At 41.1% G+C, this 72,089-nt stretch overlaps 1 pseudogene; it reads left to right on the top strand.

The window, feature by feature from the left end:
- Positions 1 to 37,879: 37,879 nt before the first annotated feature.
- Positions 37,880 to 68,804, top strand: LOC138745600 (ubiquitin-ribosomal protein eL40 fusion protein-like; annotated as a pseudogene).
- Positions 68,805 to 72,089: the final 3,285 nt, after the last annotated feature.

Below are 72,089 nucleotides of genomic sequence, written 5' to 3'. Positions count from 1 at the left end.
ACTGAAAAACCTCACAAAGATAAGCGTATACAGAGCCGCTGTCATACCCACACTCCTGTTTGGCTCCGAATCATGGGTCCTCTACCGGCATCACCAACGGCTCCTAGAACGCTTCCACCAGCGTTGTCTCCGCTCCATCCTCAACATCCATTGGAGCGCTTTCATCCCTAACGTCGAATTACTCGAGATGGCAGAGGTCGACAGCATCGAGTCCACGCTGCTGAAGATCCAGCTGCGCTGGGTGGGTCACGTCTCCAGAATGGAGGACCATCGCCTTCCCAAGATCGTGTTATATGGCGAGTTCTCCACTGGCCACCGTGACAGAGGTGCACCAAAGAAAAGGTACAAGGACTGCCTAAAGAAATCTCTTGGTGCCTGCCACATTGACCACCGCCAGTGGGCTGATATCGCCTCAAACCGTGCATTTTGGCGCCTCACAGTTTGGTGGGCAGCAGCCTCCTTTGAAGAAGACCGCAGAGCCCACCTCACTGACAAAAGGCAAAGGAGGAAAAACCCAACACCTAACCCCAACCAACCAATTTTCCCCTGCAGCCGCTGCAACCGTGTCTGCCTGTCCCGCATCGGACTTGTCAGCCACAAACGAGCCTGCAGATGACGTGGACTTTTACCCCCTCCATAAATCTTCGTCCGCGAAGCCAAGCCAAAGAAAGAAATAACATGAACTCAGAAGCACTGTGAATTATATTGATAATGCCAAACTCTGGCAAATGGTAGTGCGTTTGTTCAATGTGACAGGCAGTTGAAAGGGATTAGGGGAAGAGTTCTCATAACGCCAAACCTGTAAATCTACAAATACAGTTGAATTTGCTAAGAATACCTCAAACACTGTCCAACCTGGATATAACAATAAACTGAAGGAGATTTGCCATCGCAGATAGACCTATATAATCATCACCATTTGGAAAAAAATGAGGAAATTTTGCTAGTGTCTGACCAACTTCCTCTCTCAATCGACACATAAACTAAATAAAAATGTACAATGCTGCAGAAACTCGGGAGGTCAAACCTCGTACTTTATGGAGCAACACTGAAGATGCGTAGCCCATGTTTTGGGCTTGAGCCCTTCATCAAGACCTTGATACCTGTTTGACCCACTGAGTTTTGCCAGCATTACTTCAACCACAGTGTTTGCAGACTTCAGTGTTTTACTTACATAAACTAAATAAGCTAGATTTTGTGGGATCTTGTAATGCCCAATGCCAACCAGTGGTCCCTTCTATTTTACTGGGGAATGAGAGACAGTCTTCAGCTTGTCTCTTCTGGATGGGCTAATTGAGCAATATAATGTGGAAATAAATTTCATGTCCTCAGAAAAGGATCGAGAGGATCTGGAGTCCACTGACAAAAGCTGTAGCAAGATACTTGAGTAATTAGATCAGGGTACATTTATTGCAGAGCAGATGAACCTGCAAACTGTATGTGAGGCATTACTAGCCATCCTCTTGGTTCCCCCATTGGTGCATTACCATTGTTGATAACCATGCTGTGTAGCGAGGATAATTTTGTTGACTCTTAGGGTTTACTAGAGCAATAGCATAATGACTAACGTACAGAGATGATGTCCAAATTGTACCACAGCATCTAGGGAGTTTAACTTCTCATGAAACACAGTTGGTAAAGTTGCAATCAGTCCTGACCTCTGGTGCTGTCTGTGTAGAGTTGGAACATTCTCTGTGACACTGAATCAGTTTCTCCTGGATGCTCTGGTTCACTCCCACCTGCTAAAGGGCTATCTGGAAGATTTGTTGGAAATGGGATTTCACTGTGACTTGGAATAGAGTCACTGGGCTGAAGTAGCCTGTTTATTTGTCATCAGGATCCATGCAAATACGGTAAATGTGAATTTGCATGTTGGCCAAAAGGAACATCTCTCATTGAAGGGGTCCATTGTATACTATGGTAGCCAATGCTTGCCTCCTCTGCACATCTGGAAGATGAGGCAGTGATGCTGGGCAGTGACATTTCCCCTCCTCTGGTTACCATGTTTTTTCTGCTCCTTTTGTTTCCCTTGAACCTAAGGTTTTACCTCGTGTCCCTGCTCTTTTTTATCATCGGATGGTAGTTTCTGCTTGCAAGGTGTTTCAGTAAGCGCTGCATGGTTTTGATGTCACCACATATGCTGGTCCTCATCCCTAAGATGGCCAAGCTGCTTACCGCCACCATTCTTGTCATTTGGTGACTCTCTGCTGCAGTTGGAGAGCACGCTGGTGTAAGAAAACATGGAAGTAAAAGGCAACCCTTGTCCCCTTGGATACATTTCTGAGGGAAATGACAACCTCTAAAAATGTTTGACAGCACTGGCTCTCTTACAATGGAGGGATCATCTGTGCTTTCCAGGAATGTGGTAATGACCTCTGCTGTTTCACAGTGGCCTGGTCATTGACAGATTTATTAAGCAAAGTGTTCACAGGCATCAACCTTGATTTGCAGGAAGCCACTGATGCTTAAGAGATTCAGTGAATGAGTGACCACCTCTCCTCAAAGTCAACAGAATCATTCCAAGGCAAGTGCAGCCCAGCTGCAAATACCATATGTTGCGATGGTTGGCGGAGATCGGCTGCAGCTGTTTGGAAGATCATGTGCAAGGAAGTCAAGAGCAGTCAAGGCATGGTTGAAGTTCTTTCCACAGCATTTCATATATCTCAGAGGTGGAAACTCCTAGTCTAGAGAATTCTAAATAGGATGCGGTATCTCTGAAGACTATGTGGGAGTCATCTCTTAATCAATATGCATGTTTATGCCTTCGCCTAATGTCCCTGATGAATGATGATGAAGGTCATCTAAACATCTCCAGTAATAAGAATGTAAGAAATAAGAGCAGGAATAGGCCATCTGGCCTGTCGAACCTGCTCTGCCATTTAATAAGATCATGGCTGATCTGATGATAGGCTCATCTCCATCTACCTGCCTTTTCCCCATGTCCCTTAATTCTGCTACTTTGTAAAAATATATCCAAACTTTTCTTAAATATATTCAGAGGTATTCTCCACTGCTTAAATGGGCAGCTAATTCCACAGATTCACCACCCTCTGAGAAAAGCAGTTCCTTCTCATCTCCATCCTAAATCTACTACCCTGAATCTTGAGGTTATGTCCCCTAATTCTGGTCTCCCCCGCCAATAGGAACCACTTTCCTACCTCTGTCTTATCTATGCTTTTCATAATTTTATACCTTTCTATTAGGTCCACTCTCATTCTTCTAAATTCAAGTGACTAGAGCCCCAATCTGAGATGCACCCATTGGTGTCATCACACCCATTGATGAAGACTTCAGCACCTAAATTCTGTAGAAAACATTATTGAAAACACATTGTGGAGTTTGGGAGGTATTTGAGCAGCTTGAAGCAGGTTCAGAAACTGCCCCCGATCTCCCACTATCAGCAGAAGGCCTCTTTAAATAAAGAGAGAGCCCACAAAGTATCATAATCTACTCTTGGTTCCATTGAGACAGCCATTAGTTGCATCTTTCCTTCCGATTTATGCTGGGAAGAGTGGAAATGAGTATTACAACACTTTAGCTGCTGGACTGGCAATGAAAAATCATCCGGTCACAACCATCAACAATGTAGATAAGTGTTCAAACCATTTTCCCAATGGAAACAATTTCACCCAGAAATTATCTCGAGGATAATTTACACTGGGTTCAATCAATTTCCATGATTTGAGCATGAAAATGGGTGCTATGTGATCCAAATTCTTGCCGACTTTATGTAGTAGTAAAAAATGTAAATAAATCCATAAGGACAAGATGCAAAATGTCAGAACAACAGTCAAAAATATTTCTGATTTATTATCGTTTTCCAATGAGGTGCCAAGAATATTTTGCCACCCTATTCAAAGTGTTTAAAGAATCTTCCGTCATTACAAAAAAAAATGTGAATTTAAAATCCAGGTCGCCAACAAAGGGGAAAAAAAACAGTGCTATTCTATCAGTTAGAATCTGTAATAAAAAGAGCTTGCATATAAAAAGCAATTCAGAGAAAGCTTTGAAGGTTCCCTTTCAAAGGAGCTCAACTTAACAGAGTATCAGGGGATTTGTGTTATTAATTGAAGTTAATTTTCTAGGATATCAGTTTTCTGGGCACGTGGGAAAGATTGATAGCCTCTTCAAATCTCAAGAGTGCTGAAAAATGACACTGTTCCATCACTGAGTGCCTTTACTGTTCCATCACAAATCAAATTATAAACATTGGGACAACCTTTGCAAAATCTGGCTTCAAGAGATTTCCATAAGATTAATTAGGAGGCCAAAATGAAGGTGGTAAAGTAAGGGGCAATTCATTGCTAAAAGAATGGGAAGTCAGTTCAACAATGGGTAATTAGTGCGGGCAATAGATTCTCAAAGGCACAGAGGACACCCGGACCCTCTGTCTCTCTGATGTTTAGCACTGCATTGTGAACCCCACATTTAATTAGTGCACTTTGATACCCACAGGAGCTTTAAGCTTCTGGGCATGCTAAACACTGACTGACACCAAGAGCTTCTGCCTTCTTCCAGTCTAATTAGAAACACAATGAGCTGCAAAAAGAATTTTTTACCCAAAGACTTTCAAGAGATACTGCTGGCAAGAAACTATCATCTATTTTAAAGCATACCGGTTTTTAAAATTTAATATTTTATAAGTTATGTCCACTGACATACACATCTTGATCAATATCTGCCAATTTTCCTAAGTAAACATGCTTATAGCGTAGGTTTATAAAAAAAGAATTTGATCAAGAGAAAGTGGATTCCCTGGAGAAATCATTTTAAAATTAGTCTCATTATTTGAAATAAATTGATGTGCTATATTTCCAATTTGTTGTAGAAATTATGCTGATGCCAAAACTTAGCACAAGGGCATTATGTGGATGATGAACTGTTCAGCTTCAAATAAAAAAAATTGATATTAAAACTAGGATGGACAGAATGATAAAAAAAATTAACTTTTTGTATGTGTGATGTTCACCAGAAAAGTGATAGAATATTTACAAAAAAGTTAATACTTTCCCAAAAGAAATGCCTCAAAACACATCATAATTTCCGTGCTGTGCAATGACAACCTTGACCATGGGAAGGTGTAAATTTGATCCATGCAAAGAAACTCATGCCAAATTTTCCCAGCCTTTCTCAAGTGGTTATTCCTGAACCCATTCTTAACTTTGCCCACACTCCATCTTGATAATGGCTTAACAGGTTCTTAAAGAGGGAAACAAGCCAAAGAAGTATCCTGGTATCATAGCAATTAAGATACTGGATTAACATTAAAAAATCTAAACTATTTATTCAGTGATCCAAGTTGAATCTCAGCATCTCAAGTACCTAAAAAACTCTTGAATTAAAGAGAAATACCTTGAGCTGTAGCGGTCAATATGGAACTGCTTTACTGTTGTAAAATCCCATCCATTTCTTTTATACAGTAAAACCCTCATTAACCCAGAATTCAAGCAACCTGCAGCCTCAAGTAACTGGCAAAAAAAAAAATTGTGGAAAATAAATGTAAAAAAATATAGAAGTTTAAAATTGGTACTCCCTAGCGGTTAGTTTGCCAATCCATGCAACACACAATCTCAAGCAACCAGCAAATATGCTTATCCGGCATCTACCAATCCCCATAGATACTGGATACCTGGGTGGGGAGGGGAGTGGTTTACTGTATCCTTCATGAAGGAAACCACCTATCCTTAATCTACCAGGGTGGCATGGTTAGCATAGGGGTTACAATGCTGTTATAACGCCAGCGATCAGGGCCAAAGTTCAAATCCCATGCTGTCTGTAAGGAGTCTGTACATTCTCCCTGAGTGTGCACAGGTTTCCTCCCACTGTTCGAAATGTACCAGGGATATTGGTTAATTTGGCAGCATGGGCTCGTGGGCTGAAATGGCCGGTTGCCATGCTGTACATCTAAAATATTAAAATCTAAAATAAATATTGACTATGAACCCAATGATGTGGTTGATTCTTAACTACTTTCTAATATGATTTACCATGCCATTTAACTCAAGAAGCAAAAGGGCGTAATCAACAAATACTGGCTTTGTCAATGATCTCCACATTCTGTGAAAAAAAGAAAATAATTTTTTTTTAATCCTTCTTAATGTTGGCCAGAAGCAGCTGGACTCTTCCAGAGCTGCTGTTATCCAGATCTCCCAATCACCTCTCTCTCTGCACCTCTGATATAGTTGTAAGCTCATGAAGCTAAACTGGGCATCAGACTCAAATCATGATTCTGCCAAAGATGACGCTTACAGATTGGGGCAATTATATGGTTAAGCCAGAGGACCAGATTATGATTTTGACAGGCACCTCTGTTCGCACTGACCTCAGCTACATGTAATGGGGTTTATACTCTGCTTAGATACTAGGGAGCATAATTCTATAATATAGAACCAAAGTAAAAGATAAATGAACATTCAAATAATTTTATTTTGAATAAATAATTGCAATCAATGAAAAATAGAATTATAAAAATGCAAGTATTCGAACTTCATATGAAATTTGATTTTCAAGGTAGTGCATAGATTTCGCAAAAAAATAGAAACCTTTTTATGATTTGCAGAACCATCTCCTGAGGAATATGCCTTTGGTGGGCAAGTCTTAATAGTTAAAAAGAATTTAATAATTAATCATGGCTGCGTTGGTATCTAAATGGGCAGCCCAATTACACAGCGGTTAGCGCAATTCTATTGTAGCACCAGCAACACGGGTTCAAATCCACTGCTGTCTAAGGAATTTGTATGCTCTCCCTGTCTGGGTTTCCTCTGGCTCCTTCAGTTTCCTCCCAGGCTCCAAAGATATACTGGCTTAATAGGTTAATTGGTCACATGGGTGTATTTATGCAGCACAGGCTTGTGGGCCAGAAGGGCCTGTTGCCATGCTCGATCTCTAAATTATTTTTTAAAATTAAATTAAATTGATTATTTGAATGCTCTCTGCAGTTATGTTTATTTTATGTCCTAAACATGTTAATTGCAAATTTGCAATGGATGTACACAAATTCAAGAAAGAAAGATCAGTTAACTACATGTCACATTAGATAATGCAGAAAATGCAATCAGTATGTAAAGTCCATATAAACCTTCTCCTATCAGAGATAAAATTCAATACCTCACAATAAAAATGCATTCAAAATTGACTTGTATAATGTTTTTCATTACCACAGCATGTTCCAATGCATTATATGCTCCTAAAGTACTTCAGAGATACCTTTTTTAAACAAGAAAAGCAGCATTCAGTCGCACAGCAATGTTCCATTCAACACATGATCTTATTATTTTAGTGGCTGGTGAGCCTTCATCTTCATGATAGAGCAACAGATTAATTTGTTACATCCTCTTGAGGGAGCAAGTCTGTGGAAGGGAAAGTCAAAGTTATCTCACACTGATTAAGAGAATCAAGTGAAAATCTGAAGCCCGTTTTAACAAAAAAAAACACAACAGCCCTTCATCAAAAATTCAAATCTACTGGCACAGGAACACAGATAGATATAAGAAGATAGGCCTGGAGCCATAGAACATGACAGCACAGAAACAGGCCCTTTCTAGTCTGTGCCAAACTATTATTCTGCCGAGTCCCATTGACCTGTACCCAGTCCATAGCTCTCCATTCCCCTCATATCCATGTACCTGCCCAAATTCTTTTTAAATATTAAAATTGAGCCCTCATTTACTACTTCAGCTGGCAGCACATTCTACATTCTCACCACTCTCTGTGTGAAGAAGTCCCCCCTATACTTTTCCCCTTTCACCTTTAACGCAAGACCTCTTATTTGTATCTCACCTAAACAATAATGCATCACCAGTTGAACTGAATGGAAATGTTTATTGTCATGACTGAAATACAGGGAAAGAGGTTTTTTTTTTAAATCTGCTATCCAGGCAAGTCAGTCTGTACTTCAGTAAAACAGATGGTACAAAAATAAAACATTAAGTGCAGAGAACAGTGTTAGAGAGAAAAGGTTCACTCATTGTGATCCAAGTTGAATGTTTGTTAAGCAGTGCTACAGCATCTAATGAGAAGAATTTTGAATCTGTTTACAGATACAACAAAAATTGCAGGCAGCACATATCTGTATTAAGGTTAAAATATTGCATTATATTTACATTTTTAATGCAATCCTCAGAAGTAGAACATTAGTGTTTTTCTTATCAATGATTAGGGCTGTCTTCTATTTCTAAATTGTCCCCTCACTATCTCTCAAGAAGCATAATCTTCATCTCGTACATAAAGAAGAGAAGGACTTCCGGGACCTTTTGAATTCATGCACATTTGGCTGACCACATTGAGATTTTCTCTAAGTTTCAGAATCTTTAAATGCTAATTATATCCTGTGAGTCTATCACCATTTTATTTGGGAGCAGGAGATGAATATGATTTGCTAAGCTGCATGAACCAAAAACTGAACAAACAGTTCTCTTGAAACGTTGACTAACCATTTCTATCCGTGGATGCTGTCTGACCAATTGAATCCCTATCACCTCTTCTTAATCACGTATTAACTAACTGGGCAGATTCAAGAATTTGAATGATCTGTGCCTGATTCTTTTTCCTCTGTTCTTGTGCAAATATTTCCTAAAAGGTATGACACTCACTCCTTGATGATCTATTAGAGTTTTATCACAATGACTCTGTTTCCAAAATAGTCCAAAAACAAAGATAAATTATACTCATGATGCAATAGTCTCTGGTTCTGACATGAAAGAAACCCATGACAGAGTATCAGAAAGTAACTTAAGTTGGGATGAATTAGGGCTAAAGTCTCCACTGGCAGCTGGAATTTTATCTAGCACAAAGGAAGACTATGATGATGTCCAGGACTTCAGCCAGTTGAAATGAAGGTCATGGGTGCTCTACCTGCTCTGGCATCACATGACTTTATGTGATGATCTCTAGAATTATGATGGAAAGCCATTGATCTCAGCCAAAGGACACTAAGAAATGCTTTAATATACCTTCAGTCGGTATATACTGTTGTAATTATGATGTAGGTAAGGAAGAAGAGTATGACATATTGGACCAGTGAAAGAGGATATTTCACTCGATCAAAGGAAACAGGTGGGGAAATTGCAAAGGCTCTAATTGTTATTTTTTGATCATCTCTGGTATAGGAGTGAAATGGAGATCTGAAGGACCACCATTATTGTACCGTTGTTTAATAATGGAGGACGGGATAAATAGTTGGAAAAGGCCAGCACTTTTCACTACCATAGTGGATAAGTTCTGATAGAAAGTATAAATATTCATTTTGAGAAACACAATGAATCAAGGGCAATATGTGAATTTTTTGATAACAGGATGTCGTTCAAGTCTGCCCTATCATTTAATATGGCCATGACTATTCCATGCTGGGACCCAACTCTTCTTCACTGCTGGTTCCTCATTTCCCTGAATTCCCTGGTCCTTTTAATATTTATCCATCTCCATGTTAATGATATCTAACAATCCAGGCCCAGCATCCTCAGGGGCAGAGAATTCCAAAGGTTCATGGCCTGAAGACCCTCATTTTATAATTTCTGATATCTTCCTTTGTTTTTGACTCTCCCATTATTGAAAACATCTTTACATCCACCTTGTCAAGGCCATTAAAGAATGAATATGTTTGAGTTGGTCATTTCTCATTCTTCTCAACTCCAAGGAATTCAGACACCTACTGTCTGGCCTCTCACGAAAGGACAACCTTCTCATTCCCAGGAATTATCCTGATGAATTTCCTTTGGAAGGCCTCCATGACTACTGTATCCTTTCTTAGTTCATTGGCATTACATTGTAGCTACAGCAATATTAATTGGCTAAGGTGCTTTTATTTATAAAATGCAGTGGATTAGGGAATTATTGTTAAAAGAGGCAGTACAAACTATTTGATATCCTTTGTTAGCTGTAAAGCACTCTAATAGTTAACGTTTCACTGCAGACATTGAATTTTCAGAAACCTACATCAATCGCTGCAAATTACCACACGAAGAGTGTAAACACTGCTGACGATTTGAAAACTCCTTGAAATTCTCAATGAAAACTACAAGTCAGGTTCGTAGCAAGCACTGCACACTTGGAATACACAATGCCAAATTTTCAACCATGACTTCAGAGGCTTTGCTCCCAATTAGTTCCTACCCCTATAGATTTCTCCTTTTCTATTTTGTAGTAACAGTTTCAATTTAAAAGCAAGCAAAGGGAATTCCTAAACTTGTCATAGATGGTCCCAAACATTCCCTGTAAGATATTTTGTTATTTCAAAATTTTCTCCTTGTAAAAAAATATTCAATATTGCTTTGTGGTTTTACAAGCAAAATATTAGATTTTTTTTTATTTGTTTTTTTTTAAAATGATGTCCATGTTAGTAGATTTGATTTCTGTTAATTATGATGAAAGATAGCAGAAATGTTTCAAAGTATTTTTCCTAAGTTAGATCTCTAAGCCTTGAACTGACGTGCAGTTACTTGGTACCATTGCAGTAGTTCTGCTTGCGATACCATCAAGATAATGCGCAGCATGTATATTTGATACAATTAATGCAATCCCATAAGATTATCTAATGGGAAACAGACAAGTCTATTGGGGCAATTGTTGCTGGACAGTAGCAAATTGGTCCACGTGCACTAGAAGTACTTACCATAATTGTTATGGATTTATATGATCCACTATTAGGCTGATGTCGCTGGTACTGGTGCTCTCTAATTTCTAATGCAAATGCCACAAGTCCCGTATAGTAATACAAATAGGTCAGAGAGAAGTAATGAGGTAGAATTGTAAGTAAGGAGCCAGAATAAAGATTTTTAAAGGCACAGAAATTAAGGCAAATGAAATAAAAAGGGACTCTTAAAAATTGCTTAACAATATATTTTCCTTCTCATTCATTTTTTTTACATTCAATATTTTTGTGATCTTTTCATAATCAGATTTTATATTTATTTGGTTTAGTTTTCTCTTCTGTGCCCTCTTCGATACTCCTTTTGTTTCCTTTACATTGCTGGCTATACTGATCTCAGAGTGTAGCTTCATCACCGCAATCTTGTCATGGTTTGAAGGAGATTGAGTGTCAACTGCGAGAGGCCATTCAAAAATTAAGATGCTCCCAAGAGTTGTGGTGACAGATTTTTCCATGATCTAATACTCTTTAAATTCCACTAGATTGTGCTTCAGTTAAGAATCTGAACAGACAATGCGGCTATCATAGATTAAACAACTAACAGGTATCTAGGGCCTTCATACAAGAAATGCTGATAGATAATGAGCAAATTTACAAGAACGTAGCTACATTTTGGTAAAATCATAAATGATTTCTCTTGCCAACAAACACAATGGAAATAGTGACACCCTGCAACGGCCATTTGGATACATTTTATCTTCCATCTCCCATTTAGAATCAGGAAGTCCCATGATAGGGTACATAATGTCAAACTTCTGCAGAGAAAAGTATGGGAAATGTTCTATTCAAATAATAAAATGAAAGCAACTTAAATTATAAAAACACCAAAAAAAAGCCCACAAAAACGCTAGAGGAACTCAGCAGGTTTTGTAGGGTCCACATGAGTTAAAGATGTATAACTAATATTTTGGGTATACCTTGAAGAAGGGGTTAGGCCCAAAATGTTGGTTATATAGCTTTACCTCCTAAGGATGCTGGGAGACCTGCTGAGTTCCTCCAGCAGTTTTTGTGTTTTTACTGCAATTGCAGCATCTGCAGACTTTCGTATTTCAACTCATTATGTAATGCAATATCTTAACTGGAACAATAGCTAAAACATAAAAACAGCATAAATATGAACAAATTAAAATTAGATTAGAAAAAAAAATCAGGAAGACATCCTTGTAAAGATTTCAGAATAAAGCTGTAGCGCTTCTAGTACATCCCACTCGAGCCAAAATGGAGATTCCATTATATATACAATTTCTTGAAATCAGCTTGGTTATGTTAAACTGAAAACACACAGAGGCTATTGATGAAATTGCAAATAATGAGTGAAGTATGGAAAAATATGCAGATGTGAAAGATATTGTTGTTCATGGCATTATTCAGCATTAACATCCTGAGGGAGAAGAAGGTAAAAAGTGAAAAAGACCTTGACCTTAGCCTGGTGTCTGGTGAGTTACAAAGCAATAATGGCTCTTGTTAATAGAAGTGATAACTGGACAGCATTTTCTTGTGGTACCTGCAAAGCACAACCACAAAACCAACATTTTGTTACTGTTGCTTTAAAATTGAAAAGATTTGGCATCAAATGAAGGTTTATATGCAGATGACTATGAAGTGGAATCGATCTGAATAAGTGTTCGCTTGAACAAAAACATTTCATTCCACAGTATTTCCTTGAGATTTGGTTGTCACTAAACAATTTTAAATGGTGCCTGTAAAACTGAAAATTATAAACATGAATGTTTTCACGAATGGAAAAAGTTAATCAAAGCTTTTGGCTTATACATGGCAAGGCGCCAGACATGAATAGTCTGACAGATGAAGTTCAGCAACAGTTTTCTTGCAAGGCTAATTTGAGGTGAACTCAGATGTATTGAAGATTTACAAGCACTACAAAGTTATGACTAGACCAAAGTTCAAAGTGGTAATCCACTGTTCATAATGCAAACAGAGCACTGCAGCTCATAGATTGATTTTATTTTCTTAGACTGCCTTCAATGTTAATTTTAAATCCAGACAGTTTGAACATTGTAAGACTGTTTCACTTCAAAGTAATGTGGATGTGTTGAAAGATGTTAGCCTCCTTAACTCTTTCGTAACTATTCCTCAAATTGTTCTGGTATTTCTTGAAGCAAACATATACCAAGATCCCTTAAAAATTTTACCTTTGCCTTCATTTGATATTAGAACACTTAACATTCTTTGACAAGTTTTTCAGGTTGGCAGTTTTCAATAAACTTATGCCATAATTGTTTTATTCTAGCTACTTCACTAATAGTATAATGGACACGAAATATCCCAACAGGTGAATGTTTAATGACTTATAACATTCTTTTAATTCCAATAATGAATTTTCTGATTAATTTCAATAGTCATTCTTTAGTTTATGTTTTGAGAATGATATAAGCGAGTTGTAAAGAGTATACTTTCACCAAATTACATGAAATTAAAAACTGGGCTAAGATTTTTTTTGAGGCTTTACAATTCTTCTTAGCTTCATGATCGACCATGGGTATTGCACCTCCGATAATCACTGGTTTGTTTAGCAGTGTTGATTGTGACTATGGAGGCTGATCCTGGCTCTGCCATGCCACAGTTGCTGCATCATTGAATTGTTGTCCGCTGTGCTCTTCACTTAGCCCTCTGCCCCTCAAACTGACTCAAGATCACTCTTTCACCTTGCTCAAGGTGTTGAGAGCTACCACGCCATTTGTGGCCATCATCTGCTTTCATGTCATGCGTTCAGAGGTCCTTGAAGCGAAGCTGGGGCCTATTGCTAGTTCGCTGTAGAGGATGCCCTTTACAATATTATGTGGCTATTTCTGTAATCTGAAATCACGCACAGTGACTGCTAAAATGAGTGAAAAGTCTATTTTTATTTGAAGAATACTATTTATTTTATTATGTAAAATTAAACATCAGAGATGATTTACAGGACTTTAAGCATGCAGGTAGCTAGCCTTGACTAAATCAAGAAAATTTTGCAGCCTGCTAGGATGTAAAATATAGAGTGCTAATTCCTGACTGAGAAGCTTTTTTACATATATATTCACTAGGATCACTAAGCCGGAGCTTGAAAGGTTAAATAAACCAGATCCTCAGCCATTCTATAAACATTAGGCATGCCTTGTCGGCGAATATGGCAAACTTTCAAATTTAGATTTCAATCTCTTCAGATTATGGACAAGGAATAAACCTATACTCAAGGATACTTTGTCTTATTACTTTTTTGCTGTCACTTAACTAATGAATGCAAGAGATGAATAATTTATCCTTTTTTATTAGCTGTATTGTAATGCCAGTCATATGATTTGTGATTCTTAAGTGCTTTAATTCTGGTGTGGGTGAAATATCTATTTTGTCTAATATTCAGTAATATAGTAATAACATTAAACATTATTGCTGTAATATATTTTAAAGCATAGATTAAGTAAGTCACTGTTATTTACAGTGATAGAACAGTTTGGTTCTAATGTCATCCGCAAGCTTTAATGAGCAGATGATGAGGGCGTAAATACCCTTCAATGGCAGAAGGATGCAAAAATTTGAAGTAATTTTCTCATGTTGTGACAGGATTATCCTTCTCAATAATCAAAACACGTATTCTGTTAAAAAGTATCAAGAAACATTATTGGCAATTCACTGTCGGGTTCGAGCAAAATATACTTAGAATAGCTACGTGGTCTGAAAGGATACATCCACATACTAAGTTTATATGTCGATGCAGACAATTGTCCTTTTACTTTACAATATTTTCACAACAGAATTTTGCCTGTTCGCAATTGCTTTTGATCTTCCTTGTCAGAAGGACATCAGCAGTCAGAAGAAGAAGAGGCCAATTAATTTGCTGTATCCTTTAGGCTCTTAATCAGAACACATTTCATTGTCTTTTCCCTATCTTGGTTGCAACCCCATATACTCCATAAGGAGATGGGGACAGATGTATGCCAAGAAGCATATTTGCATGGTTCCAAGCTGTGATTAACATTCTTTTTGGTAATAGATATAAAGAGAAACAGCATGTGTATTTTAAAAATGTTAAAAGTCATTCCACAATTTCTAAGCTATACCGCTGTTTCTCTTAATATTTCCATCCCTTTAGTCATTGTTTTGTACAGAAGTGGATATTAAAATGTTTCTCCTCCAACTGCTAAGAAACATTTATTCTGACCTATGAGTTGTTTATGCAAATAACCCAGGATTTCCTTGGTGCTGCAGGGGTGTTTGAACTGTTGCCCAATGGGAGGCCTTTTGGAAATTCATTTCCGCCCATGGCCCGACATATCACACTATTCCGAATTCGCCTCACGAAAGTAGATTTATCTTTGTATTAGCTATGCTTGCAATGTGAATGCAGGGTTAAATTCCATCTTATTTCGAAGATGACCAACATTTGGAATGGAATATAGTCATTGTACTTAAGATTAACATATGCTAATCATGTTTCGGACAACAATCTATGTTACTTTAAGACTGTATAAATCCTTGCTTTGTACAGAGTTCACCAAGCTTAGGACTGTGGCTTTCAGAGGTTGTGGAGGAGAGGGATCAGGTTGGGAGAGAGAGCCAGAGATTAGAAGGGAATATCATGGTGGGGTTTAGCTTTCTATTCAAAATTGTGGACAGAGTTAAAGGTCCCCAAACATTACTCTGAGGAAGAGCTTGGCGTCCTGGCTAATATCTATCCCTCAGCCAGTCCCATTAAAAAAATAATCTGTAAAGTGATTTGAGACACCCAGAGCATTGGAAAGTGCAAGTTAAGCAAATTATTTCTGTGTTTTTCACTGTTTGCTGTTGTGTATATTTCTATGTGTGTTAGGGATGAGGATCAAACCAGATGCAAATCTCAAATTGGTCCGTTATGAATGAACCTGCATCACTTTCACCCAAGGTAATCTAGCTTCAAGCAACAATCTTAAAATGGCATCAGTGCCTTGACGAGCACAAAATACGCAAATGGCAAGTTGAGTTAATGACAACTGTCTGGTTTCTCAAATGTATTCTTGGCCACTGATTATATCGTTTTTGGATAAAATATTAAATGGAGACCTGATTTGTTTCGATGTCAGTAATAATTTAAGACTTCATTATCAAGCAAGGACATAACTAGGATTCTCAATTTGCTGTATCCTTTAGGCTCTTAATCAGAACACATTTCATTGTCTTTTCCCTATCTTGGTTGCAACCCCATATACTCCATAAGGAGATGGGGACAGATGTATGCCAAGAAGCATATTTGCATGGTTCCAAGCTGTGATTAACATTCTTTTTGGTAATAGATATAAAGAGAAACAGCATGTGTATTTTAAAAATGTTAAAAATCATTCCACAATTTCTAAGCTATACCGCTGTTTCTCTTAATATTTCCATCCCTTTAGACATTGTTTTGTACAGAATACTCTTCTCATTTTCTGGATAATCTTTATTCAACCTCCAACAAAAGACAAATCAACTGATGGCCTATCTCATATGAGATTATGTAAGAAGGGTGCCAGGTTTGCTTTTCCCGACAACTTCGATGGTCCTTCTAATGTACTTTAATGCTCTTGAAGCTATCAGGGATGTCCTTTAGATTTGAAATATGAAAAATTTGAGGACATTTTATTGTTGCACTCAATCAATGGCTAACAAACAAATAAATACCAGTTGAAGTGTGGAAGTGAGGCTTACCGGCATAATAGTCTTGTGTGTGTGTGTGTGTGTGTGTGTGTGTGTGTGTGTGTGTGTGTGTGTGTGTGTGTGTGTGTGTGTGTGTGTGTGTGTGTGTGTGTGTGTGTGTGTGTGTGTGTGTGTGTGTGTGTGTGTGTGGAAGAGAGTGAGAGAGAGAAACAGTGGGAGATATTTCTTTGGTAGAGGTAGGCAATGCAGGTATTGTATAATTCCTTGATGTCTAGTGGCCAAATCAGTGCCCACTTGATCTTTTCTGTTCCCATACTGATGACTAATATTTACTATGATCTGTCTACCAAAAGGTTTTCTTGACTAATGAAGGAAAAGAATTTCTATTTGGCTTTATTCTCAATTCTCCCTCTACCTTGAATTTGTAACTCTTGCACTCGAGAAGACGTTTTAATGCAACAAGTAATTATGAGAAAATAACCATCCAAATTCCACCTGTTCTTCCCCTTTGGCCTCAACATAATCGAGATTAACCATGTTGGTTAAGGCTTTGTTCACAGAATAGAATCTGCCCAATTTGGCACAAGTAAGACGAAAGAGCTGGATACTGCTTCTCTTGTTCCATGTTCTTAATGAAATGAAATGAGCGTTAGATGGGGACATGTACAGTGTAGTCAAATGTGCTGGATCTTTAATGAGCACACAGTAAAATAAACAGTGCCTTACTTTTCCCGTGACTCAGAACTTAATGGTCCACCACAACCCATAAAACCACAGCATACCTAATTTACACTCACTTCCACTAAACGAATTTTAAGGTATCACCACAGAATAACGCAACAAGTAGCAAATTGTGATTTTTAGTAATAAAATATCATTAATTATTTTGTTCTCCTCACTGCAAGCTCAATTATTAATCTTCTCCACACGAAAGTAGAGAACTTAAAACCTTAGTGCTGGGTTTTCAAAACATTTGCATTGGCACAGGGGCCATTTTGTGCTTTATTTGGCATATATTTTGCTTTGCTTTATCGGCTTATTTTCAAAACTGTTATTTCCAGAAGTGCCGATTTGGAACAAAGAACAAGTTGTTTCATCAATACATTTTGGAGCAAAGTGTTGAAGTGCAGAAAAATTCTAGATTAGAGCTGAAGGGCCAAGATGATATGTCCCCCCCACCAAAAAAAAAGCAGAATCTTCAATGGACTTATTCTCCTGGCTTTTCCAGTTGGTAATGAAATCACGATATTGGCTGCTAACCCCTGATGCTGAATGTATGCAGAGAAGGTAAAGGTAAAAGGTTCCATTATTGACAGTGATACTACATTTAGAATGTTACGTACATGAATTTCTCTAACTTTGTCTACCATAAAGAAGACAGAGCTTGGAGAAAAATCAGATATGTTATTAAAGAAACTATGATTGATTTTGACATATTATGGGGGCCATCCATGAGTAACTGTCACAAATGGATTATATAGGCTTGAGTGCTCTGGGTGCTAGTGGTTTGATGTGTGGAGGTCAAAACTCAATCCCAGGTTTGTTTTTCCTTTCTTTCCTTCCTTTGTGGTGGACCGTGCTTAGTGGGTGGGGGATGATTAGTATGGTTTTTTTTCTCTCTTTCTTTCCATCTTTAATTTGTACTTTTTTTTATTTTTGTTTCTTTTTTTATATACAGAAGAGATTACTTTATATGGGCATCTTATCAGAATCATTTGCTGATAATAGAATATGAACTGAAGCTTCTTAATTAGATTTTTATTATTAATATGATTAATGTATATGTTACTCTGTACAATTCGTATTCTCTATGTTAATGAATTAAAATTGCTAACTATTTTCTGTCTACATATGCTATTATGTAATATTACTCTCTCAAATTAATAAAAATATATTAAAAAGGAAAGGAAGGCAGAGAGTCATCACTTTGTCCAGCACCCCTCACAGAAATGAGGCCCCAGCAAGGGACAAACTCATGACCCCTGGTTTACAGGACCAGTGCTCTAACCACTGAGCGATTGGAGCCAGGTGAGAAATTAAGTGTGGATGGGTTGATGTGCAGTCAGTACAGCTCTGGGTAATTTCAGAATATGCCAGGCATAATCGGGTCATGCTTGTATGCAAAATACCCTGCAAAATGTACCTTCCTGTATCTGATGTCTGCCTGTGATGTTCCCATTAAGCTATCTTTGCAGCCAATCAAAGAATTATCGTAGACTGTAATTCAGTAGGATAAAGGATACATTTTAGAAACAATTAAAAAATAATTCCACATGAATATATAAGGATGAGATCAGATAGTGAGAGGAAGGATCTAAGATATTACAAATTATCTTCTAAAGAAATATTTTTAATTTTATTGAAATGTCTTTTACTTTGGGAGGCTTAATTGAGAATAATACATTCCATGTACATTTTTATGCCAGATTTTTTGCTGAGCAATTATCAAGTTCAAGTTATTTATTTATATAGCACATTTTTTCCAACTTGCGTTGACCAAAGTGCTGTTCAAACCAAGGCAATAGATTGAAACTAGTACAACTATTTACAGAACAAAGGATTAAGGCGTTATAAATAGACCACAATTGCAGTGTACAGTCCTGTTGGAGGTTAGGAATATACAAAGGGTTTCAGACGTTAAACGTTAACGACAGAAGGTATGCATTTAAGCTGGATTTAAAGCAGTTGAGGGAGGGGGCTAATTAATGGTCAAGGGAATGCAGTTCTACAGTTTGGGGGCCACAACTGCAAAGGCCCGCTCTCCCCTTTGTGGCTTGGTCACTTTGCAAATTTACTTAGATGTGCAACAATGCACCATAGTTTCAAGGAATTTCACACTAAGAACAATTCAACTGATTTTCCTTGGCTACAATGGAGCAGGCAACAATGTAGAAGTCTCAATAAAAGATTCCAACCCAACTCTTTGGCTGTCTATTTCTTGTTGTCAGCCCAACCTCCTGAGTCCCTCCAGCTCCTCACTGGTTGTCAATAGTACAGCATACCTTGCAAGCTACACCTACATGGATTGTGGTATTTGAAAGGGGTTGCCCAAGAAAGGGGATATAGATAGCTGCTTCTATTGGTTATCTGCACCTGATGCAGCCACTGTACTTGCTAGGATGCTATTGCACATGCGCGAGTCCCTGCGAGGTGTGCTAGTTGAAAAAGGAGACAGAGCTTGGTTGGTGCTAGATGCCATTTCCATGGGCTGCTGTTATACATTGTATTTGTGGAATTTAATAGTATAGCATTTGTCAGAGGTTGCCACTTTATGTTGTCTGGTTACTCGATGCATCAACAAACACCCTCCATCATTAGACTCTTAAACAACAATCAGAGACTCATTTTACACCTTATTTATTACTGAACATTTTTTTTTCCGTTTACATGGTTTGTATACATTTCTCTCTTTTGTATACATATCTCTTAATTGGGTTACCTAGGCCATGTCCACAGGTGATTTGCGACCAGGTATGGTCTGACCTAGGAGGGGAGGCAGGCCCCTCCAGCCCGGGTAAGAAACCTGCATAGGAGAAGGTCACTCCGATATAAAACCTACAACCCAAGGACCTCGCTGCCACGTCCCAGCTTGCTTGGCCACGGCACACGAACCAAGGGTGGGGCCAGTACTGCGCACACTGCACTCCACCTAAAAGCTCCTTTGCGCAGGCCCGAGGACATGTCCACATCCTCCCCCTCCACGTCCTCCCCCTCAGAAGATGCTGACAATACAAAGGAGGAAAAACCCAACACCCAACCCCAACCAACCAATTTTCCCTTGCAACCGCTGCAACCGTGTCTGCCTATCCCGCATCGGACTTGTCAGCCACAAACGAGCCTGCAGCTGACGTGGACATTACTCCTCCATAAATCTTCATCCGCGAAGCCAAGCCAAAGAAAAGAGATACATATCTTTTTCTTGAGTACAGTTTACACTACCAATAAGTAGAAATTCTGCCTGGCCAGCAGGAAAAAGAATCTCAGGATTGGTTGTGATGTCATGTATGTACTCTGACAATAAATTTGAACTTGAATTTGATGTAAGTACTTTATTTTTTGCCTGGGAGTAGAACTTGAGACCATACAACTGTGTGCTACAATCCTACTGCCATTGAATGATTGCTGGAGGAGCACTTCCAATCTTAATGGAAATAGCTTACTAACTTGTAAAATAACGTGTGGCTTCACCCGCCACCCATCCCCCACCTACAGAGGCAATTAATTTTTTTCATGTAAAGTAGCAAGAAAAATTGAAATATCTCCACCTAGACAGCGGCATCCAGAAAGGATGAACTAAAATTAACGGATCCATTTCCCATTGCTTTGACTTCTATATTTACCCTTCAGACTATGGCTGCCTAATTTGAACTTTTGGCATTTGCTAGTCAGTTTCTCAGTTGTCTTAGATGCAAATTAAGCTCTGATGGTGTGTGTAAGATCCATTTACTCATTTCAAAATATATCTTTATTCTTGTTAAAAATATATATAGTCACCGTTCACTGCATGTGCACGTCCAAAATAAAAGGTATGACTTGCATTATTCTGTGTTGGTGGGCCATAAACGCTGACTAATATTCAGGAAATGGGTGTTTTTACTGTCAATGTTTGGAACAGCATTAACCAATTATGTTTAATGATTACAGAAAGGCATCAATCAGAGCTTGGTTTCTAGGAAAGCCCTTTATTCTAAAGAATGCACCCCAGGTGGCTTTCCTCAGTCTTTCCTCTTGCATTGAATCCATGTAAAATTATTGGAATCTGTAGCTTCTGCTTGAGAAGCTCATGCTGGTGGTAAGCATGGACTCGAACAGGGCTTACCTACGTCATCTCTTTGCTCTCCACCAAAGGCAGCCAAATGCAAGATAATTCCAATTAGGACTGCCATCAACAGCAAAATTCCTGAACTTTATGTCAAGCAATTGGAGCTGGACATAACATAAATCTTCAGCCTGCAAGTAAGGTCAGAAAACAGAAGAAAGGGTTTAATTATTACTGAAGAGAAAATTTCTCAGCGTTCACTAAATCAATATGGTGCGATTATTCAAAATTACGTATTTCTTTATGTTTATACCACAGCAACCATTGCCTTTTATGGACCACCCTTATGCCAGACACACAATGGTTATTGTGACAGAAAGCGTCACAGGTTACGTTCAGTATAGAGTAGTGTCACTAAATTGGCTAATACATTTAACCTTTATTCGTTAAGTTTGGAAACAATCAAGTAACTTTGTTTTTGCAGTTAAAAAAATGGATGGAGGGAGAGAATAATGAACAAAGAAACATTTCACTTTGAAGAATAGTCTGGTGCATGTTTAATCAAAAAGGAAGGAGAAAAAATCTATGTTCCATTCTATGTTAAATTTATCAAGAAAGTGAATTTTTCTGAAAATAAAAAAAAGGAAAACCTGAATGGTCTATATTGAATTGAACATATTCATTCACAAATTGTCAAATATTGGCCAAATGATCAAAATATATCTTTGATGTTCAATCTTGTGTAAAAAAGAATCAATCTCAGACCCTTTCCCTGATTACTTAACGTAATATATATCCTGTAAATTCAACCTCCAATGCTAAAACGTTGGGAATGAAATAAACCAAATTCTCAACTCTTCCTCCAAGAATGAATCTACTGATTTTACTTGACATATTCTTCTTGGGCACAATTCTTCTGATGTGCGGGTAGCTCAATATTTGGAAGCAATGGTATATTCCCAAACACTGCTTTGCTGCAATATTTCAGCTGCAATTGCTTTCCATTGTCTCTTCACCAAAGATAAGTAACTCTCAAGGGAAGAAACAAACAAAAGTAACTTTCAAGGGAAGAAACAAACAAAAAATCAAGTGTTTCTTCACTTGTGAAAAAAAAACATGGAAAGATCAAATAAACCACAATGAAAAATTTACTGATGAAGGAGTGAACCAAGCGGGAGCAGAAGGGGAACCAAAGGGAGCTGGGGGAACGGATTGTAAAAAGTGGGGAACCGTGTCGAACACTGCAGAAGAGTGGGGAACCAAAGGGAGCTGGGGGTACAGGTTGGAAAAAGTGGGGAATCGTGGGGAACACTGCAGAAAAGAGGGGAACCAAATGGAGCAGGGCTCTTAAACCCTGTTCACTATAATTTTGCTTATTTTAAAAGTTGTTGCATCTATAATATTTAAACATTCAAGATTTAATAGCACTTCTATACCAAAATGGGGAAAAAAATACATGGCAGTATATTTCTAAATTTATTTTCAAAGTATGATTGATATTTTTAGCTGTTTGTAGATTCATTGCTTTCAAAGCTGTATACAAAATAACTTAAAGTGGTAAAAGTTCCACTAACACTTAACAGTCACCAGTGGTTTGTGATCCTCTAGAATTTAGAGTTGGACACAGAGGTCCGTGCACTTCTCAGAGCTCGAGATGCAGACTTCAGGATAGGAGGCAAGATAGGAGGCAACTAAATCACCCAGGGCGGAACTCTCCCATGCAATCGGAAAGGCAAAGCGTGGATACAGACAGATTATCAAATAGTCAGCTGTACCACTTAAGAAGTATCCTATCCTGGACACATAACATCTCACCTGTCATGAAGGCACAACAGCGACTGCACTTCCTTAGAAGGCTGAGGTGAACAAGACCACCAACAACCATTCTGTCAAACTTTCTACAGGACCTCTATTAAGAGCATCGTGGCCGGCTACATCATAGTGTGGTTTGGCTGCTGCAGAGCATTGGATCAGTGGCCAATTCATAGGATCATAAAGGCAGCAAAGAGGATCTCTGGGGTCTCTCTCTCTCCCTCCATGGGTGTGATTTACCAGGATTGTTGTTTAAAGGGGGCTCTCAAAATCTGTGAGGATACCTACTCCCTGCATGCAGCATTTTCCAGCTACTCCTTTTGGGGAAGAGGTACACCAGGTTGAGAGGCAGCTTTTTCCCTGTGACTCCACTGTTTAATAATAATATTTATTTTAATATATGTATGTAGGTTTTGTTTATATATATCGTTTGTCTGTATGTGTGTTATGTGTTATATGTGTGTTTGCACCATGGACTGGAGAACACTGCATTGACTGGTTGGACAGATTCTAATCAAATAATAAAGAAATGTGAACAAATTTGTACCTGCGCCTAAACTCATGGCCATGTTGAAGTATTGTAGTCACACGTGTGTAATTAAATATTCAACTAAATATTTGGAAATCTATTTTTCTTTTCATAGAATGGAACTCATTTTATCAAGAGTTCATTGTGCGAGAGTAGCAGGTTATTTGCCATTCGCCGATTGTCATCAATGGAGACCTTGACACCATTAGTCACGATAAGATTAGATACGGTGTGTCCAAAGATGACCGTGTCAAGCCAATTCGGGCACGGAATGTCCTGGCACATGTTGGGCAGACGTGTGAGGCCCTGCAGTTGTTGCGCTGGTGGCTCTGGGCTCGCGCAGCTCACGCTTATGTTGTGCTTCAGCCTTGCTTCGTTAGCGTTTCCCAGGTGGTCGTGACTATGTCAAGTGACTTCAGGGAGGCCTTTAGTGTGCCTTTGTAATGTTTCTTCTGCCCTGCATGCAAGTGTCCACCAGCAGAGAGTTCCTCAAAAAGGAGCTGTTTGTGCATGTGCCTGTCTAGCATGACTTGACCTCCCCGCTGGGTCTGTGCTCCTCATCAGCAGTGCGCGGACTGATGGTAAACTGGCTCTAGAGAGAACTTCAGTGTCTGGGGCTTTGCCATGCCATCTGATGCCTAATAATCTGCAAAAACAAGTCATGTGAAAATGGTTGAGTTGTCTTGAATGTCTTTGATACACAGTCCATATTTCACAGGCATACAGGAGGGTAATGTAGACTTTGTAGAACTTCAGTTCTTTCTTTCTTTTTCAATCTTTTTATTATTATTATAATTTATAAACACATACAGTTCAAAGAGATATAAAAAAATACATAGTAAATAATGAATTAATACAGAGATATTAAACAATAATATTACAGAATAAAAATATATCATAAAAAAAAAATTTTTGATCAGTTTAGGGTGTGAACTATCTCTAAAAAAAGATATAATTAATAACAATATATGAAAAAAGAGAAAAAAAAAACCCCAAAAAAGAAGAAAAAACAAATCTGAATTTAAAAAAAACTTTAAAAAAAAACCTACAGATATAGCTAAACCATGCCGATCACTCCGATCTCATCTTACAGCCCAATTATCATACATAATCATAGAAAGAAAACAGAGCCAGATCAACTCACCACAAATGAAAATATTGAATAAATGGTCGCCAGGTTAACTCAAACTTAGAAGGGGATTCATAGACAGAGTTTCTAATTTTCTCTAAATTTAAACATAATATGGTTTGGGTAAACCATTGGAAAACAGTGGGAGGATTTACCTCTTTCCAATTTAATAGTATAGATCTTCTAGCCATTAGTGTAAGAAAAGCAATCATACGATCCGCAGGAAGAGATAAATAAGTCAAATCTATCATAGGTAATCCAAAAATTGCAGTAATGGGATGTAGTTGTAAATCAATATTCAAAACAGTAGATATAATGGAAAAAATTTGACCTCTATTGCTCTATCGTTCTATTGCTGGATTAATTCCTCCATGTTCCTATACAGTAGAATGCAGCCTTCCGAAAGCAGAACTTGCCTTTGCTATCATGAAGTAAACTTCTGTAAACTTCAATGATCGGGAGAGGGTGCTGCCGAGGTAATTGAACTGGTCGGCTGCCTGTAGTTTCTACCCTTTGATTGCGATTTTGGGTCCTGTGTACAGGCTGGTACATGACTTCAGTCTTTTTAATGTTGATGGTGAGTCCAAAGTTGACACAAACCGTGGAGAATTTGTCCATACTGACTTGCATCTCTGGCTCTGAGCCAGCACACAGGGCGCAGTCGTCGGCAAAGAGCAAGTCACTCAGAACAGTCTCCTTCACCTTGATAAGAGCTTGAAGTCTCCTCAGGTTGAAGGGCTTCCCATCCCCTCTGCACTTGAGGCTGATTCCAGGGTCACTGTCCTGGAAGACAACATTCAGCATGGCAGCAAACAGCCCTGCTTGATGCCATTGGTGAATGGTTCTCTGCTATCCATCGCTCTGGCCATCATGGAACTGACATATCACCTGAATGAATTTGGCGGGGAAGCCGAACTTTGACATGATCCTCCACAGGCCCTGTCGGCTGATCGGGTGGAAGGCTTTCGTGAGGTCAATAAAGGTTGTGTAGAGTTTGCAGTTCTGCTCCTGACACTTCTCCAGAGGTTGGCGAGTGGCAAAAATCAAGTCAATAGTTGCATAACCTCTGCGGAAGCCACACTGTGACGCTAGCAGCAGGCCCAGTTCCAGATGAATGTCCAAACAATTTAGCAGGACTATTGCAAGGGCTTCTTGTGCTATGGAAAGCAGCGAGACGCCTCGATGATTGTCACATACATGTTGATTGTCCTTCTTTTTATAGTGGCTGCATCTTTAAATTCCTGAGGAATAGATCCTTGTGTCCAAGAAGACTAGAACAACTCGATGAGCTTCTCTATGCAGACCATCGGCTTTGTAGATCTCTGCAGATATGGTGTCTGCCCCTGGGACTTTGCCACTGGATTGCTGGTTGACAGCTTTTGGACTTCTGCTACTACTGGTGGGTCATCCATGTTGCTGTTGATGTCCACCTGGGGAATAATTGATAGATGACAGTCGGTTGAGGACGGCTTCAAAGTATTCAGCCCATCTCTGCAGAATCTGAGCCTGCAACTCCCAAGAGACTGAGGTCTGATGTTGATGGTATCCAGACTAGCGCTTGATTTGGATTAAACTGAGGGAGAGTTGTGCAGCATCAGCCTCACTCTCTCTTCCCAATTCCCTTCTGGATCCAGTGGCAAGTCAAAAGTTGAGAAGGCTGGAGATGGACTAGGCGCAATGGATGGCGAGGACGTCTTCTGTATCTTGTCATGCTCTTTGCATTCCTCAATGCCTGCAGAGACCCCCTTCTTGACTGTTGGACCTTCCATTGGTCTCGTCTGCTCAGTCTGCTGGAATCTGTCTTCACATGTGGGGCCGAACAACTCCCTATCTCACTGAGGGCTCACTCAGTATGTGTGCAGCAGACGTGCGGTAGGCCGGCACCCTTGCAGCCTGCCTCGGGCTCAGAGGCTCAAGACGCACTGACCCAGCCTGCCGCATTAGTGGCACTCCACCTGGTGGTGGCGGATGGCGACCTGGTAGGGGGCTAGTCTGGCCCCGGGGTGGGAGGGTGGCAGTGGTGCCGAGGCAGGTGGCGGGGATGGTGGCCAGAGCTGGGGTGACCTCTGCCCAGGCCCCAGGCAGTTATTGCTCCTCCTGGTGGTCTGTGGCACAGGTTATTACCTCCAGGAGAGAAGTCGGTTAAATGTTAAATGTACAGTTTTGTTGCCATACTGAGGAAAGGGGCTTTCTATAAAAGGAACCTTTTTCTCCATATGGTTAAAAATGGAAAGTGCCGCTGCCGTAGATTCTCCCTTTTGCAAATCTGAGCCACCATTGCCTCAACTTCTTGTTTGATCACTTAGAAGGCTATTACATATCGCCATTACATTTCTGAAAGGATCAGTGTAAACTTTCAATGCCAGATATGTATCTTCTCTCAATGTGTCAATCCATTCTCAATCTTTAACAAAATGATGGAGGGCATCAATGATAATTGACATTGCGCTGTCACTTTCTCTTAAATCCTGCTTCTTTTCAGTTTCACCTCACGACAGCCTTGGTCTGAACTGAATTCCAGAGGTGAGGTGACACTGATAAACCAGTAACAAGCTTTATCAGCAATTCATTTGTGATGGAAAGAAAACACTTGCCCTTGGTCCACAAAGTTCAATTTTTGCTTATAAGCCTGAATGCAGCAAAATGTGGGCAGCATTCATCCCTGAACTGATAGTGGTGAGTAATATTTACGTACAGCAGAATGAAAGATGCTGCAGATCACCAGTAAGCTGTTCAGATTTTGCCTCACTGTTGCAAACCCTCTGGTAACTGCCTCAAGAGCAGTAGAGAAAAACAAATGGCTAGAGTCTGTTCTTAGCATTAGAGCACAAGCCAAGAAGACAATATGCACAGAATTCAACTTGTGGATAAATAACTTTGAACACTCAAAGGAGCAGTTTGTTAGTACATTTCATTGCGCAATTTTTCAAGAATGGGACCAGTGCATCAGCTGTTTGAACATACAGTTGGAAAAGGATCTGCCCCAGTATACAATACATGGTGGTAACAAATCATAACTTTATTTCCCATTCCTCCTCTTAAAGATGGCGTAACGGCTGTGATCAGAATGCCCAACAAACCTGGGCATTCTCAAGGATGGAAAGAATGCTTGCAGCTGTGTTTATTTTACTAATGCTTAGAATGAGTACTTTATAAAACCATGTCTGACTTCTAACGTTTGCGATTGATTTACAGGTTTGCTGAAACTAAACTTTTGTTATGAAAAGGTTCCCAGATCATCAGATTTCTTTCTGCCTGATGTTATGATTTAGAATATAATAAATAATTCTGAGACTATCAATTTGACTTTTATAAAGTTTGAAAAGTAGACTGAGAACTTCATAGTTCTCTGCTTTCTATCACTGTTAAACAACAACATTGCAGTTCAGAGAGATTTTTTTGTTTGCTTTAAAAATAGTACTGAATATGTACAATGCCACAGTCAAATAGTCTCCATTACTGCACAGATATAAATTGTAAATAAAATCCAGCAGAGTTTAGTTGTAAATGATGTCATTTATATTTATTTTAAGTATCAATTCTCTAGTTTAACCTTTCATGGTTCAAGGATGAAACAACAAAACTTTGTTCATGTATTTCATTTCAGAAATGTTTCCATCTTTATTAGCTTGGCACCATGGACCATTGTTATGCTTTTAATTTAAACATACATATGTAAGTATATTATTTCCATCGCGCCTATTAAAGAAAGTGAATTGTTGCCAAAGTTTGTTACTGGTCCATATGGCTAAATATTCTCCATCTGGATGGCATTAACCTGGTGTCAATGCTTTGTTGAGTTACCCCGTGTGAATGATAAAAGTCTCAAAAATGCCTGTTTTTTTCCTCCTAATCTTAGATAGATTAAGAGGATTTCAGAATCTGTTGACACTCTTTTTTTTTCTGTATGGCTAAGAACACGACTGGTTCAAAATGCGCTGGCCTTGATTTTAGATGAAAATGCACCAGGAGCTCAGACACATCACTGGCATCTGCTAGTATCTAATACGGCTGGGTAACTGCCCAGTATAAACAAAGAAAAGGCTGTCTGCCATATTGAATCAGGCTTCTCTTGGAAAATTATATTATTTCAATGAATATATTCAGCAAGCAACTCCAAGTATAATAACCTTCTATTTAATGGAGTAATTGTTGCCTGTCGGATTATTGTTGGTTTATCAATGCTGCTGTTGGTCTAGTTCAAGACTTGGTTTCTGATTATGAAAACTAATGTCCTGTCGCTGGGAGGAAGAGTTTGCTAAAGCTGAAATATTTTTGACTGTCTACAGCAGTTTGATGACCATCATTGGTGGATGGGTTGGCCTTGATTTAAGCTTGAGTAACAGCTGAGAATAACAAGGAAGAAACTAGAGAGAGGAGCGGCAGCAGTGAGGCAGAGGAGGGTGGTATTGTGTAAGAAGCTATACCCAGGGCAAGACTTCAGAAAGAATTTCTCTCTTCTGATCTTCCTGGAGTCTGAGAATACGCATTCCACAAAAGGGGGCTGTCACCATGTGCTGTTGCCTATTGGCAACCCTGTCCCAAACGTCCCACTGGGCACAGTCAGAACTACCTCTGACCAGGAAAATCATCATCTCATTTATTATGCTACCAGTTTAATTTCTCTTTGGCTTGGCTTCGCGGACGAAGATTTATGGAGGGGGTAAAAAAGTCCACGTCAGCTGCAGGCTCGTTTGTGGCTGACCAGTCCGATGCGGGACAGGCAGACACGATTGCAGCGGTTGCAAGGGAAAATTGGTTGGTTGGGGTTGGGTGTTGGGTTTTTCCTCCTTTGCCTTTTGTCAGTGAGGTGGGCTCTGCGGTCTTCTTCAAAGGAGGCTGCTGCCCGCCAAACTGTGAGGCGCCAAGATGCACGGTTTGAGGCGTTATCAGCCCACTGGCGGTGGTCAATGTGGCAGGCACCAAGAGATTTCTTTAGGCAGTCCTTGTACCTTTTCTTTGGTGCACCTCTGTCACGGTGGCCAGTGGAGAGCTCGCCATATAATACGATCTTGGGAAGGCGATGGTCCTCCATTCTGGAGACGTGACCCATCCAGCGCAGCTGGATCTTCAGCAGCATGGACTCGATGCTGTCGACCTCTGCCATCTCGAGTACCTCGACGTTAGGGGTGTGAGCGCTCCAATGGATGTTGAGGATGGAGCGGAGACAACGCTGGTGGAAGTGTTCTAGGAGCCGTAGGTGGTGCCGGTAGAGGACCCATGATTCGGAGCCGAACAGGAGTGTGGGTATGACAACGGCTCTGTATACGCTTATCTTTGTGAGGTTTTTCAGTTGGTTGTTTTTCCAGACTCTTTTGTGTAGTCTTCCAAAGGCGCTATTTGCCTTGGCGAGTCTGTTGTCTATCTCATTGTCGATCCTTGCATCTGATGAAATGGTGCAGCCGAGATAGGTAAACTGGTTGACCGTTTTGAGTTTTGTGTGCCCGATGGAGATGTGGGGGGGCTGGTAGTCATGGTGGGGAGCTGGCTGATGGAGGACCTCAGTTTTCTTCAGGCTGACTTCCAGGCCAAACATTTTGGCAGTTTCCGCAAAGCAGGACGTCAAGCGCTGAAGAGCTGGCTCTGAATGGGCAACTAAAGCGGCATCATCTGCAAAGAGTAGTTCACGGACAAGTTTCTCTTGTGTCTTGGTGTGAGCTTGCAGGCGCCTCAGATTGAAGAGACTGCCATCCGTGCGGTACCGGATGTAAACAGCGTCTTCATTGTTGGGGTCTTTCATGGCTTGGTTCAGCATCATGCTGAAGAAGATTGAAAAGAGGGTTGGTGCGAGAACACAGCCTTGCTTCACGCCATTGTTAATGGAGAAGGGTTCAGAGAGCTCATTGCTGTATCTGACCCGACCTTGTTGGTTTTCGTGCAGTTGGATAATCATGTTGAGGAACTTTGGGGGACATCCGATGCGCTCTAGTATTTGCCAAAGCCCTTTCCTGCTCACGGTGTCGAAGGCTTTGGTGAGGTCAACAAAGGTGATGTAGAGTCCTTTGTTTTGTTCTCTGCACTTTTCTTGGAGCTGTCTGAGGGCAAAGACCATGTCAGTGGTTCCTCTGTTTGCGCGAAAGCCGCACTGTGATTCTGGGAGAATATTCTCAGCGACACTAGGTATTATTCTATTTAGTAGAATCCTAGCGAAGATTTTGCCTGCAATGGAGAGCAACGTGATTCCCCTGTAGTTTGAGCAGTCTGATTTCTCGCCTTTGTTTTTGTACAGGGTGATGATGGTGGCATCACGAAGATCCTGAGGCAGTTTACCTTGGTCCCAACAAAGCTTGAAAAACTCATGCAGTTTGGCATGCAGAGTTTTGCCGCCAGCCTTCCAGACTTCTGGGGGGATTCCATCCATACCTGCTGCTTTGCCACTTTTCAGTTGTTCGATTGCCTTATATGTCTCATCCAGGGTGGGAACCTCATCCAGCTCTAGCCTTAGGGGCTGTTGAGGGAGCTGGAGCAGGGCGGAATCTTGGACTGAGCGGTTGGTACTGAAAAGAGATTGGAAGTGTTCTGACCATCGGTTGAGGATGGAGATCTTGTCGCTGAGGAGGACTTTGCCGTCTGAGCTGCGCAGCGGGCTTTGGACTTGGGGTGAGGGGCCGTACACAGCCTTTAGAGCCTCGTAGAAACCCCTGAAGTCGCCAATGTCCGCGCTGAGCTGTGTTCGTTTGGCGAGGCTAGTCCACCACTCATTTTGGATCTCCCGGAGTTTGCGCTGAAGATGGCTGCATGCGCGACGGAAGGCTTGTTTCTTCTCTGGACAGGACGGCTTTGTAAGGTGAGCCTGGTGGGCAGCTCGCTTCTTTGCCAGCAGCTCCTGGATTTCCTGGCTGTTTTCGTCAAACCAGTCCTTGTTTTTCCTGGAGGAGAAGCCCAGTACCTCTTCAGTGGATTGCAGTATGGTAGCCTTCAACTGATCCCAGAGGGTTTCAGGGGACGGGTCCGTGAGGCGGGTTGCAACGTCGAGCTTTGCTTTGAGGTTTGCCTGGAAGTTTCCTCTCGCTTCGTCTGACTGCAGTTTTCCAACATTGAACCTCTTTCTGGGGGCTTTATTGTTCCTGGGCTTTGGCTTGAAGTGAAGGTTGAGCTTGCAGCGAACCAGCCGGTGGTCAGTGTGGCATTCCGCGCTAGGCATGACCCTGGTGTGGAGCACATCTTGTTTGTCACTTTCTCGCACCAGGATGTAGTCCAGGAGGTGCCAGTGTTTGGATCGGGGATGCATCCAGGTGGTCTTAAGGCTGTCCCTCTGCTGAAAAAGGGTGTTTGTAATGACAAGCCGCTGTTCTGCGCAGAGCTCCAACAGGAGGCGCCCATTGTCGTTGCACTTGCCGACGCCATGCTTGCCCAGGATTCCTGGCCAGGTTTCTGAGTCTTTGCCGACACGAGCGTTGAAGTCGCCCAGGATGACAACCTTGTCGGCTGTAGGGGTACGTTGGATGAGGTTGCGCAGGTCGGTGTAGAACTTGTTCTTTTCTGCTGGTTCCGCCTGGAGGGTTGGAGCATAGACACTGATGAGGGTGATGTGACGCTTGTTTTGAAGTGGGAGTCGCATGGACATGATTCGGTCCGAGAGGCCTGTCGGAAGGTTTTCGAGTTTGGAGGCAATGAAGCTCTTGACCATGAAGCCTACACCAGATAGGCGTCGTTCATCCGAAGGCTTGCCAGACCAGTAGAGTGTGTAGCCCGCGCCGCGTTCTTGGAGGCTGCCTACATCTGCCAGGCGGACTTCACTGAGAGCGGCTATGTCGATGTCAAGTCTGAGGAGTTCATGTGCAATGAGGGCAGACCGACGTTCAGGTCGGTGGCTGTCAGCCTTGTCTAGCATGGTTCTGATGTTCCAGCATGCTAGCTTGAGTTTGTGAGCATCTTTTGAGGGGGAGGACGTGGAGGGGGAGGACGTGGAGGGGGAGGACGTGGAGGGGGAGGACGTGGAGGGGGAGGACGTTGAGGGGGAGGACGTGGACCTGTCCTCGGGCCTGCGCAAAGGAGCTTTTAGGTGGAGTGCAGTGCGCGCAGTACTGGCCCCACCCTTTACACCCATGGTTCGTGTGCCGTGGCCAAGCAAGCTGGGACGTGGCAGCGAGGTCCTTGGGTCGTAGGTTTTATATCGGAGTGGCCTTCTCCTATGCAGGTTTCTTACCCGGGCTGGAGGGGCCTGCCTCCCCTCCTAGGTCGGTCCATACTGCCCGGACCGGGGCCGAGGCCGCCGCAGTTCACCCTGTGCCTGGACTGGGGCCACCGCCTCCCACTCCCTGCCCGGACCGGGGCCTCCGCCTGCCTCACTCGACCGAGGCCGGGGCCGCCGTCTCCCCCTTGCTCCTGCCCGTATCGGGGCCGCCGCCGTCTACCCTTCGCCCGGACCGGGGCCGGGGCCGCTGCTGCTCTCCCTGTGCCCGGACTGGGGCCACCGTCTCCCCCTTGCTCCTGCCCGTATCGAGGCCGCCGCCGTCTACCCTTCGCCCGGACCGGGGCCGGGGCCGCTGCTGCTCTCCCTGTGCCTGGACTGGGGCCGCCGCCTCCCACTCCCTGTCCGGACCGGGGCCTCCGCCTGCCTCACTCGACCGAGGCCGGGGCCGCCGTCTCCCCCTTGCTCCTGCCCGCATCGGGGCCGCCGCCGTCTTAATTTTAATTTAAGTTTAATTTTAAGTTTAATTTAGCAATAGCTAAATCACAACACCTCCAATGTTTTCTAGCCAGGAGGAACCGCCGCTTTACTCACTCTCTTGGCAGAGTGATAAATCATGCCCTGGGCCTTTCCTGTCCATTTAGCTTCCCTGAGGAGGCCAAGCATGTTCTGATTACCTAGGGCAGTGGTTTTCAAACTGGCCCCTAAACTAACATTCCACCTTAAGTGATCGCTATGCCATAACTGCTCTGTGATCAGTAAAGGATTGCTTAAGGGGGTATGTGAGTGGGAAGGGAAGGTTGAGAACCATTACTCTTGACCCAATTGTTACTGAAATATTTTGCTTGAGAAAAGTGGTCACTGACCCATTTCCTTTGGTGTTATGAAATCGTGCACATAACGAGTCAATTAGGTACGATTAAAACAGTGGTTTTCAAATGTTTTTCTTTCCACTTACATACCACCTTAAGCAATCCCTTACTAACCAATGAGCACTTATGGAATATTTAAAGTGGAATGTGAGTTTAAGGGGGAAGTTTGAAGGCCACTAGTCTAGGGCCACTTTATCATCAGGTTGGCACCTGCCCAACATGCAAGCGCATGACTAGTGAAGGCAAGGACTCCTTCATCTTCACCACTTACCTCTGTCAAATTTATTCCAATCAGCTTTTACAGAAGAAATATGAGCAGTAGCTGGCCATCTAGTCCGTTGAGCCTGCTCCACCATTCAATAACATCATGATTGATCTGATCTAGACTCACCTCTGCATCATGGGTAATAGTAGTCTTCTGGGGAAGAATAGACATCCAAATATCTCATTGGCTGCTTTTAGGAATATGTGCATGAGAACTTAGAATAGTATTGCCCAGGAACACTACTACATGTCTGAGCCAAACATGATGTCAAAATCAAATGTAAACTCTGTTTCTTGTGCATGATAGATATTCAAAGAGGCAGAAGATACTGTGTTAGATGCAGAGGCTGGATGGAACTACAGAATTGATCAACAAGTCAGCCAAACAAAAGTGAAAACTGAAATCACATGAATAACTGGGTTTCTCAATCAAGGTTTAAACTTATATTCAATTTAGGATGAGTTACGTCCCTGAGGAGCGATTCTGAAGTATCATTATCAGTGCCGCACTTCTCTACTGTGTTGTAATGATAAATAACCTTTGCCACCAGATAAGTGTAGTGCGCGTCGAAAGAACCAAAGACATTGATCCAAACCAAGGCTTTTATTAACTAAAAGACTGGACCATATCACAAATAGGTCGACCAGTCCAGAATGACCTGGTCTGGCTAGGAGCAATCCTTTAAGACCTCCCAGTAGGTGGTGCTACACTCTCAGCCAATCACAGTCAACCTCCACGACCATCTGTATATATGTACATATACACATTGGCGATAGAATCTGTACTATCGCAATAAGTAACGTCAAATTCAGCTGGAGCAGGCGAGACGACGGACTGTGTCACTGGTTACCGGGTCTCTGAGAGAGAAAATCACTGAAGGAAACTTTGCTTGCTCTGTACAAAATGCCAACAATTCTGCAGTCCTTCCCCTTTATTGACCTTACTACTAAATTGTTTACTCCTCCACTTCATCTTCTGCCACCTTCATGCAAATGTAGTGCAAGTTCTAGAAATGGGGAGTAAACCACTGTAAGTCCAGAACATCTGCAGAAAGAGAAGCTGAGCTGCCAGTTTTGACGGGGAGAGGCAGAGTAGATGTGAATAGGCTCTTCCTCTTGAGGGCAGGTGAGATTGGAATGAGGGGGTCATCAGTTAAGGGTTGGGGGCAAAAGTTTAGAAGTGACATGATGGGGAAACTTCTGAGAGTGGAATGACCTTCCGGAAAAGATGGTTGCAGCAGGGTCAATTTTGTCATTTAAGAGAAGGTTGGATGAGTGCATGGATGGGAGGAGATTGGAGGGTTATGGACAGGGAGCGGGTAGGTGGAACAAGTGGAGTTCTCTTAAATCGGTGCAGACTAGAGGGGCTGAGATGGCATGTTTCCATACTGTAATTGTTATATGGTTATAATGAAGATTGGTGACCTCAAACATTAACGCTCTCCACACATACTACTGAGCCTTCTGGGTATTTTCAGCACCTTACTTTTCTGTTATTATTTATGCCCATACTGATATGAACGAACAGCTCCGAATCTGGAACAAACACAAGTTACTCACCCCTTCTAGCCTAGCCTCTGAATTATGTACTGTCATGCAAGAACACGTGAGTAACAGAAACTGAAACTTAACACCCAACTTTGATTAAACAGAGTGAAACCTAAAAGTCTGCAAACGCTGGGATTGTAGTAAAAACACACAGAAATGCTGGAGGAACTCGGCCGGTCTCGCAGTGTCCATAGGAGGTAAAGAAGATATATACTGACATTTTGGCCCAGAGCCCTTCCTGAAAGAATAAGCAAAGAACAAGAATGTGTCAGAATAAAGACAAGGTGTTGATGATGATACTTCAGAATCGCGATGATAAGGGGAGAGGAGAGAATTGATTTTGGCGCTGTGAAAGGAGTCAGAGGGAAAAGGGAAGAGGGAGTCAGAGAGAGGGAGAGAGAGAGAGAGAGAGAGAGGCAGAGCTGGGAGGAAGGGTGATAGGGAAAAAGAAAGGGGGATGGGAGTTTAATGGAAACCGGAGAAGTCGATTAACTTGGAAGAAGGATGTGGTGGTACACCATCGGCCTACTACAGGGGGCAACCTCTGTACCTGCAGGAGTGTAAGGGGACAGGACAACACCTGGCTGGCTGTCAATCAGTCAGCCTGAATGGATCAAGCCCCACCCGGTCGGGTGTCAATCACCCTGCGGGATATCAGCCTGCACCGGTCTCCCGAGGCCTCACTCAGAGTTGCTACAGCCGTAGCCAGTCTGGCTCTGTGGAAGTCTTTGTGGATTAAAGCCTGTTGTAGTCTTTATCTTTGTGTGTGTCTGATTCTGGCTAACAGTGCACTACAAAGGAGCACTTCACTGACAATTGTTTCCACCAGAACTCCTGCAGATGTATGAGGTCAGATCAGGAAGCTGAACTCAAATCTGCCAAGAGGGCAATGTTAATGCCATCTGGTTGAAGGGGGCCTAGGCAGGTGTTGTTCCTCCAATTTGCAATTTTCAGTCTGACAGGGCATGAGGCCATGGACAGACATGTCAGCAAGGGAAAGGGATAGGGAATTGAAATGGGAGGCCACTGGGAGATTTGATTAGGCTGATCCCAGTTCTGAGAAAAAGTCATTGATCTGTTTTTCTCTCCACAGCTGCGATCTGGCATTCTGAACATTTCAGCATTTTCTTTTTAATTTGCACCTCCGGCAGCCATCATGTTTTACATTTGTGTGAACCCCCTCAACCTTTCTTTATGACGTTCATGAAATATGGATTTGTCAGAGCAGAGAGAGAAGTTCCATGTTTCATAAGAAGCACCTTTTCATGACCAGACAGTGGAACGTTGATTTAAAATCTGATATGTAAGATGGACACTTTGATGATAGAGTGCTCGCTCAGAACGGAACTAAATTGGAAGCCAGTGTGTGAGAACTGGGATTTTGAACCAATGGGACTTCAGCTCAGCCCAAGAATGGTCAGTTTGCTTCTTCTTATTTCATAGTTTCTACAGTTTGAGGCTCAAAACTGAAATTCAAACAGTGATTTTTCAAGGTTTGCGTTAAATCCACACCTGAAGCAACACTGGCAAACTGCTCTAATTAGACTGCACCATTGCACTCTTGGCAGATTTGAGTTCATCTACCTGATCTGACCTCATACATCTGCAGGAGCTCTGGTGGAAACAATCGTCAGTGAAGTGGTGCTTCTTCAAGTTAATCAGTACATTCATCGTCATTTTACCGCTCAGGTCGTGTCTATTTCAACAAGAATATGTCAGAGAAGCAGAGCTTCTAAGAACTGAGAATCTGGGATATACAAGATTGCTGTCATCCTGCAGAGGTCACTGTAGCACCACAGACTCTTTCAGCAGAAGAGATGGGCTGGATTGACTGTGAACTGGACATTGCTTCATTGCACCATGCCACGTGTTTAATGTGCAGTCAAGCATTTCCAAATGTAGTCATTGTTCAATCATTATTTAACTAACTTTGTTCCTACGTTTTTATGTTCCTTCTAATGTACTGGTCTTATTACATACCCTACCAGAAACCATGTCTTAATGGGGTGAATAGCCTGTTTCTGCTCCTATGTCTTATGGTCTAATATCCACAAAATAAAGCCATACATTGACAAATGGAGGGATTTATTTTATGAGAGTATGCCATGAAGCCCAGTCTAGTGACATAGATGTTACAGTACTCAAGACACAACACTATCCCATGAATTCATGTTTTAGATATCAGATTCTCCCCTCCTCCAGTAATCATTTTTAAGGGAGATCTCCAATGGGGCAGCAGGTTGGGCTTTTCATTGTACTTCTTGTCACCCTGAGGCAAATGTCCTTCCTGTTCATTAAAACACAGTCTTTATCTATGTATACCTTCCAGTTAAGGAAATTAGGTATAATTGCCAACCCTTCAGGTTAAAAGTCTTGGAAAGATGTGACTGAATAACGAACATTCATTCGGAACCACAACGATTTTTGAGACGAAAGTAAATTCAGAGGAGCAGGAAAAACACTAAATGAATTTAACTGCTTGTGTGCAACGCTCCAAGCATTTGCTCTGGTTTTTGTGAGGTGACAATGGGTCAGAACACACAGGATAGATTTCAACTTGTGTCCAATAACTGCTGCATGCACTTGTAGCCAATAACGTGACTGTGACCACTTTCAGATGTGTGCCTTATTATCGAAGGATGAGTTAGATGCATGATCCATAACAGATACCAACCACACCCTACACGACCATTTGCGGTTGAAAAGTAGCCTGCCTCTCTGAATGAGAAATGTCTCTGCTTCAATTTGCCTTTCACGCTGCTGGGTAGTGAAAATCACAGCGACCATGGGCAGGATTTCATCAAGGATATGCTAGAGAAAGAGAGGAGGACAAATATATTCACCTTCCCCACAGATGAACACAAAATATCTGACTGACTGAATAGCACAGATGATTATCATCCATAGATAGGGAAAAGTACACATAAGACTGCTTTGCAGACGGCAAGCTCATATCTCAGCTCTACTATAGAGAGAACAAAGTTGAGGAATTCAAAGGACCAGGATCATCACTCTTCATTTGCAGGATGGGAATGCATTGAACAGGTTGGCTGTCAGACTCTGTGAAGCAATTTTCAATCTGGACTTGGAATGGTTGGGTGAGCATTGTTTTTACAAATACAGTTGAAGCACTGCAATTAACTATGTAGCCTGTACCCTGGTTGGTACATGCAAATTACATAAGACACTTGGGTTACTAACCACTAACATCATTAAAGCAGAAATATGTTGAGCCCCACCAAATTGAGAACCTTGCAAAGCTTGCGAGAAAGAATAAAACGGCAATAAGTTTGAGGAACATCTACTTCACCAGCTCTCCTTAACTAACAACCCCCTCACTCCCAGAAAGTTTGCTGCACTAGAAGTCTTCCCGACTAGCTGGGATGTCCCTGTCTGCATTCATGCCTCTCAGGCTTAAGTTTTGTGAGATTACTGACTGTGAGATTGCAAATGCCTCCATCAAAGTCAAAGGAAATCATTGGTATAGCGCATTGCAAAGGCAGAAAAACATGGTGCAAGAGTTTCCAACACAGTGGAGATTTATCTTGGTGCAGTGAATCCATGTTGTTCTCATGCTTAGAAGTGGGCCAGCACATTTACCCATGACTCTAATCATCCCTTGTCTCTGGAATTCATTATATTGAAGTTAATTAAGTGAACTTCAATGAGCGGTCACCACTGTGGTATGGTACTGACGGCTGGGGGAGAAACTTCTTGGCCTACGTTTTGTCATTAGGACAGTCGTTAGCTTCTGGAGGTGCTTCCATTAACCATAATACTTTAATTACTTTTGGAATCATGAGTGCTTCAAATATCTAAGGTGCTGTTGAGTTGTGCAGAATGGAGGACTTGATATTGATGGTCAGGATTGAATATTGATACATAGAAGCAGGAAAGGCCTAAGCAAAGCCTGAGGAAGAAACCAAGAAGTTACCTTCAGTTAGGAAGCAGTCCGCCAAGATTTCTATTCCTGATTATCATTCTGTGGGTCCTGGAATAATTCTACCCATTGATGAAAATGTTTTACTCAACTACTGTTGCTGGAAACTACGTGTATCTAACAAGGTCAGGAAGAAGCAATGTCCTCTGTGGGCAAGTCTGTCAATTCTTCAATTTTCACATATGAACAAAAAGTATTTAGCGAAGGCAATGGAGGGTTGTCAGGACCATGAATCTATACTTTAGGATGTCAACATTATCAGGAAGGTATGAAGGAAGAAACTTGGTGGAGAAAGTTATGGTTCTGGGCTTTATGTAGTCTTCATTTGTCAAATTAAAACATATAAATTAAAAGGGATTTACCACCTCCATCCTTGTATCAGTTTTGAGATCACGCAACAAGAGAATCATTATCAATACCAACTCTTCTTGGAATAACTGAAATTAATCTTTAAAGCTGACTATGCAAATGAGGTAAAATAGACACTATTTCCTGGTTTCATACATTATCAATGTCTTTGCTGAAATATATGATAAAATGTAAATTTTCAGAAAGAATCAATTCTCTGAAATGCGTATGTGCTAACCAATGTTATGCTTGACTCGTGATTATATTTGAATCAGGATTTTTCTGAACTGAAAAAAATAGCCCACGGCCAATCATATGCCATAGGCTGCAAAATTAATCATTCACCAATTCAATCTATCTGCAGATTAAAAAGTTGTGTGATTGTATGAATGAGTAGCAATTTACTTTTTAACATTTTTCATGTTCTTCAGCAGTTAAATGTCTTGTTTACTTTCATTGCAGTTAATCATTTCTCTTTTCTTTCATTATCCACCAATCATATTCCAATAACTGGAGTTAATATTTTGAACATCGTCTCTGAATTGAAAAGAATATCAATGCGGCGAAGCATTTTAATGCAAAGCTAAAGCCAGAGAGATGATCAAAATCTTGAATTTACTGAGGAGGGAAAGATGAAAGGTGATGGATCAACAACACCAGAATGGCAAACAGAAGTGTGAAGGCCAAGAAGGATTGTTATTTCTTGGAACTTGTAGAATCCTTCATGACAGTTCTGGTTCACTGTAAAAACATCTAAAGATAAACTTGTCATGTAACTCAACACCACCATTTGAATGGCTTAAAAAAAAACTCGTAACTTTCCGCATCTATGATTCTCACAGCAGTTCCAGGCATTTTCTTTCCCCTGCCCATCATACTACTTGGCAATCTTGACCTTAGTTTTCCAGCATCTTACTCTACATTACTGCTTGCATAGACTGTTGATCAAAAGCATTGAAACTCCAATTGACCTCCAGTAGCCAACACTGGAAACTCCACACATTCCATTCCACAATTTGGCAGATGTACTCAAGACTTTCCAGATCCCTTATTGTTCTTCTTTCTTCTTTGTTCCATTCTCCAAAACCCTCCTCTTTGCAATTTACTTGCTGCTTGATATTTTGCTCCCACACGTCCAGATGCTATTTTCACCTTTTTCTGACAGATAAGGTTAAAGGAGATGAAGAATTTAAAGTCGGTTATCATCTCATGTTGTTGCAGTGAAATGATTTGCTGTTTGTCTCCCAGCTGGGGAAAAAGGTGTTCAAAAGAGTAGGTTAGACTACTCCAAAATCCATCTGCAAAAGCTCCTGGCCACCACCTCCTTCATGACAGGTCGAGAAATTGTTCAACGAACAGCAGCAACATCAGAAGGAAGAACAAAATAGTTACACAGCCTATGTTAACATACCAAATTACTCTAACTCAAGCATCAAACTTGTGAGCTTGCAATTGGCAGAGAAAAGTCTGCAAATAATTTCTTCTTGAACACAATGAAAAAGATTTATGAAATGTTTTCTGCCACCAGCTGAAGTTTGGCAGTGTGTTGACTAAATCTAGTGTAAAAACCGGATAATTGGATAACATTTCATGCTTGAATCAGAATTTGTGCTTGGATGCATAATTCCACATAAAAAGATCAGAGAAATTGCTGGGTTTGCTCTGTGATTGGAAAGAATAAGTACTTGGTACCAACAGAATTCTGAGCAACATATAACAGGATTAGCAATGCTACATGTGCGACAATAGAGTAATTGGCACATTTAGATGGTTAGATCAGTATGGAAACTCTATGCTACATAATATACCCTGATTCAAAGGGTACAGCAATATTTCAGGATATAATCTTCTTTATAAGTGCAATTAGAAATAAAATCAGGCCAAGAAAACAAGTGATTCAGGCTCAGCTGCATAAAGAAATAAAAACCGTCGGGTTCCCGTACAAATTTTGCATTGGATCAAAATGTGTTCAAATGACATTGGAATAACTACCTCACCATTCCTCACAAAAACGAATTCACTCGGCATTCTCCTCATCCATCCAAACTGCAGCAAAATCTAATCCTTGTCTGGATTGTGGGGAATCATTGAATTTAATCTGATGCCATGAGAGGATTAGTTTGTGTAAACTGCTGCAAGATTGCACCTACTTCATGAAAGTAATGGAATGATGGGGAAAGGAGCGGGAATAAATGGGTCAGGAGACACATTTTATCCCTGAGGTGTGAATAATTGCTTTAATATTATTCAAAATTGATTGAGTATGCCTCCTGAGAGCCATAACAAAATCGAAGTCAATGAGGGAAAACAAATCAAACGGTTGTTATGCTTGACACAAAAGAAGATGTTTATGATTCTTAGAAGTCAATCACTGAACGCAAATGTATCTTTGAGGGATCTACTCAGAGTAATGACTCTACCCGAAGCTCTCAATGTTTTTCCATCCATCATAGGATCACTGATAATTCATTTTCTCTCAATTTCCTTTAAACATGATGCTGCACAATACAGTTAACAACTTGGATACCAAGGAGTCATCACAAGTGAGGAGCCAAGATGGACCAGCCACTTTATTGCCATGCCAGACACTTGCTACTCCAATAAAAATAAATCACTGGCATCAACCATGCACAAGATTTAAAAAAAATAATGGATTACCTTCTGATATAGAGGAGCTCAGTAAGACCAGGAAATTCACAGCAACAAGACACATACCAGCTAGACTTATCTGAAAAGTATGTTTCCCTGACATTTCCTATTATTTAGAATGGGTACAATCATTTAAGGCAGTGTTTATCAAACATTTTCTTTCCACTCACATACCACTTTAAGTCGTCTCTATGCCATAAGTGTTCTGTGATTAGTAAAGGATTACTTAAGGTGGTATGCGAATGGGAAGGGAAGGTTGAGAACCACTGCTCCTGACCCAATTGTCACTGAAATATTTTGTTTGAGAAAAATTGTCACTGGCCCATTTCCTTTGGAGTTACAAAAGCGTGCACATGACAAGGCAATTAGGGACGATTAAAACCGTGGTTTTCAAACATTTTCTTCCCCCTCACATCCCACCTGAAGTGATCCGTTACTAATCACAGAGCACCTATGGCATAGGGATTACTTCAGATGGGATGTGAGTGGAAAGAAAAAGTTTGAAAGCCACTGAAATTTAAGGCATCGTAGAATTTTTATCAAATGATTTTAAAAAAATTTCTTCCAGCAGAAAAGAAGATATTATTCAGAAATGGGGTTTATGTTGATTTTAACTCATTACTTGTAATGTGAAGTGAAGTTCAAAGTTGCTATTTTAATGAGTATCACATGGCACCATTAATTTCAGGTCCACATTAGCCTTGAGATCTGAACTATATACTTCCAGGTTATCAAGTATTATTAAACCAACTGTCTCAATTGTATAATATTGTTCAGTTTCAGAATTCTCCATCGTGGACAAGATAATGTGGCACAATGTGTAGAATGCTGAGCTGATAACAAGATAATGCGGCACAATGTGTAGAATGCTGAGCTGATAACAAGCCATCCATTGTGCCTGTTGTTTTATATAAATATTTCAATTGGTGTCATTGCTCATATCAATAACTATTTGAATTGCATAGGTGCTATTAAAGTACAGGACTTGATGCAGAAGTGTTAATTTTATAAAGCTGACTCTAGTGGGAGCATATTTTGCTGACAATTACAGGCTTTTGGATAATGTGCCAAAGCTATCAACAGTTATTTGTCGCAATAATCAGAAAAATTGAATCAAATAAATGTCTGGATTATTTGATTTAAGTCATGTTGAAAATCACCATGTCGTGGGAAATGTTTTCTAAACTTAAGCAGTGTTTTCCCAGGTCTGTTGACAATCAGATGAAGATTCTAATTGTTCCAAAACGTCCGCTGAATAAACTAAGTTAGCTTGCCTGAAGGCAATGCCATCCTTGTAACTGCTGAAGGTCTGCGATCTTTTTCCCACACAATCAATGCCCACACAATAGCAGTCCAATTTTACACATTTAATTAGAAAGCTGCATAAAACATCAGGCTCGATTACATGAAATCAATGGAAATCATGACGTCACATTTTTATCTTTTGGAGGGGAGATGAAAATCAGCCCACTTCATTGAATCTTTAACTGGCAGATACGATGTCAATCAGATATGTGGCCACCTTTTATATTTAGATGAATGAAGAGTGATTCTGGGAGAATATTCTCGGCGACACTAGGTATTATTCTATTTAGTAGAATCCTAGCGAAGATTTTGCCTGCAATGGAGAGCAACGTGATTCCCCTATAGTTTGAGCAGTCTGATTTCTCGCCTTTGTTTTTGTACAGGGTGATGATGGTGGCATCACGAAGATCCTGATGCAGTTTTCCTTGGTCCCAACAAAGCTTGAAAAACTCATGCAGTTTGGCATGCAGAGTTTTGCCGCCAGCCTTCCAGACCTCTGGGAGGATTCCATCCATACCTGCTGCTTTGCCACTTTTCAGTTGTTCGATTGCCTTATATGTCTCATCCAGGGTGAGAACCTCATCCAGCTCTAGCCTTAGGGGCTGTTGAGGGAGCTGGAGCAGGGCGGAATCTTGGACTGAGCGGTTGGCACTGAAAAGAGATTGGAAGTGTTCTGACCATCGGTTAAGGATGGAGATCTTGTCGCTGAGGAGGACTTTGCCGTCTGAGCTGCGCAGCGGGCTTTGGACTTGGGGTGAGGGGCCGTACACAGCCTTTAGAGCCTCGTAGAAACCCCTGAAGGCTTTTGCGCAAACAGAGGAACTACTGACATGGTCTTTGCCCTCAGACAGCTCCAAGAAAAGTGCAGAGAACAAAACAAAGGACTCTACATCACCTTTGTTGACCTCACCAAAGCCTTCGACACCGTGAGCAGGAAAGGGCTTTGGCAAATACTAGAGCGCATCGGATGTCCCCCAAAGTTCCTCAACATGATTATCCAACTGCACGAAAACCAACAAGGTCGGGTCAGATACAGCAATGAGCTCTCTGAACCCTTCTCCATTAACAATGGCGTGAAGCAAGGCTGTGTTCTTGCACCAACCCTCTTTTCAATCTTCTTCAGCATGATGCTGAACCAAGCCATGAAAGACCCCAACAATGAAGACGCTGTTTACATCCGGTACCGCACGAATGGCAGTCTCTTCAATCTGAGGCGCCTGCAAGCTCACACCAAGACACAAGAGAAACTTGTCCGTGAACTACTCTTTGCAGACGATGCCGCTTTAGTTGCCCATTCAGAGCCAGCTCTTCAGCGCTTGACGTCCTGCTTTGTGGAAACTGCCAAAATGTTTGGCCTGGAAGTCAGCCTGAAGAAAACTGAGGTCCTCCATCAGCCAGCTCCCCACCATGACTACCAGCCCCCCCACATCTCCATCGGGCACACAAAACTCAAAATGGTCAACCAGTTTACCTATCTCGGCTGCACCATTTCATCAGATGCAAGGATCGACAATGAGATAGACAACAGACTCGCCAAGGCAAATAGCGCCTTTGGAAGACTACACAAAAGAGTCTGGAAAAACAACCAACTGAAAAACCTCACAAAGATAAGCGTATACAGAGCCGTTGTCATACCCACACTCCTGTTTGGCTCCGAATCATGGGTCCTCTACCGGCACCACCTACGGCTCCTAGAACGCTTCCACCAGCGTTGTCTCCGCTCCATCCTCAACATCCATTGGAGCGCTTTCATCCCTAACGTCGAAGTACTCGAGATGGCAGAGGTCGACAGCATCGAGTGCACGCTGCTGAATATCCAGCTGCGCTGGATGGGTCACGTCTCCAGAATGGAGGACCATCGCCTTCCCAAGATCGTGTTATATGGCGAGTTCTCCACTGGCCACCGTGACAGAGGTGCACCAAAGAAAAGGTACAAGGACTGCCTAAAGAAATCTCTTGGTGCCTGCCACATTGACCACCGCCAGTGGGCTGATAACACCTCAAACCGTGCATCTTGGCGCCTCACAGTTTGGCGGGCGGCAACCTCCTTTGAAGAAGACCACAGAGCCCACCTCACTGACAAAAGGCAAAGGAGGAAAAACCCAACACCCAACCCCAACCAACCAATTTTCCCCTGCAACCGCTGCAACCGTGTCTGCCTGTCCCGCATCGGACTTGTCAGCCACAAACGAGCCTGCAGCTGACGTGGACTTTTTACCCCCTCCATAAATCTTCGTCCGCGAAGCCAAGCCAAAGAAAAATGAAGAGTAAATGAGAGGCAAGAATCGACATCAGAGCGGTAGAATATGATGCTGAAGAAGTGGTCATGGGAAACAAAGAAATGGCAGATAAACTGAATTGTTATTTTGCATCACTGTGGAAAACATCAGTAACATGCCAGAAATTTGAAGGAGTCAGGGGGCAGAAGTGAGTGTCATCCCCTATTACTAGGAGAAGTTGCTTGGTGAGCTGAAGGTGGATCAGTCACCTGGAGTGGACGGACTGCATCCCAGGGTTCTGAAAAAGGTAGTGGAAAAGATTAAGATCTTTTAGGAATTGCTAGATTTAGGAATGATTCCAGATGACTAGAAATTTGCAAATATCATTGCACTCTTTAAGAAGGGAAAGAAGCAAAAGACAGGAAATTATAGGCCACTTAGCCTAACTTCAGTAGTTGGCAAAATTCTAGTCTATTTTTTTAAAATTACATATACAGCACAGTAACAGGCCATTTTGGCCCATAAGTTCATGCTGCCCAATTTACACCCAATTAACCTACAACCTTAGTACATTTCAAATAGTAGAAGGAAACCAAAGCCCATGGGGAAAGCCCATGCAGAAACGTGGAGAATAAACAAGTTCCTTACAGACAGCGTGGGATTCAAACCCGGTCCTGATCACCGGTGCTGTAAAGGTGTTGCGCTAACTGCTACACCAATTGTGCCGCCCCAACTGGATGAGATTTCAAGTACTTGAAAGCTCAAGATAAAGTATGCCAAAGTCAGCATGACTTTCTTCAGGGGAGATCTTACCTGATAAATCAGAGGAAGTAATGGACAGGATAGACAAAGGAGAATCAGTGTTTATTTGAATTTTTAGAAAGCCTTTGACAAGGTGCCAGACATGAGGCTGCTAAACAAGATCGAATTATTATGGAAAAGGATGGAAGACTGGCTGGCTAGCAGAAGGCAAAGAGTGAGAATAAAGGAACCTTCCCTGACTGGCTGCAGGTGACTACTGGCGTTCCGCGGGGACTGTGTTAAATCTGCTACTATTCATGCTGCATGTATACAATTTAGATGATAGAATTGATGGTTTTATAGCCAAGTTTTCAGATGATACCAAGATAGGTGGAGGGGCCGGTAGTGTTGAGGAAATAGGGAGTCTGCAAATGGAGCTGGATAGGCTGGGAGAGTGGGCGAAGAAGTGGCAGATGAAATAAACATAGAGGAATGTACTCTGGCAGAAGGAATAAAGGCATGGACTATCTTCTAAAGGGGGAGAAAATTCAGAAAATAGTTTTCCAAGGGACTTAGGTGTCCCAGTGTAGAATTCCCTAAAAGTTGACACAATAGTAAGAAAGGCAAATACAATTTTAGCATTCATTTCTGGAGAAACAGAACATAAAGGCAAAGATGTAATGCTAAGCTCTACAAGGCATTGGTCAGAGCACATTTGGTGTATTGCAAGCAACGTTTAGCTCTATATCTAAGGAAGGATGCACTGGCATTGAAGAGGGTCTAGAGGAGGTTTATGAGTATAACCCCTGTGGCATGAGGAGTGTTTGATGGCTCAGAGTCTGTACTCGCTGAAGTTTAGAAGGATGGTGGGTGGGGGGGGTGTCACCGACGCATGCTGAATATTGAAAGGTCAAGGTAGAGTAGATGTGGAAAAGACAGTTGTGGGAGAGCGTAGAACTACAGGGCCCTGCCTCAGAATAAAAGGATATCCCTTTAGAACAGAGATGAGAACTTTCTTCAGCCAAAGAATTGTGCATCTGTGGAATTCATTGCTACAGAAGCTATGGAGTCCAAGTCATTGGGTATACTTAAGCAGAGGTTTATAGATTCCTAATCAGTAAAGGTTATGGAGGCAGGAGAATGGGGTTGAAAGAAAAAGTACATCAGCCATGATTTGAATGGCAGGTGATACTTGATGGCCTGAATGGCCTCGTTCTGCTCCTAATTTTTTTATGGGTCATTTCCATAAGCTCCACTTGGCCACCTAATTAACTGGCACGTCTAATTAACACCCCTGTAATGTTATATTAATATTATATTATATATCTTTTCCTCCTATGAATCCTGTTGGACTTGCTAAATTTCTCCTGCATTTTTGTGTATTAACTATAATCACAACATTGGCAAACTTTCAAGATTATTTTTATTGCTGTGAAATAAAACAGTATTACATGTTATTGCATTTAGTCTCCTGTAAGGCAGACTGAAATTCACCAGCATTCAGAAATTGCCTGTCGCCCCTAACAGTCGGAGAAAGAGAAGCAAAAGAGAGTCCTTTCAGAGCTACTGTGTCCGTGGATTTGCTTCCAGGTCTTGCAGAGCCTCGGCAGCCACTTCACTCCAAACAACCAGTAACATGCGCTCCAGATCCAGACCTCTGACGTGATCAGAAGCCTTCAGCACCTGAGGCCTCCTGTGAGCACCTCCTGCCATTGGTACCCTCTTGCATCCAGCTCCAATACCTGGTACCTCTTCAGACAGTCTCGAGCCAGACTCTAGCATACCTGGTGCGAGTTCTTTGACAGCAAGTTGCCAGAAACTTGCAGCCTGTGTAGGCTCCTCACCTCAAGTCGCTGACAACCCCTCGAGGCCACTGTCAGTACAGACGCCACCATTTGGGTCGCAGGTTTTTAAACTAAAATACCATCGGCTTCTTTAACAGGCCATTTAAACCCTGTATGGAGTCGTCACTAAGAGGGAGTGCTGTATCTCCACTCCCCACTCACCCCATCTGCCGTTCCTTAGCCCATTGACTCAGTTGATCAAGATCCTGCTGTAATCATGGATAATATTGGTGACACCAATTTTGGTGTCATCTGCAAATTTACTATTCATGCCACCTACATTCTCATCGAGACACACAACAGTGGACACAACATTGTTCCCTGTGGCACATTGCATCATGGAACTCCAGACTGAAAAGCAGTGCTCCACTACCACCCTCTATCTCCTACCGCCAAATTAATTTTATATTAGCTCTTACTGGGTCTTGTCCGATCTAACCTTTTGGGGCAGTCTAAGGTCTTGCTAAGGTCCATATAAACAATTTCCACTGCCCTGCTCTTAGTATTCTTCTTGGTACTTTAAAACACTCAATGGAATCCATGAGACACACTTTCCCAAATGCTGACTGTCCCAGATCATTCTTTACATTTTCAAATGTTGAGAGGTCTTATCTCTCAGAATTCCCTCCAATAACGAACCCACACTCTGTAAGGTAAAACATCATGAGATGGGACCGGAGAAGGAGTCACCCAGTACTAAGGAGTAACAGAATGCATCCTTGTACTTACAAGATAAGAGAGACATTGATGGATTGAGAGGCAGGAAGCTAGCAGGGAAAGGATAGCAACAGTTTTAGTCATTGGACAAGTAATGATATGATGATGTTCTAAGCACATATCCAAGGGTATAAAAAATCACCATTTTGCTGATAACGGCAGAATGCATTCTCCGACTAACTTTGTTAGTCGCAAGTGTTACAATCCGGTAATAAAGAACAAAGAACCCTGATTTCGACTCAGTCTGGTGTTTGTCTCACTCATTCATGAACAATGCAGACCTAACAACTCACAGTCATCCATGTTAAAATTCGTCCTATCCACATATTTACATCTAACCATGCTAAGTGAATAAATCTGCTGTTATTAGACTTTTATGTAACAACATATATAAGGAGCAGACTGCCATGGCCATCCAGTAAATACATTAATAAATATTATCTTCTTTGGCTTGGCTTCGTGGACGAAGGTTTATGGAGGGGGTAAAAAGTCCACGTCAGCTGCAGGCTCGTTTGTGGCTGACAAGTCCAATGCGGGACAGGCAGACACGGTTGCAGCGGCTGCAGGGGAAAATTGGGTGTTGGGTTTTTCCTCCTTTGCCTTTTGTCACTGATAAATATTATAATGAATGATAAAATATGAGGTCCAGAACTAATAACCATATCCTGGTCCACTGCTAAGCATGTAAAAAGACTGCAATCAGCATCTTCAATTTATACTCATACATTTAAAAGAAACATCACAGTGAAAAATCACACACATTTTGTTGGTTAAAAGGGCTTTCACCTTATGGCTTTTGCTACTTCAGAAGGGTGATGGTGTAAAGCCAAATAGGGCTGGTAGTGTAACAGATGAAGTGAATGAAGTTCAGTGTCAATGAAATGGGGAAGGTGACAGACAAGGAATGAGTCCCAATGGTGTAGTCTAAGTGCCATGAATAAAGATTCTCTAGGGGAATGCCTCTCATTAGTTCCCAGATACAGTTCAGTAATTCAATAGCTATTGGTTAATATCAGTCAAGAGGCAAAATATGTTGGCTTGAATTGTTTTATTTCTGTCCCTTTTTTTTAAAAGGTACGGTGTGAAAAACAATCATGAGCATTGATGTGGCTCTGAGCAAACTTGCACATTATTCTACAAAATACATGCAGAATTCAATCGAATTTGGTGAGGAGCTAACAGATTTTGTGTAATATTCATATTTCTTTTGAGAAAATCCTGAATAATGAATTTAAGAATTTTCATGTCTAAAGACCACTATCCTGCATCTTTTTATTCCAAAATTATTGATGGCACTGGGCATGCAATCTTTCTGTAGATTACAAAAATCTCAGTTCTTCATATGGACAGTTTGCAGTGACCAAAGTAATTATTTCAAACGGAGAATGTTAAAACTAAGTGATGAATACTTACCATCAGGTAATTAAAGCAGGCATTTTGTCCCACAACTACCACAACCAAATAATTCATGAACTCCACAAGTATAAAATGTGAAAATTCCTCTTTCCATGTACCAATAAATATTGTATTCAATTTCCATATTTTACAATAGATAATTGCTAACTTGGTATAATCTTACACTGGGCCACTTCAAATTCCCCAGTCTAGAGGGGACTAAGAATGCTCTTTATTATCAATAACTAATCATGGTCTCGCAAACAAATAAATCTTTATAATTTGCTCTTTTGTGAGTCAACATTTTGGCTTTCAGCTTCTTTGTAGAGTAAAACTGAATCTTATTTCTATGTTTTGCTTTTGTACCTTACAGTGACAGACCAACAATAGCAAAGAACCTTCAATCAGGACATGATTGCAATTTGTAAATTTGCTTATCCTTACATTTCCTTGATTTATAATCAGAGACTCAAGAAATTGGAAATGAATCTACAGTATGCTAAGAACAAGTATTAAAATATATATTTAGAACTGTGAGCCTCAAAATTAGTGAAACAGGTTTGTCCAATAAGCAGGTAATTCAAGTAATGACATCTAAATAATATAAATTTATCTGCACTTTATATACCCATATCTTCAGTACAAATTATGTAATATATGCATTAATAATTAAACATGACCAATAGCATTATTTGAGCCTGGTGGACTGTTTTGAAACAGTAACTGAATTGTCTAATGATTCAAGGTCGGGCTAATTTCATTTTAATGAAGAAAATGCCTGCTTTGGTATCTTTCATTTTAGCAGAAATATTGAGTGTTCATTTTTAATAACATTCAATGTTATTTTTAATACTTGCATAAAATATGTACAGTAGAAGAACATTTTACGCACATTTAAAATGTTATATTTGCTAGGAGGTAGCTTAACATTCAAATAGTGGATTTCCAACAGTCCACAGATAAGCTGCAGCATAGCTCTTTCACACTGGCCTGATTCTATTGCATATCCCTATTGCTCTGGGGCAGCTTGAGTGTTAACTTCACCATTGTAGTTCAGATGCCACATCAGCATGGGTTCACAGCTAATTCACAAAATAACCTGTACAGTAGCAGTTCAGACTAAAAGTGTTGCAATCTGATTGTCTCTCACGCACAAACCTGTGCAGGGGGTACAGAATGGCAGCCACTTGTCCAGAATGGTTGTCACAAAGCTGAGCGAATTCCCCATAGTTGTGGAAGGTGTCCTCCTCACCAGGAAAATGGAAAGTACTGGCAAGGACAACTGATCACGATGCCCCTCGCCATGTCTGAGGACCCGGAGAGTCACTGTTTTAAAATAGACATAGAGTAAAACCTCTGGTATCCTGCACCTAAGGGGATTGGTTGATGCTGGATAAGTGTATTTTCCAGTTGTCTGAGACTTAGCCTTACAATGCCTAACTAATAAACCTGCATTAGGAATAAATAAAATTCAAGATTTAAGATTCACTTTATTGTCATGTAATAAAAACAGTCCATATCACACAAAATGATTTTTGTCTGCTGAAAGGCAGACAAATTTGCCATTGGCAGAAATTGCCTGAAGTGCCTCTTACAGTCAGAGAAAGAGAAGCAAAAGAGAGATCCCCCCCTCCCCCCGCCAACACAGAGTCACTGAGTGTCTGTGGATTCACCTCCACGTCCCTGCAGCCCCTGCAGAGCCAGTCCAGTCTAAACCATCGGCAACCCAAGCTCCAGATTCGAACCTCCATTAGGAACCTTCCACGTCTTCGATCTGATACCTGGTACCCTTTCAGCCAGTTTTGAGCCAACCTCCAGTAGTCCGCAGCGTGGTGTGAGTCCCTTGAATGCAGTATCCAGCAGCCCACAGTCTCCTTGGGTTCCTCACCTCGAGTCACCAACAGCCTGCTGCCTGTGTGGGTCCTTCAGCCATAGAACCCCTCGCTGGTAAGCTGCCATGGTCACCATCCGTGGGTATTCTCCTCTGCTTCTCCTTGTCAGATGGGGGCTGCTCACCCTGTTTTCTGATGCCTGGCGCCAGTCCTCCGCTCCCCTGGAGTCTACAAACCCTCGTGGCTGCTGCCGGTCATAGGCACTGCCATCTTGGGTCCAGACCCCACGTCACAGGATTTGAAATAAAACTACCGTCAGCTCCTTTAACAGAGCTGAAGGCTGTCGGACTGAGTGGTTGGACCCTGTGACAGCACTGTGTCTTTGCTCCTCATTTTCCATGGGTCCGCACCAGTGGCAACGCTGCCTTTACAGCAGCCAACGCTGCCATTACTTTTTAACTACACTGTACTTACACTGCACAGCCTTCACATGCATGAATCTATAAATCTTAAAGCATTTTACTTTATTCTCAGTCAGATTCTTTGGAAGCATTTAACCATCACTGCACCTGTAAGTTCCTCCCTTCCACAGAGACGCCCAAAAGACAAAGTAAAACATTATAGATAATAATTAACACCATTGCCCCCCCCCCCCCCCACAGTTTACAGATAAAGCCTCTGACTGGGATGACTCTTACTAAGCAGAGATAAGAAGACACTTTAAGAGAGTCACTCCAATGGCAAGTGACATCAACCAGCTCTTCATCCTCGGCGACGCTCTCGCTGTTTCACACAACTTTATTCAAACAGCTGCTATGAGCAAAGAATGACAAAGGCTCTCCACTGGCTGAGGCTCTAATTGCCATGTCTTTCAGGTCCAGAGATCTAGATTCAGTCCAGACTTTGTGGAGTTTACGTGTTCTCTGTGTGACTATGGGAGTGTTCCACTATTGTTCCAGTTCCTACTACATCACAGAGATTTTTTGGTTGGGAAGTTAATCGTCAATTGTATGTTGCATTCTGTGTTCCTCAAAGGTTATTTAAAGTAAGGATGGGAAAGGAAAATTAAATGAGGTCAGTTTACATGAGTACAAAGTTTTCATGGAGGGATGTGTTTCCAAGGCACAAGGCTCTGTGGCTCCATGGCTCTATGACAGGTGACCCATGATATTTCAGTTCTGATTATCACTAGCTGCATTCATGTATGGAGTGTTCCAGTTCGAGAGATAAATTCATTGTTTTGATTTTACACTCATTGCTTATGTTCTCTATTCCCACAAATGTACTTTATTTTTGCATCTGGTTGGCTGATCTTATGCATTCACATGGTGCTATAGGCAAGCAGAAAGGCTCAGAATGGTGACTGCATTTCAAAAAATGTAGCGGTGTGAATTGTGGCCCAGAATAAACACTGCCCACAGCATTCATTGGAAGACTTTGAAATCTAGTGAAGTTTTATCCACAGCTTTGCTGCATGCCAAAGCTATTGAAGGTTTGCAGTGATTCTGAATTAAACGATAAAATAATCAAATTGATAAAAAACACTTAGATTAGCATGTTAGCAGAGCATTTACAGCGACAGCAACCTGGGTTCGAAATCAATCCTGTTTGTAAGGAGTTTGCATGATAGAGGAATTAGGGGATATGGGGAGAAGGCAGGTAGGTGGAGTTAGGTCATAAATTAGATCAGCCATGATCGTATTGAATGGCGGAGCAGGCTCGATGGGCCATTTTTGGCCTACTCCTGTTCCTACTTCCTATGTTCCTATATTCTCGCCGTATCAGCGTGAACTTCCTCTAGTTTCCTCTCACCCTTCAAAATGTACCGAGGTTTCAGGTCATCTGGGTGTGATTGGGTGGCACGGGCTCATGGGCCGAAAGGGACTGCTACCTTGCTATGTCTAAATTTAAAATGTATCATGTTGTAAATAAATTACAATTAAATTACTTTTACATAATTAAAAACATTAAACTAAACCAGAGATAAGTTAAAAAGTTATTTTCCACTTCTCTTTCTGTTCTTTATCATCACTCTCCTAACCTGGCACAGTATCCATGAGGTGATAAATGCAAGACAATCTCAGCAAACTCCTGCTTCTGGGAATGACATAGAAAGGCCTTCATCTGAATTAGGTCAGGAAATTGCTTGCAAGGCCTCACAGTAAGTTCAGCAACAAGGAAATTCCAAATGTTGCAGACACATATCGTTAGAAATCCTAAGAGGTCAATTCAGAATTACTGGTAAAATGGTAGAGGATAGGATTAATGTAAAAAACTGTGCTTAATGGTCAGGACACACTCAATGGGACAAAGGATCTGTTTCTATTTCTGAGCTGTGCCTTTTTATGTCTCTCTCTGTGATTCTGTGAACCAATGAAAACTGCGCCCTCAGTTCTCGGAACGACAATTTCAAAGTAGTCTGATATTGATGCACTTGGAAAGATGACAGAGTGTGTGTGTGTGTGTGTGTGTGTGTGTGTGTGTGTGTGTGTGTGTGTGTGTGTGTGTGTGTGTGTGTGTGTGTGTGTGTGTGTGATGTGCGTGTGTGTGTGTGTGTGTGTGTGTGTGTGATGTGCGTGTGTGTGTGTGTGTGTGTGTGTGTGTGTCTGTGTGTGTGTGATGTGCGTGTGTGTGTGTGTGTGTGTGTGTGTGTGTGTGTGTGTGTGTGTGTGTGTGTGTGTGTCCTAGCTATATTTTAATCTGATGATGAGAGGCTGGCTTACTTTTCAAGATCAGCATGTAATAGATAAGGTCCGTGGCATTCTTTCTGTCAGATCTGAGCCATTCACATTTTGCACACCACTAACCCTTGTTTAAAATGCAGACTTAGTCCTTTCACTTATAATCGCAATCAATTACAATCATTCCAGTTGGAACTTAGTCAAATGGAGGAATATTCAGATTCAGCCATTTCCCATCAACATGCATTGCATAGATAAGATCAACACCCAATGATTAATAAATATGGCCGTGACATTTAGAGAAAACATTTGCATTCTGCAAATGTCCCTGATTTTCTTTTATTGCACAGATGAATGAGTGGTTCTTTTTGTATTTCAACATCCTTCCTACATGGGATGATTTTCTATTCATTGAAAGTTGCATAGCATGTACATTGGTATCTACTTTCTAAATATACAATGAGTGTGAATAAATAGTCTCTTAATAGGAGACAGCCATGGCCCTTTCTTCATTTCAAATGGATGGGTGAGGTTTACCGTTGAATGTAATTGAAATGATCTTGTATTCTGAGCTCAGGAAAATTCATTTCCATTTTCTGTCTAACTGAATTCTTCAAGCCACATTTTCTTTCATATCTGAATTTCAACAAATGAAAAATAAGAATGGAGAGCTGAGTTAAGAATATGGGCAAAATTGATTTTGAGGGAAACCTATTAGGCTTTCACATTCCTGAATGCTGCTTGAACAAATACTTCTTTAACTCTCACAGAAAAATATAATTTGCTATTTGGGTAGAATTAACACGCATATTATTTAGATTTTAAAATAAGCTCACAAATTTGTCACTCTCATTTACCTTAGTTTACATCAAGGTGCTCCACTGAGAGCCATTTGCAACTCTCAAAGGAATTACTTCCATCAATAACTTGTCAAGCAGCTTTTATTGACAAAACACAACAAAACAGAGATGGATACAATAAATGTAGACTGGCATATTATCCCTCAGATCAATAATAGTGAAAAAAATGGGGCGATATTTTTCAATTTGGTTTATAAAAGTACTGGAAAACATTGAAATTATAGCATGTGATGATGTCACCTTATTATTAAATGCATTGCACTTTGATTCTCTAAAGATGCAGGATGTCATTTTAGGTGAACCATTAATAAGACTGCGCAGTAAATTTTTTCAAAAGATTGTATTCCTGAAAAAACAATTGGGAATTATGATAGACTTCAAACTGAACACAATGATCATTTCAGATTTGCTGTATCACATAGGAAGTTGGAGAAACATTAAATTAACTTTGATTGAATTTAGCCTGTTTAATTGCAATGATACTGGCCCATTGCATGAGTTTAAGTGACCTAGAAGTGTTTTGCAGCTGATTTTCGTTTGTACTCAGCATCTGATGCCAACTTCCACATTATTTTCATATCAGCCAGCTTGACCTCTTGTCACCCATGACAAAATCTTCGGTCCCCTGTTTGATATTAACATACAAACATAAGAATGTGTGAATTGGGGATTGGAATAGGTCAATCAGACCATCAAGGCTATTTTATTAAAACCATGGCTGATCTGGTTGTAACTTTAACCCTCTAGTTTCTTTTGTTCATGTTGACTTATCAATCCCTTATTACGTATCTATTTATCCTGCCTTTACAATATTCAAATTGTCTGGTTCTTCTATTTTTGAGGAAGAAAGTTTCAAAATCTCATGACCCTCCGAAAGAGAAAAAAAAAAGCCCTTACCTTTTCCTTAATTGGTTGACATTTTGACCAGTGACCTCTAATTCCAGATTCTCCTACAAAAGGAACCATTCTCTCCACATCAGCCTGGTCAACACCACTCATGATATTGCATGTTTAAATCAAGTTGAATTCAATATTCCAGGAATGATTTCCTCTGAACTACTCCAACTCATGACAAAATCCTTTAATTTGGGAGATTAGTACCAAGTGATGGGCAGATGAGTTCTTTGTTTTAACAAATGCATACTAGGAAGGCTAAAGTTTGCAAAAGGCCTACAATGTTTATTGCTTGTTGTAGCGTGAATAAAAGATCTCACAGCAGGAAGGAGAACAAACTCTTTTATTAGCTTATAACTGAGGGTAGAGTCTCACAGTAGTCTTCAGAAGAGTTCTGGGTTTAGGCGGGTAACTGGAGTTATATGTGAGCAGATGAGGGCGGAGCCAGCCATCAGCATTTGTTCAAAGAAAATTTGTCTTTCTGCATTTATTTATCTCTGCCTTCAATGTGGCAGCCCTGTTAGTCATCATACAACTTTGGAATTCTTTTTCACTCAGACTAAATTCTAATCTCACGCACACAAAAAAATCAGCTCCAAGACTAAAATATTACATTTACGTTTAGACGTATAATGCAGTAACAAGCCCTTCTGGCTCATGAGCCAGTTCTGCCCAAATACCCTCATTAACCTACAAGCCCCATCCTATATTTTGAAGATGGGAAGAAACCAGAGCAACTGGAGGAAACCCACACGGATTATGTATATACATTTTACAGATAGCACTGGATTCGAACACGGGTTATTGGGACTGTAATAGTGTTTGTCTCTGCCACAACTTACCCCTCAAACCCCTCTCTAGTTCCAACCAATGTAAAGATCAAATAAAGCAAAACTTTTCTGTTTACACATGGTATACATTAAGTTTGGCTTACTAAAAAAAATATTTATCTTCTCCACCCTCCTCTGAGTCTGATTACATGCATCGCCGTCTGATTAACAGCATCACACTCTGACTTTTGCAATACGGTGAGGGTATTTCCTGCTTGGGGTGAGAGGCTGCAGTTGATCTACTTGCCAAGTTTACATATGCTATTTGTAGAACTCCCTGTGGCATTTTCCAGCATCAAGTCTTTCCAGCCTCCCTTGTGAGACATTCCATGTGTGCGGGCCTCCTCAATTCTCCTGAAATGCAGAAGAAAATCAATAAACTATTTAAAAATCAATCGAATGGTGAAAACATTGCAAATAATAATTAATAAAGAATCTGGTGATTTCACCAGACTCCTGCCCTAACAATGAAAATGATCATTCACCCCAGTGATCACATTACATCCTGCATTCTTACAGAATGAAAAAAATTCAAAAAATAATTTCGTACAGTAAACCCCCTGGTATCTGGCGCCTATGGGGATTGGTAGATGCAGAATGCGTGAATCTTCCAGCAGCTGCTTGGGACTGTGTGCTACGTGATTGGCGAACTAATGACAAGGCATGCCAATTTTAAAACTTCCGTATTTTTTAGGTATTTATTTTCCGCAAATATTTTTACGGTTGCTTGAGGCTGCCAAATGCTTGAATTCCGGACAACAGGGGTTTTAAAGTATTTCTGCATTTCCCTTATGAACAAAATGATGGGGAATCCGGCCACACTTTTGGCTCCAATGTTTGAGACCCTGGAATAGTCCAATTGAAATTGTAAAAGTAACAGAAAATGAAAAGCAGCGTAAGTGTGAACTGCATCTCCTATGAAAGAGTCAACCATAGGTTGCTTCCTGCTTGGCAGGGTTATATTTATGCAGAACCTAAACCTACAAATCGGCAATGACTTTCAACAGGGCAGTAAACTGCTCCCTGGATACTTTCCATATGCTTGTACCTTTTTATATACAAACAGATGTTAGCAGCTACTTCTTTCAGGATAACAGATCAGAAAAAAAAGCAAAAAGCTTTTCTTAATGTGTTGAATATATGGAATATTTTAGGTAAGGAGGAACTGCCAGTCAGTGAAAATACTAATTTTTTTTGCCATAACAAATCTGATAGAAAGTGATATTATCTGAATGGAAATATATTGCAACAAGGAAAAGTCACCAATGGCAACCTCTCCACTCTGGTGTCTGAGGCAGATAACTCAAGAATAGTAAAGGCGTGAGAGGATTGTTTGCAACTGCTTGGCTGGCTGTCTACTCCATACAGTGCAAAACAAGCTGGAGGAGAAATGGTAATAAAAAAAAGAACATTAAGATGTCACAAGGGGCATATACCTATTGTTGATAGCTGAAAAGAAAAGATAGTGCACATTTAGAACTACCGTGCCAAGTATAAAAGTATATTCACTCCATTAATGATCCATTAATACAAGGACTGCCTAAAGAAATCTCTTGGTGCCTGCCACATTGACCACCGCCAGTGGGCTGATAATGCCTATGCATCTTGGCGCCTCACAGTTGGGCGGGCAGCAACCTCCTTTGAAGAAGACCGCAGAGCCCACCTCACTGACAAAAGGCAAAGGAGGAAAAACCCAACACCCAACCCCAACCCACCAATTTTCCCCTGCAACCGTGTCTGCCTGTCCCGCATCGGACTTGTCAGCCACAAACGAGCCTGCAGCTGACGTGGACTTTTTACCCCCTCCATAAATCTTCGTCCGCGAAGCCAAGCCAAAGAAAAAAAGAATGTAAATGCACATTATTCTACAATATTCAATGAAGACATATTGCACTAATTGAATTAAGTGAGCTCTGATCATAGCTTCCTTTGTATGTTCACATGTTTTCTGAGAAAAAGCATCATCGTAATGTGCTGCTCTTATTATGGAAGGTGATTAAAACTGCTGAGAAGATCACTGTGGTCTTCCTTCCCTCTATCAATACGAATCACTGAGGGGCTCAGTATCTTTGAGGCATTATCTTCTACCAGGCTGGGAAACAGCATTTTCACGCAGGCGGTGAGACTGTTGAAAAATCCTAGAGATCCATGAATTATTTTTATAAATATTTATTTTGGATATTTTGGATAACTATATATATGGTCTCCTCCATAATGTTTGGGACAAGGGCATTTTTTTTGTTGCTTTATTTGCCCTGTATTTACAAGTTTTAAATTTGTAATCAAACAATTCACATATGATCAAAGTGGACATTCAAAGGTATTTGTGTACATTTTGGTTTGACCATGTCAAAATTATAACACTTTTTATACATAGACCCCTCATTTCATGGCCCCATAATATTTGGGACATAGCAATGGTATGTCTATTAAAATAGTCATGTATAGTACTTTGTTACCTATCCCTTGCATGCAATGACTTGAAAACTGTGATTCACCAGGTGCTGGGTATCTTCTCAAGTGATGACTGCAGCCATCTTCAGCTCCTGCTCGTTTCGGGGACTTGTCCCTTAAGTTGTCTCATCAGCATATGGAAGACATGCTCAATTGTATTTAGACTGGATGACTGACTTGGCCAATCAAGAATTTTCCAAATGTCAGTTTTGCAAAACTGCTTGGTTGTTTTAGCAGTGCGTTTGGGGTTAATGTCTTGCTGGAGAATGAAGTGCCATCCAATGAATTTGGAGGCATTTGCTCTGACATAAGCAGATTAAGTTGTTTCTATACACCTCAGAATTCATTTTGCTACTGCCATCAGCAATTACATCATCAGTGAAGTGCACCAGTACCTGTAACAGCCATACATGCCCAGGCCATAACACCCCCACCACCATGCTTCACAGATGAGTTGTTATGAAACATAGAAAAACCTACAGCACAATACAGGCCCTTCAGCCCACAAAGTTGTTCCAAACATGTCCATACCTTAGAAATTACTAAGCTTACCCATAGCCCTCTATCTTTCTAAGTTTCATGTCTCTATCCAAAAGTCTCTTAAAAGACCCTATTGTATCCACCAGCAGCCCATTTCACACACGCTCCACTCTCCATAAAAAAAAAACACCCCTGACATCTCCCCAGCACCTTAAACCCATGTCCTCTTGTGGCAACCATTTCAGCCCTGGGAAAAAAGCCTCTGACTATCTACATGATCAATGCCTCTCATCATCTTGTATACATCTATCAGCTACATATTGATATATATACAATCAGATGACAATGAACTTGAACTTGTTCCATCTAAATCTCATAAATGCAACTGTAGATCAAATTCATTTCAAGTGTTTCAGGAAATATTGGTGTGCTATGTAAATGCAAGTTCTTTCTTGTCCTTTGTTTGTCTGCATCACATTCTATCACCGTAGTTCTTCACAGTAGCCTACACAGTTACAGAATCATTTACGGTTTTTACACAGTCGCTGCATAATGGGAAACTTTTGAAAATTTTCCGCAACGCAGGCTGTGTAAAAAGTTTGGAGTGGGAATGAGCGACTCATTCCTGTTCCGAAATGTTTCCTGCGGCAGCCCTAGGCATTTATGCGGACTGCCTCCAGTCTAAACTGAACTGCAGGCAGACCGCAACAATGGCCTAATGAATACGGCATAAATGATGCTGTGCATTGATGCGTCCAGTTCACGACACTTTTCCCACAGCAGCTTTGTTTTCCAGGTAATGGCTGTGACGATTGCGTCTAAACTGTAAATAGATGACACAGCTTCAACAATAAAAGTTAGTGTTTGTCTTTTCCATTTCATCAAATTATGTCTTGAATACAGACTGTAATAACTAAGATGATGCAACTAAAAACTCTTTGGATGTCTGCGATTGCTCTGACTCTCCTAAGATTGTGAGGTTCATGTTAAAAATAGAAGGGAACCATACTCAAATATATTTCTCTCTATCAAGTTTAACTCAAATATTTTTAACCGGGTTGTTCTGCTTGCATTTGTATTGGAGAGCAGCGCTTGAGCATTGATATAAACTTGGGTAAACATCAGTTCCGATGTAGATGTATAGCTAAAAAATAACACTGCTCTTAAGTATATTGTACTTATAGGTTGTGTTCATGTTGTGTGCACCCAAAAGATGTGTGCACCAGTCATCATGCTAGAATGTACTCTTAAACATTCATTCAGAAAGTCTTCAGAAATATATTTAAAGAAGTAAATGTCCTGGTGTTCCCTACTTTTTTTCATCGTGTGTCAGTGTGTCTGTGGTTGGTATATCCAGAGAACTGGAGTATCAAGCTGCTAACACACAGAAATGCCGGGGGAACCCAGCTGGTCTTGCAGCGTCCATTTGAGGTAAAGATATATTAACGGCATATCTTTGGAAAGGCTCAGGCCCAAAGTGTCGATAATATATCTTTACCTCCTGTGGATGTTGCTGAAAGCCTCCGTATTCTCTGGGTTTTTTAAGCTATGCATAATGGACCAAGTCCCAATGTAGTGTGGGGATTACCAGCCTCCCTGCCCACCTGATCTTCCCTTTCACCATCATTACCATGTCACTCTCCCCAGCTCCCTGCTGTCCAATGTCGACGCAGTAATGCTGTACGTTGCACGCAGGGTCTACGTCTCGACCAACGTCGACTGATGTCCAGCCTTCAAAATCACAGCGACTCATGTATTTTCCTATGTGACAGTCATTATGGAGGTTAAGCGTGAAAATTATCAAATGGCTGTGTAAAAACCATAATTACTTCTCTTTTGAGTCAGAAGGCGGGGGTTGAATTAGGTTTAGGTGTAAATTCCAATGGCAGGAGTCATATTGCAGCAGCATATTTAAAAGAGCTGCTTTAAACCAGCCACTGCAGTTACATAATATTTTAAGCGAGCTCACTGACACATTCATCTGCATTCTAATTCGAAACATACCCCTCTCTCATCTGTCCTCTTAACTGCTCTTCACATAAAGTCTGCTTGCTGGTACAACCATCCTTTTCTGCCTACACATGTTCTCACTTCCAGACTAACCCTTCCCCACCCCCCCACCTTGTTTTTACGCTTTTCACTCACAGTCACCCTCAGGAACAGGACCGGCGCCAGACTATTTTGCTCCCTAGGCTGGGAATAGAGAGGGGGGCAGGTGTTGCTGACCGGGCTGAGCAGTGGGTACAAAACCTGATATGATGTTTGCCATCTTCCTCCTTCTGCCTCACCAGACTAACGTGTGTTAGTCAGAACCACGTCATTCATGCCGCAGAGGTGCTGGAGCTGCTTGAATCCCTCTTCAACAGCGCCCCTCTGAAGCCTGCACCCGAGGCAGCTGCCTAGTTAGCCTAATGGTAGAACTGGTCCTGCTCTCTCCATCATACTCTGTGTCTCATTCTCACCCAATTGGAACTGTCTGCTCACAAGAGTTGTGGAGACAGTTTCTGAGTCTACTTGAGGGAGAACTTGATAGGTTTTAAGGGAATGAAAGAATTTGGAGTTAATGTAGGAACGTTGAAGATTATGCTGAGAATGAAGGTCAGTCATGATCAATATTGAGGAGCCATACAGGAGTAAAATGGCAGACACCTGCTTCTATTTTTAATGCTATGATGTATAGAGAGTACAAAACACAAGGGGAAACTATTACAATAATTAGAGATACCATTGTTCTTGCATAAGCCAATCAGGAATGACAGCAGGAGGAAGCCAACAACTTCGTTTGACGTTCCCTGAAGACGTATACCATTCATCGACTGACGTAGTTCCCTTTGATGGGTGAGGTAAGACAGGTAAAGCTCGCATTAGAAGCAAGCAGGGACAGAAGAGAGGAACGGCAGTGGAATATTCGAGTGAGAGGATACAGAACAGTTCGCCTTCTCCCACGGGACTGTCGACCAACAGGGTACTTGTGTGCTCCTCCTTGACCCTTCCCTGACACATGTAGAGGTGGAGCAGCATAAAATAATATCCTCATAGGCTGAAAAATCCAGAGACCAGCCAGCCAAAAACATCTCAGCAACTTAGACGGGAATCGGAGCATCGCACTCCCACTAAAATCATAGATATTCCTGGAACAGGAATTCCAAGAGATTTGTGTTTGCACAACGGTGGCCCTTGGGTCTACTAAGCTATTCGGATGTTAGGTTTCTATTATTTTTCACTCATATAAATATTATGTTAACACCTCTTTTTGTGCAGGAACATGTTGAGACATGCCTGACAAGTGACTTATTAAATTGTGTGGAATGTTAATACATAAATTGAGAGCAAACAGAGTCCTGAATAAGAGTAGCGTTGGAATGAATTGGTTTGGTCTGCCGACAGTAAGAATATTGGGGACTGAGTGGGGAGATGGGTTAACATCACTATGTCTGAAATGCCCCTGTATGAATAATTTTCTGTCGTCTTCATATTTATATGGCACAACAAGCTCCAGATGCTTATGAACAATCCAGTGAGGGTCATCTTGATCGAAAATGCCTGCAGCAGTGACTTTTTGCACTTGTGAGAAGCTGTTAAAACATCAAGCCCCAGCACCTGTTCACGGTCTGTGTCGACATTGATTTTATTCACTGCTTGGATGTCGATGCCACTAACATGGCATTTAGTGACCTGTACTTCTTCTTATTGAGATATGGAAGGTGGGGGTTACTGGTGGGAGTGACAGTGAACAAACCTTGAACAGCAACAAAATAGCAAATGCTGGAAATACTCAGCAGGTCTGTGGAAAGAAAACAGATTTAATGCTTCAGGTTGGAGGTCGATCATCAGAACTGATAAGGAGACAGAAAATGCTTGCTAAATTGCAGGGAGGATGTGGGAGGGGATTATCTCAGATTGTATACCCAATGACTTCACAGGATTTGTAAATTTGGTTTGTAACAAGTACTTTGTGGTAGTTTATCTGTTTAGATTGTGAGCAAACAATAGCTGTAATGTTCAGGGAAGAGGAGGAAAAATGTATGAAACAGGGGGAAAAAAAAACTCCAGAGAGTTGTCAGCAACATGACAGGCACCAATCTTCACTCTATAGAGATCATCTACAGGAGGTGGTGTCTTAAGAAAGCAGACTCTATCCTCAAAGATTCCGACCACCCAGGCCATGCCCTCTTTACACTGGCACCATTAGGAAAGAGGTACAGGAGCCTGAAGATAAGCATCCAAGAGTACAAGAACAGCTTCTTCCCGTCTACCATCGGACGTCTGAATGGACATTGAATCGCAGACACTATCGGACATTCTCCTCTTTTTCAATAGAACTATAGAATGCGCAGCACAGAAAACAGGCTATTCAGCCCTTCTAGTCTGTGCTGACCACTATTTCCAGATCTCTCTGCTCCTCCGCATTCCTCAGTGCCCTATCATTTACTGTGTGTTTCCAACCTTGGTTTGCCCTTCCAAAATGTATTACCTCACACTTATTTGCATTAAAATGCATTTGCTATTTTTTGGCCCATTCTCCCAGTTGGTCCTGATCCCTCTGCAAGCTTTCAAAATCTTCCTCGCTGTCCACAACATCTCCTATCTTTGTGTCATCAACAAACTTGCTGATCCAATTTATCACATTATCATCCAGTTCTTTGATTTGAGCAATAAACAACTATGGTCCCAGTGCAGAGCCACAGGCCTCCAGTCCGAGAAACAACCATTAACTATCACTCTCTGTTTTCTTCCACACAGCCAATTCCGAATCTAGTTTACAACCTCTCCATGGATACCTAGTGTCTTCACCTTTTGAACTAACTTCCCATATGGGACCTTATCAAAGGTTTTACTAAACTCCATGTAGATAACATCCGCCTTCTACCTTGTTGGTAACCTCCTTGAAAAAACTCAATCAGGGCTGTAAACACAATTTACCACACACAAAGCCATGCTGACTGTCCTCAGTCAGTGCATGGCTGTCCAAATACGTATATATCTTATCTCTCAGAATTCATTCCAATAATTTACCTACTACTTATGTCAGGCTCACTGGCCTATAATTACCTGGTTTCTTTTTGGAGTCTTTTTTAAACAGCAGGACAAGGTGAGCTACCCTCCAATCCTCTGGCACCTCACCCATGGCTAAGGACATTTTCAATACATTAGCCAGGGGCCCTTCAATTTCTACACTAGTCTCCCTCAAGGTCCGAGGGTATATCATATCTAGCCTAGGGGATTTATCTACTTTTATTCGCTGCAAGGCAGCAAACACTTCCACCTCCTTAATCTCCATATTTTCCATGACTCTTATGTTTGCTTCCCTTCCTTCCTCATGAACTATACTAGTTTCCTGAGTAAATATGGATGCAAAAAAATGTTTAAGATCTCCCCCATTACTTGAGGCTCCACACATAGTTGACCACTCTAACCCTTTAGGGGACCTATTTTGTCCCTTACTATCATTTTGCTCTTAAGATACTTGTAAAAGCAATCTCATGTCTTCTTTTGGTCCACCTGATTTCCTTCTTGAACTTTCTGTATTCTCCAAGTACCTCATTAGCTCTTTGTTCTTATACCTGCTATACACCTCCCTCTTCTTCTTAACCAGATCTCCAATATCCCTTGAAAACCAGGGTTCTCTATACCTGTTACCTTTGCCTTTAATTCAAACAGGAACATGCAAACTCCGCACTCTCAAAATTTCACCTTTGAAGGGCTTCCATTTACTGAACATATCCTTGCTAGAAAACAACATATCCCAATCCACTCTTCCTAGATCTGTTTCTTGCATATTTATTTATACTTTAATGTAATTTGTCCTGCAAAACAATGAATTTCATAACATGTTCATGTCAATAAATTCTGATTCTGAGACTTCTTATCAATGGGGTTGTGGTTGTTGATACCATGCAGTTATTGAACTAGCCCCACACTGAAAGGGACAGTTTATATTAGATCTTTCCTTGTTCTTCTTTACCTCTTTGTCATCCTAATGTTTCAATTCCCCATCTGTCTAACATACAGATGGTGGTAAGAAGAGTCCCCTCCAAATAAGAAATAGATGTCATTAAAACAAAGCCACTACCCTTTCTCGCTCATACTTTTTATTAAGTTTATAAGCCAGGATGGTTAATATAGATAATAAATTAGGTAGTTAATTGGACTCATTCTAAACACACAGATGTAATTTCCGATATAACTGCAGTACCAAAGTTCTGCATCTTGCAAGAGATAGTGAGTGCTTCAAGTTTCTTCCATGGTTGTCCATTCTGTGGGGGTAATACTCATGTGCTTTGATGTGCATGAGCAAGTAACCAGCAGATAGTCCTGCTATCCAGGATCCTCAGTTTGGTTTCCTGTGATGATGCAGATGCTTTTTGCACGGTGGACTGCTCTAAAATGAATATCTCATGATAAATGATAGGAAATTGGGGATTCACATACCTGATTTACTCTCAAGATTGATGGATGTTAAGAGAGTGGATTCCCTTATGGTTCTGGTATCAGGCACAACTGACATATAGAACTGCCATGCAAGGGTAAACAGAGTGTGTAGGCTGGAAGTTTAAGCTAGCAATAGTAGCCGGGATATCAAATTAGGACTGCACACCAGGTGATGTCCTGGTCTGTCTGTTGAGTCTTGGACATACGCTGCATATTAACTCCTTCTCCAGTACACCATCGAGTACAATTAATTGCAAGAGTATGCTTTGTGTATCATCCTGCTCTGCACTCTCCAAATAGTGGGAGCTGCTGAACTTAATTCTGTACCCGATATTCCTAAAAAAGAAATAGATGTCATTAAAACAAAGCCACTACCCTTTCTTGCTGATATTTTTTATGAAGTTTATAAGCCAGGATGGTTAATATAGAGAATAAATTAGGTAGTTAATTGCACTCATTCTAAACACACAGATGTAATTTCTGATATAATTGCAGAAATCCAAAATAGAAAACTTCAAGCCAGCTTGGGATCAACTCATAAAATATCATATCTGTGTTATTATAATAATTGTCTTAGAAGATCAAATTCATTGAACTATGGAACAAAGGCCAAAAACCACAATTCCTTTCAGTTCTTGGCCTCTCAGGAAATAGCATTCAAAACTATCAGAATATATATTCCATGATTAAAACCTTTTCAACTGTCTTCCCTTCTTTCCTGAAAGGTGGTCTCATTCGGTAACATTCTCAATAATTAGTAATGCATTTTCACTTTTTTTTTATCCTGAAAGGTACATAGAAAGAAGACTAAACACACACCTTGGTTGGATTCAGTCTGTGAATTTTTTTTTAAATCTTTTAAATCAAGAGACTTCTGTCCATGCTTATCCATTTTATAACATTCATGTTGATGAAATTACTCCATTTTAGGAACATCACACTGGTTTTTCTTTTCTCCATGCCCATAAAGACTTACAGTATGCAACCTGAAGCCCATGACCCATGTGAGTAGCATGGTTAGTTGCTTGGTTGATGTTTAAATTCTGGACCCTCCTGTAAGCAGTATAATATTTAACTGTGTGATAGCAGAGGTCAGTCCTTTTACACAAATCTCCTATGTGAATTGAACTGAAAATGCATATTTCATAAGTAATTTTCTTCAGCCTATTCAAGTGAAACATTTGGTAAACAAAATCAGACATAAATGATTAAGACTCCTTGTGGCACAGCAGGTGAACATGAGAACAACAAACTGTCTGAGTTCAATCATTACAAATACTATTTGTTCAATGGAAAATAGTGAATAAGTTTTATTATCCATAATGGTTCAGGTTGCATGACTTAAAAAGGTAACTTTTAACTAACCTCTTGAATTCTTTCTCTGAGTTTGATAGATTTAATAAAAACCTGACTGATTGCCCGTGTCTCTGTCATGAGCATCTTTTCCTATTTAGTGGTGGGAGTGGCTGCAAAGCAGAGAAGATGCAGATTTATGTGAAGACCCAGAATGGGGAAACCATCACCCTTGAGGTGGAACAAAGTGACACCATTGAAAATGTGAAGGCCAGAATCCAGGACAAGGAGGGGTCCCCTCCAGACCAATAACACTTGATCTTTGATGGGATACACTGGAGGATGGCAATACACTGCCTGACTGCAATATCCAGAAAGTATCTTCTCTGCATCTGGTACTGCGCCTGAGAGGTGATGCCCTGGACCTCACTCTCAGTGCCTTTGGTCAGTACAAATGTGACAAGATGATCTGTCGCAAATGCTATGCCCACCTGCATCCTCATGCATCTAACTGCCGTAAAACCAAGTGTGGCTACACAAACAACCTGCACCCCAAGAAGTTGTTGAAGTAAATGTCACAAGGTCCATTTGCTCATGCTAGATTTGCATTTGTGCTGAATAAAAGCCTGTTGCATTTCCAAAAATGTTCTATGACAAATCAATGGAATAAAGGTATTTTATTTATATTGGAGCTTTCACAACCTAAAGTACTTTATAGCCATTAAAAAACTGTCAAAGCTATGGGTATCATATTGGTAAATGTGGCTTCCCAACCTTATGTCAAACATCCTGTCGGAACTAACAGGGTTGGAGAGCGGAAACAAAGCTCTATAATGTTGCATCAATTACACCTGTAAATATATATTGTTCAGTGTGTGGGAAGGGTGGCGGTGGCCAGAGATCTAGAACAAGATCCATGCCATATTTGTTGAACAAACTTTGGATTGGCTTCACTTGCTCTCAAAGGCGTCGGAACAATATGTATGCTTCTGATATGGTTGACATGACCACACGGCAGATGGAGCTGTGGCCACATGCCTTCAAGGACCTTGGTTATACCATGACCTCAGGTACTGTCTCTGTGAAGTTTGTATATTGTCCTTGCGACTGTGTGGGTTTCCACCACGTATTCAGGTTTCCATCTTCTGGGTCAAAGTAATTAGACAAAAGTTTAAAAGTTGACCAAGCCACTCATCAAGTTAATGCATTTCAAAAAGCTTTAAAAAAACTGAAATTCTGAGAAACACTGCTAAAAGATATAAATGATCTTTTAAAAATTTTAGCCCCTAACAACCATTGGAGAAAAACTAGGTTAACCAGCTGCAGATTATTCAGATCCTCTGGTACAAGTGGTGAAGAACTGTTGCATTTCATGTTCTGCCACTGGGATATGTGAAGAATCCATCAGTGGATCAAATATGGAAACACTTGCGAACAGCTGCCAGCTAGTTTGGGATTTCTACATTCACACATAAACCTGTGGAAATCCTGAATTGGCCTGACATTTACACAGGCAAATTAAGCTAATTGATTGTCTTCCTGGTGCTAGAAAAGGCAGAGATGGAAGTGCGATTTTTGGATCATAGGTTTCTCATTAATTTACCCCGGGACCTGCAGAGTCAGATCTCTGAGGAGCCCTAAAGACATTGAATTACTGTGACCAATTTCAGATAACCCCCCTTTAAGGGTAGAATTAACAGTAGGGCTCAATACATTGTCAGTGTCAATACCTCAGAAGAATTTGTCATGAAAACCACATCAGTTATCCGATGTGATTAGTGTTGCTTTGTGGCAGGAGCCTTTTCTTGTGTACTGTAGTATTGTCTGGAACAAGAGCTAGCATCAACGGTATTTTATTCAATCCCCTGACATGGAATTCATGAGACCACTCAATATATATTTTAAAACATAACCTCCAAATTGCAGGACTGTTCAGAAATATTGATGGAATCTGCAAGAAATAAAAACACAAAGGTGGAGATACTCAGCAGGTCAAACAGTCTCCTTTACATAGCAAAGATAAAAAATACATAACCAACAATTCAGGCTTGATCCCTTCATCAAGGTAAGGAAAACTGTCACAGGCAACAAAATGAAAAGGTAAGGGGAGGTGTGGAGGGAGGAGCACAGTCTCAAAGGCAAGAAGTAAGAGATGGAGAAGGGAGGGAGGGCACAGGAGCAAGGAAGGAGAGGAGGGATGGCTGGGTGAATAGAAAGGGAAGGGGGTGGAGAGCTGAGGGAAAGAAGATGGGGAAGGGAATGGAGGGGGATAATACAGCAGGTTAACATAAATCCGAAAAGTCAAGGTTAATACCATCTGGTTGGAGAGTGCCCAGACGGAAAATCAGGCGTTATTCCTCCAATTTATAGGTGGTCTTGGTGGAATAGTACATGAAGGCCATGGATAGATGTGAGCATGGGACTGGGATCCAGAACTAAAACGGTTGGCCACTGGAAGGTCCCAGTCACTGTTGCGGACAGAACGAAGGTACTCAGTGAAATTAACAAACAAAGCACCTCAACTCTTCCTCCATTTTATTGATGACTACATTGGGGTTGCCTTATGCACTCGTGATGAGCTCACCAACTTCATTCATTTCACTGCCAACTTCCACCCTGATCTCAAACTCACCTGGTAAGTGTCTGACAACATTCTCCCCTTTTCCCTCCTTATCGTTTTGTTCAGATGTCTGCCAATATTCCCTCATACCTTGATGAAGGGCTCAAGCCTGAAAGTCATATGTATTTTTACCTTTGCTACATAAAATATATTGTTTGTCCAGCTGTGTTTCTCCAGTATTTTGTGTTTTTAGACTCCCCTTTCTGGATTTCTCTCTCTCCATCTGGAGACAAGTTTTCCACCAATATATATTACAAACCCACTATCTCCCACAATGACCTCAACTACCCAGTCCCCTGAAAGGATTCTATTTCCTTCTCGCAATTTCTCTGTTTCCACCGCATCTGTTGCTATGATAAGATCTTCCAGTCCATATCTTCTTAAATGTTTGTCTTTTTCCATAAACATGGCTTCCCCTCCACTACCATCAACTCAGCCCTCACTTGCATCTCCTCCATTTCCTGGTCATCTGACCATATGCAACAAACATAGGATTCCCCATGCCCTTACCTACCACCCCATCAGCACTGCATCCAATACATTATCCTCCAGAATTTATGGTATTTACAACAGGATCCCACTACTAGGCATATCTTCCCCTCTCCCCTCTCTGCCTTCCGTAGGAACCATTCCCTCCGAGATTCTCTTGTGCATACTACATCTCTCCCTATAAATCAACTCTCGCCACCTTCTTGCAGGAGATGCCAAACTTGCGCCTTCACCACAATATGGGTTCCCAAACATGCCCTTCAAGTGAAGCAACACTTCGTGTATCCGCAGGATTGATTTACTCTATCCAGTGCTCCCTTTGTGGCCTTCTCTACATCGGAGAGACTGGGTTAAGACTGGGAGATTGCTTCACTGAGCGCCTTTACTCTGCCCACACCAGTGGTCAACCACTTTATTTCTGTGTCCCACTCTAATACTCACATGTCTGTCCATGGCCCCATGTACTATCCCACCAAGACCACCTATAAATGGGAAGAACAACACTTTCCATTAGGGGACTCTCCAGCTGGATGGAATTAACATAGATTTTTCAGGATTCTGCTAACCTGTTCTCCTTTCCCCTCAGCTCTCCACCCCCTTCTCTCTCTAATCACCCAGCCATCCCTCCTCCCCTTGCTTGCTGCTGTGCCCTCCCTCTCTTTTCCATCTATTACCTCCTGCCTTTGTGATCATGTTCCTCCTCCATGCCTCCCTCCTTACCTTTTTTATTCAGATGCCTGCCTGTATTTTTCCATACCTCGATGAAG

The sequence above is a fragment of the Narcine bancroftii genome, chromosome 11, assembly GCF_036971445.1.
Source record: "Narcine bancroftii isolate sNarBan1 chromosome 11, sNarBan1.hap1, whole genome shotgun sequence".
NCBI classification, from domain to species: domain Eukaryota; kingdom Metazoa; phylum Chordata; class Chondrichthyes; order Torpediniformes; family Narcinidae; genus Narcine; species Narcine bancroftii.
Note: the sequence above shows the minus strand (reverse complement) of the source record. Positions and strands in the feature narration are given on the sequence as shown.